This window comes from Gymnogyps californianus, chromosome 8 (assembly GCF_018139145.2).
Source record: "Gymnogyps californianus isolate 813 chromosome 8, ASM1813914v2, whole genome shotgun sequence".
Lineage (NCBI taxonomy): Eukaryota > Metazoa > Chordata > Aves > Accipitriformes > Cathartidae > Gymnogyps > Gymnogyps californianus.
In genome coordinates, this window is record NC_059478.1 from 5,191,106 (window position 1) to 5,261,914 (window position 70,809).

The following is a 70,809-nucleotide window of genomic DNA, read 5'->3' on the forward strand; positions in this document are numbered from 1 at the left end:
TGGGGAGGCTGAATAACAAGTTGGAGAGGTCTGAACTGAATCCATCCCTTGAGTGGAAGTGTAACTACATAACCCTGAAAGTCCAGCTATAGTTTCCTTTGCTGCCTGGCAAAATTCCCAAAGGAAGAGAGTAGGAAAGGGTCCTTAATGACCTTCATCAGTGACTTAGATGACACAACACAGTGCACACTCAGCAAGTTTGCAGATGATACCAAACAGGGAGGAAGGGGTGATAGACCAGATGGTTGCCATGAAGATGATTAAGGGCTTGGAGCATCCAGCATACAAGAAGAGGCTGAGAGAGCTGGGACTGTTTAGTCCAGAGGAGACAAGGCTCAGGGGTATCTTATCCATGTGCATAAATACCTCATAGGAGGGAGTAAAAACAACAGAGCCAGGTTCTTCTCAGTGGTAACAGGCATAAATTGAAATACAAGAAATTCCATTTAAACACAAGACCTTTTTTTTTTTACTGTAAGGGCAATCTAACCCCTTAATAAGTTGCCCAGAGAGGCATCCATCCTTGGATGGATGGTTTGGGGCATCCAAACCTGTTTTTTTCAAATGCAGACTGGATGTGGTCCTGGGCAGCCTGCTTCAGCTGACCCTGGTTTGAGCAGGCGGGTTGGACTAGACTATCTCCAGAGGTCCCTCCAGCCTCAGCTGTTTTGTGATTCTGCTGGATGCAGGATTCATGGTACCCTATTTTGATGCTGGGAATAGGAGGAATACGGTTAGGGCCACAGCAGATCTTCTATCCCTTGTCCCACCTCATCTGATTTCTAACAAGGGTTTGAATTCAAAGAGCTCCAGCACTTTCCCCAAAAGGAACTGTTAAAAAAACATTTACAGGCTTCAGCCTCGGAAGAGCAGATGTCCACCAGAGATCAGTTTTTCCATTCATCCATGAGATAGATCAGATCAAAAGAGCAGGGGTAACACAAACCCTAAAACATGCAGGTCCTCAAATGCTAAAACATTTCCCAGCTCTTTCTTTGCTAGATTGGGGCAAAAAAAAGACAGCACGGAAGAAAGATGAAACTTGGTTTACTGGACCCTCCTAATTGAGCTCTAGTGCCTAGGATCAAAGATTAGTTGATTAAAATCCAATTTCAAAGCTTATTAACTTTTGAATGAGAAATGCTGCTATGGTGAGCTTACTCCGGCAGACTATTTCTGGCTTGGCAGAAGTGGCCGGCAGGGAAAAACAGCTCTTTGCTTATCAGCACCCAGCTTAGACCCAGATGAGGCAGGAGAATTTCACCTCCCCAGACCACTTTAAACAAAGACTAAATGAACAAAGGGACTTCCCTTAAGCCGGCTATTAAAACCGGCTGGGCATTTCCCCTTCGTGCCACCACAGCAAATTGAAAGCCACGCAGAGCCATTGTGTTGCATTTCTAAGCTACCCAACATTCGCTTCCTTGCAAGATATTTTGGTCAGGCTGGCAACTGCCAGCTCTGTCACAAACTCTCTGGGTATCTTCAGCCCATATCCTCCTCGCCCAAGCGCAGCAAAGAACGGGGCTAACTTGGAAAAACAGAGGCCTCTGTCTTTACAGCAGCTGTACCACCACAAGCAGCTCTGTCCCACTGCACAAGGGGCAAGATATCCTGGCCCTGCCAGCCAAGGGAGATGGTGAGCCAAGCTGAGATCTCCTATTTGCCACACAGTTTTATCCTGAGGGACATAAATCCCACTCCTAACCTGAGATCCCTCCAGGACCCCCAAGTATGTTTTAAAGCATGCAAGATACAGGGTGGAGCTTCAGGGTTGAACGTGTTCCTTATCCTAAGGACAGACGGAGGTTAAGCACTGCCCTTCAGGAAGCAAGTTCATCCCATCCCCTCCTGTTTGAGCCATGCCTCACAGTGCTGCTTGCAGAGAGTTTCCCAGCTTCTCCCCTCTTTACCAGGCACAGCAACTATAAAGATGAGAACTGCAACACACAATTCCATAGCAAACTTTTTCAGATGCTAAGGGCCCATTTTTCTCAGGTACACAGTTTTTCAGAACATCTCTCATCCAGGAAGACAGTATTTAAGGCCGTCTGTGCCCAAACAATGGGCTTCACCTCTTCTGCTGAAGGACTGAGTTTATCAGCTGAGTGCAGCAGTTGTCTAGATCAGCTATTGACAGGGACTCATACGTGTGTGGCAAAGGTGGCAACTGTGAAGCACCAAGGTCTGGGTCTGAGTCTGACTTGTCCCGCTTACAGTGAAACACATGATGTATCCTCAAAAAGCATCAGAACAAGCAGAGGTTAACACCAAAGCAGGGGGGGGAAAGGCAATTCATGCTATTGCACATTAAAGAGAGAAGGCAGCAGGTAGTCTGGGTGGCCAAGTTTGCTTTGAAGAGTGGTTGGTGACAGCTACGTGACAAATACCTTGTCTCTCTGGGAGGCACCTTGGTAGCTTCTTTCCTCTCTCCTGCTCTGCTCCAGGAGTCACAGCCACACACTGCCCAGCACAGCGTAGCTGAAGGAGCTCCACTTCACCACGGGCTTTTCAGACCCCACTCCAAACGGCCACAAGACCATTAAATGACACAGCAAACACTAACTTGTCCCTGGTTCAATTAAGTCTTTCTTCTTTAACCAAGGAAAAAGGACAACGTGCCTCCGGTACACTGATGGGCATGAAGTATGCAGAAGGAATCCTTCAGAATCCTTCAGAAGGATTCCTGCTCTAGCAGATCAGGCTCAGGCTTTCAGAAGAGGGAAATCAGTTATTTCTATGCATCCCTTTGCAATGATCAACCAGGGACCCAAGGGCTCGTTACCGCAGTGCCTCCGGGGAAGGGAGCAGTCTGGACAGCACAAACCAAAGGCCTTCCCCATCCCCGCCACACCGGACAGAGCATGCGATGAAAGGGTATAGCTGCATACCTCACCTACATATGGGCACCGAGCAGCACACAGCTGGGATCCAGTCTCTGGGACCAAGCCCATAGAAAACTCTGAATATACAGAAAAATATTGGTACGAAAACGTAGTAGTATAATACCTCCCCACTGGTGGCAAGGCAGCTGTTGCATTGGGGAAAGAGCAGGTGAGCACGTGTTTCTCCCCCTAAGAGAGACCGTGCAGAGTTTGGGACAGAAAGGTAGGAAGTTTTTTCTATAAATGACAGGTTTTCACTTAAACTACCTCTACCTGCAGAGCCTGGCCTTCCTATTACGCAGCCTATACCACCCCACTAGCCGAAAGGGGTAAGGGTCCCCCACACAGCCTGGGACGGGGCCAGAAAGTCAGCACAGGTTTTGCAAGTGCAACCCAAGAACTCCAGCCACACGCTCCTGAGACCAGTAACCGTGTTCTCTCTCGCAAGCTACGCCGTGTTGCACACTCCAGCAGCAAGCTACAACTGAGCTGTGAAACAGCACTCAGAAGTGAAGACAACACCAGATCACCCAGGCAAACGCTGAGGAGAGGTGACAGTAACAAGGAGGGTTATGTTTAGCCTCACATCTGTGCTGTTTGGAGGCCCTCTTGGGGGGGGGGCAGGGGGCAAAACATCTTAAGAATAAATCTTTTACTTGGAAAAGCCTGGGAGTAATAAAGACAGTCTAAGAGAACAGGTAATTCAATGGAGAGAGGCTGTTGAACAGAAGAGGTCAGGGGATGCAGGGAGCACACATGCAGGACCACCAGCACAGGGAGGACTTGGGGAAAGCAGCCGTCTTCGGGGCAGACAGGCATGCTCCTGCTCCCCCTGCCTGCCTGTCTCACCAGGATCATCTTGCAGGGGAAGGAACAAAGCCTTGTGCTGCCTTCACTTCTCACAGCCTCCCCTCTTACAGCAGGGGGAACTAGCTCCAGTCTTCCCTGAGCTCTTCCATCCCAAAGCCTGGCAGAAAGCCAGATGCCCAGCAGGAACTGGGAGCTACTGGTGAAGGTCGCCCAGTGTGGAGGACATGCAAAGTCACTGAATCTGGGTCTCAGTCTGGAACTAGCCACTTCATGCAGTAGTCTAACACCACAGAGCCTACCTGCACCTCCTCCAAAAAGCACCAGTACTTCTTTCGCTAGCCTCATTCAGCCCCACCACACCAGGTCCCACCACACCAGGTCCTGGATCACATCCTACTGCAACACGAAGAGCCAGCAGAGAAGTAGAAAGGCACATGCTGTTTGCTCAGGTCCAGCTCAAGCACACATGATTGCAAGCACACTCCCACCTAGTCTTCCAGTGTCGCAGCATCCGCCAGGAGCTGGCACACCATGGCAGCAATAGGATCCCTCCCTGCCCACGGCACCCCGGTCCCTAGAAAGCAACACCATGATCAGTTAAAATTTCACACAAACAACCACCTGGGCCACATAATCCAACTCCAGACAGACTTGCTAGGGACATTTCCCCATGGCTGCTTCAGCAGTGGGTGACAGATCTGAGCCCCACTGCATTACAGGTGGTTGCAAATCCAGTTTCCTTCCTCCAAAAACTAGGTATATTTCCATCTGCCTTGACCCCCCGCCCCACGCCCTGCGTAACGATGGAGCGACTGGCTGAGAAATCAGTTCAAACCCCACTAAGCATTAATCCTGCATGTTCAAATCAGAAACCCAAATCCCTAATTTACTTCATCCTGAAGTCACTTAAATGTAAGCAACACTCCTGGTCCTACTTCTGTATTTATTTTTATGGTTGCAGGCATTATAATTGTTGTACTAACAGTGCTTTAGTTGTGATTATAAATGTACAAACTCACATGCCTATATATGTGCAGGCACGCATCTGCACACGCTCACTCTTCTACCTCTTGAGAAATGGGTCCGTTCCGCTTTCTTCTGCTACTGATAAAATATTGATTAGGGAATTTGAAAATCTGAAATGATTTAGGAGTCCCTGGATGGGAAACGTAATGTACTGTGCCGGTCGCATTATGAGCCATCCATCACCTGTCAGCAAGCAGCAAGAAAGTGACAGAATCAATACAAACGTGTCTGAAGATGGGTTTAACTCATTTCCCTTCCCCCTCAGGCAATGGCTGGAGCATCCCAGCTGGAGGAGAAGGGAGGCTTGGTAGCTAACACCAGGCCAACCTCAATCCACCCAAAGTGCAAGGGGGTTAACTCCTTCCTCAGCAGTCCAACCACACCAGGGCCAAGAGTCGAGGTGAGCGACCTCAGCCACGCTCCCCGGGGAGCACAGCAAGGCCAGCCAGCCAGGAATTGCTAATTCGGACCCCGAGAGCTGTGTTCAGCTGCCCCTGTGTCAGCACACAGAGCTGTTTGAGACGGTCCAGGGTACCCGAGACCTCCACGTGGGTCACGGCACCTACATGGCTCTACTGAGGCTGCTTCTACTGACTTGGGCAGGTTGTTATTTGTTCCTAAAGCCTCTCACAGCTGGTAAACATTTTCAGCTCCTGTCTCTCCCAGCACACTTTACCCCGGAGGACATTCCCAGAGACTCACGTAACATTATTCTGCTTTCAGAGGGACCAGGCTGAGCAGTGTCATGGTATAAATCCCTGCCTTGCTTCTCTACCCATTGCTGCCCAGTTCCTCCCATGTACATCCTCAGCATCAACTTCCCTTCTGCATCACCCACCTTCAGTCAGCAGGGCCTGATCCAGCTCCTCGTTACACCACAGAGCTTGTTCCCTAAGTATCTGTTGTTCTAACTAGATCCAAGAGTCTTTTAAAACAACAACAAAAAAAAAAAAAGATGAGGGGGCAGAATCCATCCATAGGGTGATACATCATCCTCCCGTACTTTGCAGATGGATTCAATTGGCCTGTGATCCTATTTTGCAGATTCCCTTAGAGCACTGTAATTCATCCTGCAAGGCATTTCAAATGAGACCGGACAGAGCACCGAAGAAATGACAGGAGCCAAGCGCCCTGCCTCGCTCCCCGGGGCAGGGTGACCAGGCAGGCTATTGCTCATGTGCTATTAGAGTTTATCCCAAGGGCACACCGCAGGAGGTGATGGCTGCACAAGGCCAGTTCAAACAAGGCCAGAGTGGCCTGGGCCCAGAGAGGCTGTTCCCAAAAGCCACTCCTCAACTCAAGTCAACCCACCGTGGGCCGCGTATGGCAGCAGCATTAACACTGGCTGCAGAGCAGGTGGCGTGGCACAAGGGATGGAGCAGGGGAAAAGGAGATGTTCCACAGCACAAGACACCTTTTGACCTGCCAGCTGTGGGGTGGAAGACCCAACAACCTGCTGGGTGGGAGCAGTAAGGATCTCCAAGCTTGCCCGTTGACTGGCTCTTCTCCGTCATGACAGAAGCCCGATAGACACCCCCTCCCAACACCTCTCAAGGCTTCAGGGAGGCAGCACTGGCCAATGGATACGGGAGCAAGCATGCATCTTCTGGGCAGCTCTTTTCTCCTCTGTTCTTTCTGTAAGGGTGAAGCTTCAGCCTTCAGGCAGAGCCAAGCTTCAGCCTTGGCTTTAGGAGGTTCAGCCCTTCTACAGGCAGCAGAAGCAGCCAGAAGGGTGCCACAGCCCAGCTCTGCTATGTCAGCTGATGAGGTGGCTGCAGGTAAAGCTTCTTGGACAAGATTTTCTCATTTATTTTGCTTTTAATTCCATTATTTAATAGACTGCAAAACCCTTAATGTGGGAGTCTCAACTACTGCGTCTGTGCAATTCACTCTGGATATGTCCCCTTCTACCTTACCATCCCTAACAGACTCTATAAATGGTTTCCAAATCCAGCAGAAGTGGTCTATTTGCTGCCTAGTATACCATGTAATCTTTTGCAGAGGTGGTATTGATCTTATTAAACCTGCAGCCATTGAGTCCTCAGATATGTCTCAGCATTTGCTTTCCTACAGCAAAGCAAAGCACCTCTTCTAGCCCCACAGCAACATGCAGGTGACAGCACCAGCCTACACTGACCCGGAGACAAGACGATCACTGCATTTCTGAGAACAATTTAATAGTCAGTAGAGCCATGGCTGTAGAGTACTTAGTCAGAAGCAATACTCCGTCTCAAAGAAACGTCTGAGTCATTTTAACTGTAAGGGACAGAAATTAGGGACTAATTCAGCCCATAACAGGTACTGAATGCTGAGCCCAGAAGCAGCTCTGCTCGTGGCTAATGGATTTTGCACAGTGAGACTGGCTCAGGGCTCTCAGCTCACCACTCCCGGACACTCACAACACTCATTCGCAGCCGCCTTACCAAATTTTCTTCACCCATCCACAAAAGGAGAAACTCATGCGATTATTTGCACAGTCCTCTCCAAACAACTAACCCTTCCCACAGCACACAAGCTGGCCCTGGGTGAGAGAGGAGAGGCACACAGTGCTGAGGCTGCAGGAGGCCGGGCAAGGGAAGAGGCGTCAAGCCACAAAGCACAAAGTTGGAGGTCTCTAAAAAATATATATACACACACACATCTATACACACAGGTACATGAAGCTCACCTTTTTGGAGGGAAGGCAGCACCACGGTGTGCTGGGAAGGTAGAGGCGTAGAGCACAGTCTAACCAGATGCTTATATGACAGAGCATCAGCGCTGGGTTATGTTCCCAGGCTGTCCTGGCAGTGGCATCCAAGGAGAGGACAGATGGCAGCTCCACAGAGCAGCGGTAGGACCGTGACTAGTGTCTTTCTTCTAGACAAGTCTCTCATGCTGCCAGCTTACAGCAGTCACTGAAGGAGGTGGTGATAAGTGGCCACCGTCTGGCCCAGAGGCACTGGGGTGCCAAGCGGAGGGGAGATAGAGATGCAGCTTCCACCCCTTCGACATTTGCGCTGACCCAGTTGCGTCAGCCCCGCTTGTCAGCCCATCTGTCACAGTGCTGGTTCCTTGCCCGGGCCTCAGGACCTGTGAAGGTGGCTGCACATGTTGGACTATTTATTTTCACAGGTTGTTGGGATGAGGGGTCTGACAGCCCTATTAGTTATCCCACAAAGCAGAGCCCAAACACATCCTCAGAGGGGGACAGGGAATAACCCCAGGGAACAGGGGAACACCACAAGCCACGTGGCTCCCAGCTCCCCAGGCCTCAGGGAAAGGCAGAGCAGCAGCACAGCCTCAGCACTGAAATCCTTGCAAAAAGTACGTGGGGAAGACCCCTGGAAGCTGAAGCTTTCGCTTATCATCTGCCATCTTTCCTTAGCCAAGAGTAAGTTACCACTGTTAATGGGCAGGGAGCATCCCCACTTCTTGCGCTGACCTTTCAAGCCCTGACCTTTCAAGCCCTGTCCTGGGATGTGCCCAGGCTGGCAGGCGGGACAGCAACATTTTAAAACTACATGCTGCAGCCCCCAGAGCACTTTCAGGAAGAAGCACAGGCCCAACACTCATTTGTGCTAGGACCAAGGCAATGCTGTGCCTTTGCTGGACTGGTATCGTGGAGATCTAGACTATTCCTGCACCACCCTCAACTAATCATACAGTCTTCAAGAAGGCACATCATTGCTGTGGGAACCAGCCACCCACACACACACTGCTGTCTATGAAGAGGAAGAAATATTGCTCCGACAGCCCAAAGAAAGAAGTCATCCGTACCTACGTGATGCCCACATGTTCTGGAAGCAGTAGGTGGGGACCTGCATCTCTCTCTACGCCAGAGAAGAACCAGGATGTATACAACAGCTCATCAAGGTACTGAAAGCACCAGGCACAGCGGTTGGGTGATTACGAAAAACAGTGTCCTACAAGTCCTCGGGACACATCAGCAGGAAGCGTTGCTTCAGCAGGATAGCAAAAGAAGTGCCCTGCTCCTAAAGCTGCCAAACCAAGAGCTCCTCCAACTGGTACAAGTTTCCAAGTGGCGCACAAACACTCAGGCCGTGCATCAAGGCAGCTCCTGACTCCCCGTCTGTGCTGGCTTTTGGGTAGGGATCGCCACGTAAGTGATTATGAGCCAGTTACTCACCATCACCCAAAGCTGTCCAGGTACCCTGCCAACACCTTCAGCACAGCAGGAATCCAGCCAGGACTAGGTCCAGGATCCGGCCCAGTAGCTCAGGACACAGCCAGGAGCCAGAGACTGAGCAAAGGCTTAGTGAAATGGAGCTTGTCGTAGGTGCGTAGGTGAGGAGGAGGGGAGACAGCTCTTTAAGCAAGTCATTTCAATTGCCTTGAGAAAACAGGTTGTTAAAATGATGGAAATAAATAGGTTGTTTGAGCAGTCTCAGAAATGCTTTCAGAGAAAGCTTCCAGGTAGGAATGTTGATTGCAAATACTTATTAACTGCTCCTTCATTATCAAAGAGATGTGATACATACGTTTACATATTTTGATACGTTTTTATTAATCCTACTTACTGTTTAATTCCCTAAACCTGCCCAGAAGAACTATCACCAAGCAACCCCCTAAACACAGCCTCAACTTCTGCACAGGCAGGCGTGGGCATTGGAGGAGTCACTCAAGCATCTGCCTGTACCGAGGAAGAGGCATCGCCAGCGTTAGACCTGAAACAGCTCTTTTGATCACAGCCTCACAAAAAGGAGAGTCTTGCTTCAGATGGTGCATGGTCATTTACCCACCCTTGTCCACTCATGACAGCCGTCAGCCAAGAGACCATAGGTCCCTCTGATTCAGCCTCCTGTCTCTGACAGCAGCCGAGCTTGATGCTAATGGAAAGAACTGAACAGAAGGTGGAACGCGGAGGTGTTTTCCCATGACATCTCGCCAGCTCCTAGCAGCCTGGCGCTCACAAACTCCCAAGCTGTAAATCGCTCCAGGGCTGTGTTTGGGCCCATCGTCAAGAGTTATCTGCCATGAAATTGCCAAATTCCTTTTTAAAGGTTCATGATATTTTTTGGCCTCCACAACATCCCAGGACAACAAGTTTCCGGGGCTGAATTACTTCCCCCCCACACGTAGCATGTAATGCTGTTTGGTTTAAACCTGCAGCCTGCTATTTTTGGTGGGGAGCCCTGGCTTCTTGCCCTGCAGGAAACAACAAACAATTCCCTCCTAATCACCTTCTTGGGTGATTTTATAGGGGTGTCTCAAGTCCTCCTTGCTCCCCTCTTTGCCAAGCTGGTGAATCCCGATCTAGGCTATCCTCAGATGCAAGCTGCAACACCATTGAGTTACATAAAGCACAGCTCCCTGCGCCAGCCAACATCTTCTCCAGCAGCAATATCAGCATGAGCAGTGTACTGTGCTGGGACAAGGGTCCTCCTCCGGGGCTCCTCGCTGGAGCTGTTCTGATGGAAAACCTGAAGGTCTGTTTATTTTAAGCAGGGTTTGAGAGATGCACAGGCAGAGGGATGGGTGAGGAGGATCCCTGCCCCCACATGACCGCACAGCCTGCCACAGGCCACTACTTCAACAAGAAACAAGATTTTCCCCTGAGGAGGCCTGTGCGGGAGGGATGCACAGATTGTCGCCTCCTGGCCGCTTAGGCAGGGATTTCTGTCCAAAGCGGAGGCATCATGCTGACGGCCAGATCCCTGCAGGCTTCTACAGCCTCCATTACCCCTCTGGAAGCAAAGGGTCCCGCCAGCCCTCCTTCCAGCAATCCTGCCCCAGGACTGCAATGTTCCAGCTAGAAACTGCCCGCCCAGTACACGAGAAGCACAACGACATCAGTATGGTCTGCAAATTCCACCTGCTGCAGAGATCACAGTCAGCCCACAAACACATTTAATTTTGAAAAGGAGCAAAGTACTGCTGAAAACCCCAGTGTGCTGCCAAGTTGTAGCTTCTTCATCATTAGCACCTCGCCTTAAGACTGCACACAGCACGGCTGGTGCTTGCAAGAGAAAATGGGAAATATCCTTTCTCCACATACAGCTGTTACAAAACACTTCATTGCAAGAGTAAACCCAGCAGGGCCCAGAGCAGAGAGGCTCACAGGTACAGATTGGCAGGCATGGCATATCTGATGGCCTTCATTCCCTGGCAAATATCACCTATCAGCTCAAGCACCGGGGGGGGGGGAAGCAGTTGCAGCTTTCTATACAGCAAGGACATTACTTTGGTGTTGCAATTTTCACACTGTTAAGAGCAAAGACACTGGGTCACAGCAACCAGATGTGTTTTGGCATCCAAATGTGAGATCCACAGAGCTCTAGGCCCTCAGCATCTCTACAGAGTCCCAGAACAGAACCAAACTCTTTGGCACAAAAGCCAGTCCCTAAGTTGCCTATGGGCACAACCCAAATCCGCCTCCCAGCCACACACCCTCCGTAGACACCTCCGCCAGCTGGGCCAACACATTAGTCCCAGAACACCATACCCTGTCTAGTTCAATCCCAACCCAGCACCTGCAAAGCCCACTGAGAAGTACATCTTTTACCAGCATCCAAGTAGAGCCCGCACACCCAAAGCTTTGGGCCTGTCCATATAGCCCATGCAGTATTTCCACCGCAGAGAGAAAACAGCAGCAGGACTTTCCAGGCGCACAGACCTTATCCCTCCCTCACTGCAACTGTGCGGTCCCGGGGGCCTTAATTAACCGGCATGCCTTCTCACAGGGAGCTGCTCTATGGGAACATTTACATGTTCAGCTCCTTTGGACAAGTTCACAGGCGGGCGGCTAATCCTCTCCTAGGTCTCAATGTCATATCAATTTCCTGTTCGAAGCTGAGCTCTCTCCATCAGGGTTTTTAAACTAATGAGATGCACCGAGGCCTTCAACTCTGGGAATATCAAACACAGTGGGATTCAATTTCACTCGATTTTCATGTGGTTTTCCCTTTGTAATTAACACCAGACAGTATGCAACTTCTCTTCATCCTACTGCTAGATACAATCTCCACTCAAGACAAACACGTCAAGAAAGGTGACGCTTTTACCCTACACTGCTAAAGGCTTCTAACTTTTTTTTTTTTGCTTTGTTCCCCTCCGTGAATATAATCCACATCCTCAAGGTAATATTCAGAACTTTAAATCTCTAAAAGCAGTGGCACAGGTCCCTCAGGGCTTGCAGGTACAGCAGCCCCTCCTGCTTCTTACTCAGGTGGACTATACTCCAGAAACACTGGTGCATGGGCACAGGCTCAGAGAGAATTTTGTAGGTCAGTCCTTCCTACCATCATTAGGGGGCTAAAGATCTCCAGCGTGTCTGAGCAAAGATGAGGAGGTAGGAAACCATCCTACATCTTTCCTAAAGGCAGCCCATTAGTCTTCCTACCATGGCAAATGTCCCTTTCTCTCTTACTTCGGCCACAACCCTACTAGGTCATGCTAACCAGGTCACAGAACTGATCGCCAGCTCCCCAGGCACATGATGCTCCTGCACCACGCAAGCTCTTCCGCAAGTTTTTGGGGAGCAAGAAGGAAGGATCAGCCTTCTGATCTTGTGGTGGGTTGACCCTGGCTGGATGCCAGGTGCCCACCAAAGCTGCTCTATCACTCCCCCTCCTCAACTAGACAGGCAAGAGAAAATAAAACAAAAGGCTCGTGGGTCGAGATAAGGACAGGGAGATCACTCACCAATTACCGTCACGGGCAAAACAGACTCAACTTGGGGAAAAATTAGTTTAATTTATTACTAGTCAAATCAGAGCAGGATAATGAGAAATAAAACCAAATCATAAAACATTTAAAAAATCTGTTCATACCTCGCTTACTGTAAAAGGAAGCCAGTCTGAATGAGGTTGCCGGATACTGTGATAACAATTAACACACAGCCATCGGCTCCCACCTTTCCACTTCATCCCTGGATGTTAAATGAAGGAGGTGAGCAACTTTGCAGACTGCAGGCAGACTTTCTACACTGCTAAGGCATGACAGCCTGCAACGGCCATAGCTTAGAGACACCACAGACAAAAGCCACCATTTTTTTAAACTTAAATGAGCTCAGCTACGCCATACCTGGCAGCATCTGCAGGCAAGGTAACGCTCCTTTTGATCAGAGAAGTTGGAACAGTCCTTCTGCGTAGCAAGACGCTGCATAGCAATATAGCGTGGTGCAAAAAGCTGGTCAGCAATGGGGCAATTCCTACAGGGACTGGTATACAAAGGCTTTGAGGGAGGATGACCATTAATATAACCAGACACTGCCAAAATCCTAAGGCCCTGATCCAGCCGAAATCCTTGCAGAAGGGCCCCTGCGATCTCTGTGATGGCCTGGGAACACCCCAGGTTGGAGGGGAAGAAGATACTGCTCTAAGCGAAAGCAGGGCGAGTCAGGTCTGCTTTACTCCAGAAGTGAAGCAGATTCTTCTCCACAGATAAGAAAATAAGGGTCATCAACTGTCTACCCCATACAGCTTGACCCCGGACTCATTTCAAGAGACACATAAGGGTTCAGAGCAAGACACCTAAACCTGGGGTTCTCTCTCCAAGATAATCTTTTGGGGAGCAACTTTGCTGCCATTCAAGCACAGATACTGAACACACCCTGTTAAAAGGCACAGTGCGCTGCCTGTGTAATATACGTCCCCATGAGTCCCTCCTCTGCTAATGCTCACGCTGCTGTGCAAGAGCCTGCTTTAGAAAACACCAAGCCAGTCTTACGCTGCTGTGCCAGGAGCCTGGAAGTTCAAAGTCCTGAGCAGCACCTCGGAGCAGAGTTCACAAACACTTTATTATCGCTCCATCACAGAGTTCCCTGCATTGCCTGGCAGCTCCAAATGAGCCCTCCACTGCCGTGACAGTTAGCACCACAGGACCACCGAGGTTTCATTAATATTCATGTCCCATTGACACTCGAGCAAGCAATGAAAGCTTGCTTTCTACAGCAGATCATTAAGCGAGGGGAAACAAGTGACCTCCTAAGGCCAGCTGCGTCACAGATGTCACCAGGAGCCGAAGGGGCAGAGGCAGGGTCATCACCCGGCACTTCTTTTAATAAATAACAGTTCTAAACGAGCGTGGCCTTGCCATGCCCAGCGGGACCCACATGAGACTGAAAGCATCTGGGAAGCAGATACCCGAACTGCAAAGTCGGGCACGGCAGTGCCTCCTCTCAGCAACACTGCCCGGGAAAGGCTAGGCAACGGGATGCTGCCGTGCGGCAGGGAAGCAAGGAAGCAACATCTCACCAGCAGATCAGGTGCGTAATTCTGAAATAAATCACGGTGTTTTGGGCACAGTTAGCCCAGCTTAGTGGGAACACGCTCATCTCCCTCTACGAGCTGATAACGTTTAGGAGCATCCCAGGGCTTCCTCCAAGCATCCCAGCTCAGGGTATTTAGCAGAGAGCTCCCCCAGGCAGCAGTTACAACACTCCACATAGCAGAGACTTGATCTCAGATTACAGACCCTAATTGCTGCTATCAGTCAGAGTAACAATTAGCATCACGTTAATGCATTTTCAGCGCTCTCAGGAGAAGATGGGGAAGGAAAAGGGAGTCTTAGTCCCAGTTTACCTCGAGTTCACTGGGAGGCCACAAGAAAGCAACTCATGGGCAAACTTCCTAGGCACCTAGTTTCCCCAGGCTATTCACCACCTCTGAAACACCCAAAGCAGCACATGAAAAAATAAGCTCCTCCAGCCCTCCTAGTCCAAGCAGACAGCTGCCCTACCTCTACATTTCCACAGAAAGAAGCTAGTGGAAGATCACAACTCACCAAAAATGAGATGCCCTCCCTGCTGCGAGAAGCCACCAACATCACCCACAGCCTCTCCTTTTTTTAGCTCTTTCATTGAAGCCTGACACCCAACTCACCTGCATCGGGTGTGCGCCAGACAAGGTTGATTCAGCCTCTTAACTCTTCTATGACTCTTGATCTCCATACCCCCACGGTACCAAGACTAAGGAGTGCAACAGGCCATATGCAAGCAAGGAAACTCCTGTACCCTCGCATGCATGGCTGCATGCTGAGCTGCCTCTCCTAAGGGGATTTGCAGCACACTACTTCAGAAAACCTTTGCTACCTGACTCCTTATAACCTCCAGGGGATCAAGAGTAGGGTCAGAAACAAAAGATCTGAGAAGTGATCCCAAAACCACAAGGTTTATTTCTAAAAGCATTTGCCAAACTTAAAGAAGCAAGAAGTCCCCTGCATTTATCATTTTCCTCCAAAGAAGAGATTGCCTGGGGAACAGGACAGACCACGTTCAATCTCAGAAAAGCAGGATGTTTAAGGCCTAAGGTGAGAGCTTTGTGTACTGCTCAGTGCCTTTAAACCAACTCAAAAGACTGGAGGACAGCAAAAAGCCCTTACAAAGCCAAGAAGGCAACATATTGACCCCCACAAAGGGTTGCCCCACAAGCACTGCTGCCCAAAGCATCCTGCAGCTGGGACTGAGGGACATAAAGGTGTATGGGCGCAGGGCCACAGCATGCAGAGCTGTGAGGATACCCAGCAGGGCCACAGCCCCAGTGCAGCCTGGGGATCCCTCTCCCCACACAGAGAGACATAAGCGTGCCAGGACTAGGAGCCCCATCCCTAGGAAATCAGCTGGAATTGTGTGCTGCAATCAGCCAGACTCACCCCAGCGAGGCATCCCAGGCTCAGCCAGTCACTTCCACCTGTGCAGCCCTGCGAGCCAAACCCGGAGGCATCTGGCCCTGGAAGGAAGGAGAGCCTGGTGAGCCATGCTCAGGGTGCTTGTTTGCAGTGTCTGCCCAGCCAGGCGCCCTGACTTTGCATCAGCCTCGATAGTCATTTTTAAAAAAGAAAAGCAAACAGCCCCAGCGCTAGAGGCTCACGTTTCTGGAGACATTTTAAAGTCAGTCACCCGCACGCTCGCCCACCACCCCCGTGCTCACCCACTGCCCCCAGCCCTCGCAGCACTTCCCTGGGCCTGATGAGGGCAGCCTGGACCTAACCCACAGCCTGTCACGAGCAGGTCTTGGACCCGCAGCCTGTCACACGAGGCACCAGCCCCGCAACCTGTCACGAGTGGGCCCCAACCCCACAGGCTGTCCCAGGCAGGTCACAGTCCCACAGCCCATCACAAGTGGGGCCCCAACCCCACAGCCTGCAGGTTTCGGCCCCACAGCCCATCACAAGGGGGCCCCAACCCCACAGCCTGCAGGTTTCGGCCCCACAACCTGTCACGAGTGTGCCTCAACTCCACAGCCCATCACAAGTAGGGCCCCAACCCCACACCCTGCAGGCTTCAGCCCCACAGCCCATCACAGGCAGCTCATGGCCCCACGGCCTGTCACGAGCAGGCCCCAACCCCACAGCCTGTCACAGGCACGTTTCAGCCCCACAGCCTGCTGCAAGCGGTTCTTGGCCCCACCTGTTGTCACAAGGGGGGGCCGCAGCCCCACAGTCTGTCACACGCAGGTCGTGGCCCCCATAGCCTGTCACGAGTGGGCCCGGGCCCCGCAGCCCGCTCGGTGTGGGGCGGCAGGCGGACCCCAGCCGCCAGGCCGCGCTTTACCTTCCACACAGGGCGGCCGCGAGGGGACAAACCCCACCCCCCTCCAGCTCCGCCCTCGACGAAGGGGCGGTTCTAAATTAACATGCGGCGCAGTGCGCGCTGGGTAGCGCCGGCGGCTCACCCTGAGCTCGAAGCAGAGAGAGAAGTGGGTATATATATAGAGGAGCGTAGGGGAGACTGGTTCGTCCGGGGGAAGCTCACCGCCGAGGCCACGCACGGGGTGCGCGTCACCCGCTAAGCCCCGCCTCGGGGAAGGTCTGAGAGAAGGGCCCGTTCTATTCCGCGGCTCTAACAGAGCCCCGCCCACGAGGGGCGGGTGAGCCACCAGCAAGGCGGGTGGGCGCCGCGTGATTGGCCCGTTTAAGGTCGAGGGGATGTAAGGGCAGGAGAAGCCGTGGGGCGGGGCTTAACCTCCCCCGCCCCCGGTGGATGCTCGTGGCCCCGCGGTGCTTTGAGACAGACTCACGGCCGGCGATGGTTGAGTCCAATGGGTGAGGTGGGGCATCGCTCTATAACCCAATTCAGACTACTCTCCCCCGGACACCCCCTTTTTTTATCCATCACCCCCCCCCTTTATATCCTTTAAACCCCCCCCAACACCCCCAAAACTGCTGGCAGAGGTCGGGGGGGGCCCTGCAGCCCCGGACGACGCAGCGCGTCGTCCGGGGCTGCAGGGCCCCCCCCCGACCTCTTCCCCCCCACCTTACAAAATTAATCACAAACACCATTTTGGTTAAACAAAAAAAAAAAAACCAAAACAACTTTCTGCAAACGTTGATTTTTCTGCCCCGTCCTCCTCCCGGCTCTCCGCTCACAGCAGGTTGGGGTAGCGGCGGCGGGAAAGCAGCCTGGGTTGGTTGGGTCGAGAAGCGGCAGCGAGCTGGGAAGCGGAGAGAAGAGATGGTGTAAAGGGAGGGTTGGTACCCCAAAATGCGGATCTGCTGTCCTTGGGATGCAACCACAAACACCCCCCACCCCCATCACTGTCCTCCCCCAATTTCTTTTCTTATACACACCAAACCCTTATACCCCTATATCCTCCTGCCCATCGCAGATTGCTTGCACAGTCTAGCATCACCCCCAAAGCCAGGAGCCACCCCCAAAGCCAGGAGCCACCCCCAAAGCCAGGAGCCACCCCCAAAGCCAGGAGCCACCCCCAGCCCTATCCAGCAACACCCCAGGAGGAGACTCTTACCTGAGAGACCTGGGCAGGGTTGAAGAGGGGGACTGTCCCCACCGGTGGGGGAGGTTTGTAGGAGCCGGTCTGGAAGGGGTGAGGGGAGAGAAACTTAGCAGCCGCCCCCCAATTTTGGACAAACCCCCCCCCCATCACACACAAATACACCTCCCTCCTCTCCTCACCTGCTTTCCTGCTGACTGCCCACCATCTGCATCCCACGAGCCTTTCATCTCAATGGACACTGGAGTAACAGCAAAGGTATTTTCGCCTTGCATTCCTCCTGGGGCATGCAACCAAAAAAAAAAAAAACCCAAACTTAAAATGAAGAGGAGCAGCTTCTAAAAGGCCGACAGGGAGAGGGGTGAGGGGACCCACACAGCATTTACCGGGTTTATGGAGGGAGGCTGAGCCAACAGGCTTGTCCCAGCCGCGAGAGGAGCGTCGGGTGGGGATGGCGACGTCCGTTCCTGAAACCACATCCACCCGTTTAGAGCTGAAGCTCCTTGCATGGTGAGAAGACCTCTGCACCAGATACCACACCACGCTTTCAGGGTACCGCTCTGCACCCATCCTGCTGGAGAGGTACCCCAAGAGCTACAGGCACCCAAGCTAAGGGGGAGCTACAGGGCCAGGGCAAGCAACCTCTGTCACAAAGCTAAGCCACCCAGAGAGCTCAAAGTTAGGCAGGAGGCTGGACACCAAGCCTGTGTATGGTGTAAGGGGTCACCAGGGTTCATGGGTCCCCCCTCTGTTCCTCATCTCCTGCTAGTTTTGGAAAAATATCCCAAAATTCCCTGCTCTGGGGCTGTAGGTCATTCTCAACCAGGAGGAAACTTCCAGGGGAGGATCTTGCTCCAACATCTCCCTCCAAGCCCACTATCAGCCTGCAGTCAGGGATGTGACACCCTGAGGACTCAACCAGGACTGGGATAATCCACGCGTGGCTGCTTCCCCCCCTCTGCTGTGCTTCCAATTAAAGAGGTTTCCCTTCCCTTCAGCTCCTAAAACCTGCCCAAGCTGTGCTGCTCGCAGCTGCTGCTTTCCACTCCGGCGGAGGGCAAGCTATCCCCGCAGAGTTTGCTGAGTGCTCGGAGGACCTCCCAGATCAAAGAGGCTTTAAAAATTTACAATTATGATTAATCAAGGATTCACTTCCAGGCTAAAAGGGCTCCCGGTCCTGCTCTGTCCCCACACAGCAGCTACAGCCATAAAGAGCCATGCAATGGCACAGCCCAGCCACCTGCACGAGGACGGAGGGAGAAATACTGGGTGAAGGGGGGAGAAGTGTCACCTGTCCCCATGGCTGTAACTCCAGGTGTCACCCAGGGACAGGACAGCCTTTCATCCCCTACCTGCAGTTCCGGCGTGGGGGAGTCTGGGGCAGTCTCAGATGCAGCTTTGGGAGAAGTTTCCCTGGTGGGCTTCGACCGAAACCAACCAAACCACCTGAATCCGGAGCTCTGGGAAATGGAAGTTGTCACAGTCAACAGAAGCGGGTGAGAAGGGGAGGATGCCTTGGCCACTGAGATGCCCCCCGCACCGGCCAGGAGCGGGCACTGTTTTGCCCAGGTCAGGGCAGGCACAGCGGGCATCAGGGACAGGCAAGCTCAGAGCACGAGGCTTCACGTTGGCTGTGGCACGCTCACCTTATCCTCACCCGGCTTCACCGCCTCCGCTGGTGCCGGCTCTTCGGCAGTGTCTTCGGTTGCACTCTCTGAGGAAGGCCGGCTGTCATCTTCCAAGGAGACGGTGGAGCTCTCAGAGATGGTCCGAGCCTTTGCCTTTAACTCCTCCTGGCATCAGAGATCGGAGCTGCCACGTGGTGTTCCCAGAGGAGCCACCCCAAGCGTGATCAGAGCATCCCCAGGAGTCTTCCCTGCCAGGCTTAACAGATAGCATCCCCAGGGACCCCCGTGTCCCTTACACAGCAGGTGGGGAGGGATAGCACCCACAGCAGGGTGCAGTGGGCAGCCCATGGTCCCAGAGGTAGGAGGCTGGAGAGGGCTACCCTAACCTGCCAGGTCCCCAAGGGGACAACTAGCACCGTGATGAGGTGCGAGTTAAGCGTGTGGAAGGATGAGCTAGCGAGTCCCAAATCCCCCCGGGGCCCCCAATGCGATGGTCTCCCTGACCCCTCTGACTCACCTGCTCTGCTGGGAGGGATGGCTGCATCCCCCTGGGGGACAGCGGGGTGCCCTGGGGCTCCCCAGCTTCTCCTGTGGAGCAGAGGGAAGGACACAGTCAGGGTTTGGCCCAAGGAGCTCCTGCCACATCTATCAGAGGTATTTTCAGTGCTTCTATCATCCCACCCCAGAGCAAGGCCACATGGCCAAGATGTCCCTACGTGAGATGCAAAAGGCCATTCTGGTCCCCGTCCATGCCAGCACCAGGGAGGCAGTAAGTCACAAGGATGCATCGGTGCATCTCAAAAACCTGCCTTGCATTGCTGGACGTGAAGCTGCTTTTCCCATCCGGCAGGGAAGCGGCAGCACTGCCACCAACCCGCAGCTGCCCTCCCTTGCTGCTTTGGGCAAGGTCTTGTGAGAAAATGAAGACCCACCTGCCCAGGGTGGCCGGCAGCGGTGGACTTGGTTTGCATGCACGGCACCGGGGCAAGCGTGGCTCCGCATCTGGGCAAGGTTGGAGGGAAACGAGGCACTGGGTGAAGGCAGCAGCGTTCGAAGTGACACACATGCCGCAGGGAATCACACGTCCCCAAGGGACATCCCATCCCACTGCTACTAACTGGGGACAGGCGCTTTTGCAGAGAAACAAAGCTGGAACGCTTACCTGCCGGCGGCACCGACTGCGGAGGGGACTCAGCAAAAACCCCTCCCGGAGGGGCAGCCATCCCTGGGCTGAGCGCAGGGGGCTGCAGCTCTTGCCCGATGCCGAGCAGCGGCGATGCTGAGACCTGAGTGGGTGCCAGGGGCTGGAGAGACACATCCTGGTGGGAGCTGGCTCCCTGGGGTGGCATGGGCTGGTACTGCTGGTCATACTGGTAGCCTTCACTCTGTGGAAGCTCATGGCCAGGCTCTCCATCTGCAAAAAAAAAAAAACCAAACAAAACACAACCCACACCTCAGGAGTTTACTCCGGTGTTTATAATTTCATCGGGCTGTTGCACAGAATTCTCCCCTTTTCCATTATACATCAGCAGGAGGCAGGGGGGTGAGGAGGACCCCAGGGACCACAGGCGGGCGAGGGAGGAGGTAGGGCACAGCAGAGCAGCAGGGACTTTTGAGAGGCTTCAAGGAAGGTGGACTGTGAAAGACAAGGGGGAAAATCCTCCCATGCCTGAGGTTGCAAATGAACTGAGAAGGGGAACGCTATGGAAGCAAAGAGACCAAGCACAAGCAGCACGCGCCCAGCAATTCAAAGGAGCCCGGGGCCTCCAGCCTTTTCTTCCACTCCTGCTGCACACCCCGAGCAGGAAAGAAAATTCACCGGGAAGCCACAGCCTTCATTCCTGCTCCACAGGAGCACCCACAGATGAGTTTCTTGCTTTAGGCAGATTTATTCAGGGTTGGGGTTTTTTTTTGTTTGAAAGGCAGGTTGAGCAAGTGGGGTTTGTTTTATTTAACACACACACACATTGCTCTGTCTGATGTTAGACACAGCACAGGCAGGTCCCAGGTGCGTGTCCTGCTTGTTCCAGCTCTGCAGCCTCCTGCCAGAAACACGCTGGGCGCTGGGAAGTTTCTCTCCCATCGCCGTGAGACACGGCCAGGCAGGACCCAGACCCGGTGGGTCTGAGCCTAGGGACAGACTATGGCACCTTTTGGTTACGGGGCTACAAAACCCTTTGCTTTGCCTGCCGGTATCACCTCCAGCCCACTCAGGGTTTGCTTCACACCCGCGAGCTGCTCCCACACAGCCTGGAGATGCTTGAGAGCCACAGGGAGGAGGATGGATGCTCGACTCCACACTGCCCAGCAAGCTCAGCCGGAAAAAGTCAGGGAGGACAGCCCAGGCTGTAAGGGTGGAGAGGGAGGTTGCTGTGACCACGTGGATCCCAGCTTGGCACCTTGATTCGGGCTTTGTCTTTCCAAGATGGATGAATTCAGCACCAAGCCAGCTTTCTCTGCATGCAGGTCCCTCAGATGGCGACTCTGGATGGCCTTCTCAATGAACAAAAGGGCCAAGCATCGGGAAAGCAAGCTGCGGAGACTACATGGAGCAGACCTGGCCGCTCGGAGAAGCCATCCCATCATACCTGCGACTTTTTCCCAGGGAAGGATGATCATAGCCTCAGCCCTGATAGCAGCAGAAGGCAATCAGGATTGATGATCCTTTTTACTGCCTGGGAGAGCTCTTTGAAGAGGAATTTGGCAGCAGCAGGGAAAGCTGATAGGAAGAAACAGCTTGGAGGAATTGGTCATGTTTTATCCCGTCTGCACCAGCCTTTATTCTCCACCCATCAGTGCCGGCGTTTCCAGCAGAAATCCAGATCTGAACAGCAGCGAGGAGCAGCAGGCTGCGCCGGGGTGTCCGGCTGATGGAGGTGGCTGTGAAGCAACGCCGATGGGTCACCAGCCCCTGACTTCTCCTCAATGGGACATCCCGATGGATGCGCTGCCCAGCTAGGGAAGGAAAGCTCTCTAGCCCTTCCCTTGAGAGCCACCCAGGGGAGGCTCATGTCCCTCATCTTGATGTCTCTTGACCCTCTGGGTGGACTGTCGCCAGAGGGGACTCTTGGGGTCACCGAGAGGCAAAGCAAAGATATGAAAGAGGCAGCAGGGAAGGGGAAATGCTGGGGCTTCACCAACAGGCATGCTGCAGGTCGGCACGCAGAGGGACAAGCTCCTTCCCGAATCTTTCACTCTTAAGTTCACCTCTAATTCACATCCTCAGGGGACTGCCTAGGAACAGGGCCATCTCCCTTGAGGCTCGGCCAGGAGGCACATGCTTCATCCAGCCACCCGCCCCCGCTTCTCCTCCCACAGCGCCCACAGGGACTTCTGAGGCTGCAGTAATTAGGCCCAATTGCTCAGACTTCATGTGGAGGGCACGAGCGTCGACCCCTCGGTTTGCAGCCCATCCCTGGCAGCCCCACGCTGGATGGATGCATCCAGGCAGGAGCAAAATTTTGAGCTCTGCAGGGGATGTAAGGAGCAAGGAGCAGCTGCTGAGAAATGCTGCCAGGAGCAGGGAGTTGCCTCCCAGCCCTTGGCAGCACAATTCCACATGCAGAGAAGCCTACTGTGGCAATTGCAACCTGCTGCTTTGTTTTCTTTACCTGCCAGCGATGCCGCAGCCCAGGAGAGCCCTGGCTGAGTGGGTGCCACCTCCGGAGGGAGGTTGTCTTCCACCTGCAAGGAGTCAGAGGGGAAAAAATGTGATAAAACAGATGGAAAAAGGGATAGCACAGGGCAAAGACTAAGGAAACCATGAAGCCAACATAAAGGAAAGGATGGTGCTCGTGGATCTGGGGCTCACGACCCACCCCAGGCTGTGGGAGCCCAGGTTACAGGTAAGACCCATACCAGCATGGTCACAGCTCTTTCCCAGCAAGTGAAGGGGGCTGCAGCACTGCTGCCCTGCTGTGCTCTCAGGCAGGAGGGGAAACTGGAGACAGAAGAGGGCACAAAACCAAAAGCAGACATGAAACCTGAACAAAGAGCATTAATCCAAGGACCAGACCACAGTTAAGGGACTTGAGAGCACGTGTCTGCAAGGTGATACCCCACCAGTGTCCTTTGCAACATCCTCATGGCAAGAGATCATCATCACACCCACCAGCCCCTGACTGCCCACCTTGAACCAAGACAAGGAGTGTTTTGCCCTGTGTGAAGCTCTGCAGCCCTCACTGCTCACACCCTCGGGCGCTGCAACCCCCCTGCTCCCACTGAAGCTGCAGGTCCCACAGCAGAGACCACATCTCTCAGCTCACAAGCCAAGGAGAAAGGCACCTGGGTAACAACGGCCTTCGAACCTCCATACTCATCCCCTCGGATTCAGGGCAGAGGAGGATGCTCCTGCAGACAAACCACAACACAGACCAGCTGCCCCACAGCATCCCCACTCCTCCTTACCTCCCACTCCTGGCAGCAGGCTCGGAGCTGTAGCAGCCAGTCGGGCTCCAGCATCTGGTCCTGCTCTGGCATCTCCAGGAGCAGAGGGTCGGAGAGCTTCAGCCGCTCGGCTAGCTGCAGAGCCAGGGGGGCAACGGGGCTCGTCACACATCTCAGATCCGCAGGGAAGATACCAACCCTCACAGCAATTGCACATGGCCAGGCACACAGGCCCAGGGGAAAATAGCACCAGAGCTGCACTTCATCATACAGGGGTAAAAGTAACACCAGCCTCTTGTGCAAGATTTATTCTCTTTCCTGCATTGCCACAGAGAGGTGCTGGCCCATCCCGTGCCCCGCAGACAGCCTCCCAGCAGGGCGATCTCAGCCACCTCCGCAGAGATGTCAAAGTACCGATGTCAAAGATGCTCTTCACATCAGAGAGACAGGTAACTATTATCATCCTTTTCGCCTCTGAGGAAAATGAGCACCTTTAATTCCACTTGACAGCCAGCCTGGGGCACTGGCAGGTTTGCAGAACACCCCACCAGGAAGCCTGGAAACAGCCCAGCTCCCAGGGCTGTGCATCAATCCCTTACCCGCCCTAGGAGGATGGATAGGCACTGGTAGGATTTGAGCTAAGGGCTCACCCGCCCCTTTCCTCACCCAGCTTTGCAACAAGCATTACCATCGCTAATAACCACACGGAAAACCACAGAAATGCAGGGCTGGGAGGGACCTTCTGAGGTTACCTGATCCATCTGCAAACACTCAAGAAAATCCTGTGTGCCCACACCAGCCCATGTTTGTCCAATTTGCACTTACAAATCTCCGGGGAGAAGATTTCACAGCCTCCCAGGCCTGTCCTGATGCTTAATGTCCTTTAGAGCTAAGGAGTTTTTTCTTAATATCTAAGTGAAATCTTCCCTGCTGCAAATTAAGCCTCTCGATTCCTGCTCCCACAGAAGCTGCAGGAACAATCAGGCACCATCCCCTGAAAAGCAGCCTCCTGCGTGCCAGAGGGCTGTTATCACATCCCCTGTACCCCTTCCTCCCCCAGCATATCTTGCCTGGAAACAAATAACCCCAAGGCCTTCTTCAGAGGTCATTTTCCCCTCAATCTCTTATCACCCCTGCTCTTTCTCCTGCACTTGCTTCAATTTGTCCCTGTCTCTGAGCGCAGCATCCCCAACAGGGCACAGTGCCCCAGCCAAGACCCCCGAGACCCGAGCACGGCGGGATTATCACCTCCTTGTCTCACACATGCCGTTCTTGCTCTCACAGCCCAGAATAACATTATAACATTGGATTTTTTTTTTTCTTTTCTGCAACAGCATCCTGTTATGTTGCTGCTCAGTATTTTTGCCATGCTCCACTATCCCCCCCACTATGTCCCTCTCTGCAGTGTTGCTGCTGCATGTTTAATTTCTCCTGCAAGAGAGGGGTCTGTGCCACCCTGGCTGCAGCCATCTCAATCACATGGGGCTCCAGCTACCATCAACAGAGCAAAACGCTCTTCTGGGGTGACCCATCCCACCAGCCCAGGGTGAGATGGAGGGCTCCCTGCAGAGCTAAATCCCAGTGTGGAGAAATCACTTAGACGACAGTCCAGTTTTAAGACAGCTGGATGAGGGAGATGACACTCAAAGCACGGCTCTTCATTCAAGTCTTTACTGAATTTTCTCTTACTGATATCGACCCACTTCTTGGGGATTTTTTCAAGCTCCTTCACCCTTATTTATCTTCTACGCTTTGCTACAAGGCTACCGCATCAAGGGCTACCAAAAGCCATCCAGAAGTGACTTTGTAGCTCAGCCACCCTCTGCAGCCACACAGGTCTCAGCTATCGCCCCCCACACCAGTCCCCATCAGCCATTTCTTCCTATTCCCAAAGTTTTTAAAAACAAAGTCCAAACCAGCACAAAACACACTTCCCAACTCCGGGAGGTTACAGCAAGACACGACCCGCGCGGCTGGAGCCCAGCTTGGGACAGGGACTGGCCACAGAGAGCAGAGTAATCCAGCACCCAGCCAGGAGCTTGCACTACCTACAGACCCACTGTCCCATCTCTTTGCAACCACACGTGTGTTCACCCTAAATCAACTGCAGGAAAGAGGAAATTATAAGCATGATTACTCCTAAATAGGGGGAATGTTTAATCCAAAAGCTAATGTGCACTTTGATCCAACATTAATGAACCAGCACCTGGTTGTATATCGTCCCCAGCTTCAAAAGAGGGGAAGTCTTAATCAAACACTAATGTGTATCATAATTTGTAACACAGTCTAAAACATCAAAGACAAGAGCGTCTACGAATGCGCCAGTTTTTCAGATGAAAGTGTTTTCTCCCAGGAGAAGCATTATCCCCAGCAGAACAGCAGATCTGAGAGGCTGTTAGACAGTAAACAGGTTTCAACAATGGGGTGGGGGGTGCTGCGTGAGCCAAGTTTGGGGCGATTTCTGCAGCACCCACTTCAGGTGGGCATCCTTGCTGCCCCTCATCTCACAGCACCGCGGCTTTCGCCCCCTTCCTGACGGAGGAAGGCTTCGAGTAGCCTCAGCACTGCCCTGGTGATGTGCATGGAGTGGGCAGATCCGCTCTCCCAAGAGCCCAACCTGTCCAGGGGACCTGGGACACTTTGCTTCACCCCTCTCTGCCCCAGCGCCCCGCTCATGAAGCGGAGGAGCTGGGCTCAGTGCTACAAGCTGGGACACGCTCCTATTCACTGTCACCCCAAAAGAGCCCCCAGCAGGTAAATGGAATCATAGGATGATGTGCTGGAGGGGAAATGTCAAGCACTTAAACTTCAGCTTCTTAAGCCTGTGCCATTTAGAAGTTCAAAAAGCCTCTCCAGAATAAAAAACATCCTTTGCTTCCAAATAGCTCTGCTCCTACTTGGCAGTCAACACAATTCCTTTGTTTTCTAACCCAAATCCGTGGGTATTAGAGGCTCCATGGAGGTGTTGGCTTTGCTGTACTCAGCACACACCAGGCAGCAAACCCTGGGGGGCTGCTCAGAGCTGCCAAGCATCCCCAGCCGTGTGAAACCCCGAGGATGCTTCCCACCGCACCGGTCCTGAATGGGTATCACACCCTGCCAAGGATGCAGGAGGGTACGAGACTCACCTTCATCACTTGCTGGGCCAGGACAGGGTGGCTGGCCGGATCCTGGCCCAGGAGTGCAGTGGCGATCTGCTCGCAGTATTGCAGGGCCTGGGCTGGGAGCCCATAGTCAGCCAAGCGAGAGGCATAGAGGAGCTTGTACACCTCGGGAGAGGGAAGCAGAGCAGACGCAGGTGAGCAAGGAGATGCTCACGCCTGTGGGTCCCCTCTGCCATGGCACATCATCCCAGCGTGCCTCAGAGCACCCTGGATCATGGGTCTCATCACCCAGAGGTCACCCGCAACTTCCTCGCTCCCCAAACCACAGCACTGTCGCAAGGCCAGACCGGCCCAGAGCCAGCAGATGGGCGGTGGGGAGACCATGCCAGCCCACCACCTTCATTTATCCACCCGATTTGTGCACCGCCTGAGGCAGCAGCAGCAGCCGGGTGCTTATTTGCAATATGAAAAGCCTATCCATTACCCAGAGAGCAGGAAGGCAACCAGACCCGAGCAAGCACTGATCAAACACACCGTTCCCCAAAATCTGCCCAAAGCCCTGCGCTGGAAGAACCCCTCAGCCAGGGCAGCCTCCGCATCGCTCCCAAAGCCCAGTGAAGGGGACAAGCCTTGGAGAGCAGCCTGAATCCCTGGCTTCAAGGGGATGGATGCATGTTTTGGGGCAGGTCTGAGCTGCTGCACCAGATGTGCTTGTGCATCTCCGCTACCTGGAAGGGGAGCAGGAAGGATTCAGGCTGTCGTAGCTGCTGGCAGTACTCAAAGATTTCCATCCGCTGGATAGCCTCCGTCCTGGCAAACTGGGCGAACGCCTGACTGCAGAGGAGAGGGGTAGGTTCAGCAAGCAGGAGCAGAGCTCTCTCCCCAGACAGCCCCACACACAGATTCACAGCTCCACCACTGTGCCAGCCTGCAGCTGGAGAGGCCCAGAGCAAAGCTCACGTTAAGAGCAGTAAAAACCCACAAACAGGTGTTGCTTTTGCATAGAAGTGAGATCCCAGGGATGGGGAGAAGGTGGGACATGTCACGCTGGCAAGAGCACTGCCTCCTGGGCTCACTCACCAGTGGTTGCTGCCCAGCAGAGCCATGCGGTCTGCCTTCACCCCAAAGTAACCGAAAGGAATATCTGCCATCAGGTAGCAGAAATGAGCTGCTTCGACTGCTCCCTTGCCAGCTGGATGGGAGGAAAAAAGACAAACACTTAGTCCTGAGAGGTCACCGTGTGGTCAGCATTGCTTTGGAGGCCCCCAAGCTCAAATGAAAACCCAAACCCAACCACCCCACTTTTCTTCCCTGTCCACGCAGACCCTGATCCCTCCCTTCTCCCTGTTTTTTGTCAGTTGTCCCCAGTTGCTGACTTCTGTACCTAGGAGGGGGTTTCAGTTCAGTGGTAGGACCAGGGGAGCCTGAGCAGGGTCCAGCTCCAGCTTCAACTCTGCAGGGTGCTATCATTGGCATGAAACCCCCGGGAGTCCCCGCCACCGGGAGCAAGTCTCAGTCCCTGCAGTTCCATATGCCCTCCTTGGGTCCAGCTGCTCCAGGTATCTCCAAAAGAGCAGCTCGTGGATGTGCCTGAGCCCGACTCATCTGCCAGCACAAAGGGCAGTGGGATCCATCAACGCCTCATCCTTGCCACCGCACAGGCACTGCAGCTCCGGGGGTACAGGCATGCACACCCCATCTCAGCACCAACGTACATCCCTGCCAGCGTGGACATGCACGGTGACATTGCAGGTGTCCACCCACTATTGCAAGACAGTGGGAACATAACCGCTCACAACGGCCTCTGCTCACCCAAAGTGTCTCCCATGTTGACGATGGCTCGGTGGTTCAGCTCCATGTCTCCAACCTTGTTGGACAGCAACACGGCCAGGTGGGGCCTCCAGTCTCCCCACATGGCATCCCCACAGCACTGGAGGGAGACAAGAAGAGAGCGAAGATGAGCAGAGATGGTCACCACAAGGTGGGTGTCACAGGCAGGTGACAGAGGTACACGCACCGGGCCAGCCTGTTGCTCACGGACCAGCGCTGCCTGAGGGATCCTTCCCGACATGAGCTGGAAGAGGGTCTGCAGGGGGTCATTGGTGGCCAGCGTGCTGGTGAACCTGTGAGGAGACAGCAGAGATAGGGCTGCCATGCTGAAACCCCAAACCCTCATTCCCCTCCAACAGTATGTCCCAAATACCCCAGGAAAGCAGTGTCCTGAGGGGCTTCCTGGAGAAGGCAGAAAGGATCATCAGCCCACCAGGCTGATGACCTGCATTACCTCCAGAGCAGGCAAGTCTCCAGGACGATGCTGGATAAAACCTTAAAAGAATTCGGGTTGCACAAGACAGAAAATTTCTGCTTAACTCTCCCTGAAGGGATTCAACCCAATCCAGACTAAGTACGTTAATTCCACCAGAAAACATTCATACGAGTGGGATGAACAGCTCAGACCAGGATGGATCACGGTGAAGATGGCTCAGCTCCCCCTACCCCGACGGCTGCCGTTGCTAGGGCAGCAAGGGCAAAGCCAAAGACTCAGAATAAATCCACCCCACATCTCCAGGGAATGGCTTTCCTTCTGCTTTCCAGCCCCCACTTGGTTTCTCCTGTCCATCAGGAAGCCTGAAGGACTCAAGCCTATCCAGATGGATGCCCCCTCTCCCCTGTGCCCCCCCGAAAAAGCCCAGCTGAAATCAATGTTCTTTTTTCAGTGCACTGGGGCTGAGGGCTCCCAAAGGGATAACAGGCTTGGCAAAGCCAGTCACAGAGCATCATACCTTGCTTTATCTTCTCCAACTTACCCAGTGAGCACCCAGCTGTAGGTCCGAGGGTCCATCTTGCTGGAGAGGAAGAGGGCATGGCCCCACAGTTGGTTTCTCATGGCCCAGACCAGAGCGTCCTGCAGCCAAGGTGAAGAAAAAGGGTTTGCACTAACTCTGTTTTTCCCTGCCCTCTTCCACTGCCAGGGGACCCTCTGCTCACCCAGCTCAGAGACGAGCTCTGATGACTGCTCTGGCTTTAACTAATACCCTCCAAAAAAACTCTTCCATATTCACAAAGGCCCCTTTATCTTTCTACCTTGCACAATGACAAGAACTGGGACCTTCATGGTAATATTGTCTTTCCTGGATTTCCAGGTCTGTGCTGCCTGTTAACTCTCAATGCCACCACTGTGGGATCCCAGCCTGGGCACCCAAGCTTTTCTGCATCCAACCCTCCTGTCTCTCCCTGTGCCTTTGGTCTCCCTTGAGATCACATAGCTGCAACTAAACCCACAGCGCTGGGAGCAGCCTCTGCATCTTGCCTTCACTAAGGGTCCCGTCCCACTTCCCAATGGTGGGAAATCACTGCCATAAGCCCTGTTGTACAAACAGCTTGAAGGGTTGATACCACAACCACAAGGCATCTCTTGACCACCCTTCCTTTTAAAACCTGAAGAGGCCAAAGGGGCCAAGAACAAGTCAGCCCTGCGTCCTGGATCCCACTCACCACTTACTTTCTTCCTGCCATAGTAGAGGAGTTTGGTGAACTTCTCCACTGTCTGTGCCTGCGTCTCCACAACAGGAGGGACCTCCCCCGTGATGAGGTCCAGCGTCCCTGGCTGACGCAACATCCACTCATCATCCGTCAGGCCGATCAGGTTTGCTGTGGGGTTTTGACTCTTGTACTTCTCCCGCCGCCTGCAGTCTTGCATCAGCAGCTCAGCCGTGTCTGAACCCACCATGGACTGCGAAAGCGAAGGTAAAGAGCAAGGCCCATGGAGGCCGTCCCATGAGCAAAGGCGGACAGGCACTTCCAGTCCGACACCCTTACACTCTTCTCGTCCTAGCGCATCTCCCCAACAAGACCAGCCTTGGCCACCAGCACACAGTTTTGGAGGGCAAAGGATTCAGCACAACTAGCAAGACCTTCACAGCACTTGCTCTGAAGATCTTATTCATCTGCTTCCAACAAGCAGCCACAGATTAGACTGGGTGGATTACATTGTCTTAAGGGAATAATCCCCTTTTAAGCATAAATGCTGGCTCCTCAATGAAGGTGGCACCAGTCCCTTTCACAGCTGCTATAGCATTGGGTTGTTGGTAGTTCACAAGGATGAAAAGCAATCACAGAGAAAGGTTTGCTCCAAATATCGAGGCAGTATCAAACCGATTGATAGTACTATGGGAATGGGATGCTTTTAAGGTACGCCCCCCCTGAAAATAGTAGCTGGACCAAGAGGCACCTAAGGGACTTATAAACTTGTCTCACTTCTAAGATCAAAAGAGTCAGCCCCTTCCACAGGACACCTACCCCATTCTGCCGGCAGAGGAGGACCAGGAGTTTCCAGAGAAGAGCTGAATCTCTGCCTCTCTGTGTTGAGAGATCACAGCCCGTGGCTATCTTCTGCTGGCAAAATGTCATCACATCCACCTTGTGCAGATCTTCCCTACAGCAGCAAAGAAAAGCTTCAAAAGAAACCCAAAGCAAAGCAATCTAGGACATCATTCAGACTCAAAGTGTCCCCAGGTTCACTGACAGGGATGCCAAAGATTCAAAGTGAGAGACAGAGAAGATCCCCAGTGTTAACAACCACATACCGCCCTGGCCACACCAAGCTCAAAAATGCCTAAATTTGATCATTACTATGACTCCTTGCAGATTTCTGTGTTTCATGCATGCAGAGGGCACCTCAAACCCTCTCGCTGCCCTCCTGATAATATTTTCATCCATTCATCTGCAAAGAACCTCAGTTTTGCTTAGCTGCGCTGCTGTTACAGCCGTGGATATCCGAGGCTGTAGGAGCAGGCACACATACAGGCAGTATCTTTGATTAATTGGCACGGTGCAGGGAGAAAGACATGCTTGTGACTACATAAACCCTTTGGGTCTGAAACAGAAGCAGAAACCTTTAAGCTATGTGCAAACCAGGCAGAACTGCTGTCTTACAATTAAAAAAAAAAAATCAGACAGTTGAAAGAAAAGGTGGCTGAGAGACCAAATCAGCCAGAGGAGAGGAACCAGGGAGGGAGACACTGATCCTGACTCAATCACACCAACACATCATATGGATATTCCTAACATCCCCTTCAGCACAAGTAACCCTCCAGGTCTTCTACCCAGCTTCTGGGCATACAAAGTTCTTTTGCTCAGTAAATGGTTTTCCTCCTTCTGCACACTCCTTTCCTCTCCCCGCTTTGGTTACGAGTGACCAGAAGACACGCTGGTGTAACCAGTACGATACAGAGACAACCTGATGCAATACGCCATGATTCATCCCCAGGTTCACACTGGATGAAGGTGCATATGGGTCTGACCCTGCCGTGCTCAACAGTCTCAGGGGACAAAAACTTTAGGAAAAGCTAAACCACAGGTTGACTCAGGGCTTTAGACATCCAAAGAGATCTCCCAAAAATCAGTTTTCTGGAACATGAGTACAAAATAAGGTCAGACATACAAACCACACTAAACCCACACCCTACGAATATTCAAAAAAACCATCTCCCACAATCCAAACCAACCTACACCGCAACAAACAGGCTGGGCTCCCAATCTGAACCTAGACTTGGCCTCTGCAGATATCTCAAAACCATCGGGACCCTAAAGTCTGCCTTGAGCTCATGTCTTCTCCCAAAGGAGAGGTCCTCCCAGGCCAGCCATGCCAGCACAACCAGGACACAGCTCCTGGGCCTGCTGGTGTGGCATACCTGGCCAGAGGCCCCGGGAAGGCCCGTAGCTCCTGCAGCTCTTTCGTATCATGAAGGATTACCTAAAAAACAAGAGCAAATTCAGCAGCTGGACTCCAGCAATCAGGCCAGCCCCGACTGAGCTAGCTGAAAGTCAGTGCCTTGGCCAAGGGTTCAGTAGCGCTGGTGAAACCATTCTCTGTGCTGTCTTAAGGTAACCCCAGAGCATAGACCCTAAACCATCACATGGAACCCAATGCTAAGGTCCAGGAAAGAAATGCCTGTTGAGACAGCATCTGCCTCCTTTGGGAGGCAAAGTAGGAGACTGAAATGCTGTGGTAGACTCAGGGGATAGATACGGCCTCTCTATTGGAGCACCTCAGAAAGGTGAGCAGAATTATCCTTCAGAGCAGTATGGACCACATCTGTCCCTATCAGAAGGGATCACTGTGAACAGGTCACAGATGACAAGGGTTGCGGAGCTGAAGCAGCAGGATGCGGGGCCCGAAGGCTGAAAGCGATGCCCAGGCTAGCACGATGCAGACTCAAGAGTGCGTGTGGGCTGGAGATAAGATGACAGCAGGGGACAGGCAGACTGCTAAGGAGGCTGTTTGGGTGACGAACAGTGTTTGCATCCCTCAGGGCAAAAGAAACCACTCCAGCAAGGGGATCGAGGGCAGTCTGGGGTGCCGGGCTGTGGCATACCTCCAGGCTGTGTAGCTCAACATGGGCTAGCTGCCCCTCGGCAGGGTGGTGGGGACACACCAGCACCAGCTGGCCTCCGGCTCCAAAGCACACCGCCATGTGTGGCAGCGAGAACTTGAGGGGTACTGCCGGGGCAGACACCAAGGGCCCCCCTGCAATGACATACAAGCCACCGTAAGTCCCCTCACCCTGGCCCCACACCACCTCCACTATGGAGGATGTGACCAGGTCCCAGCCTGGCCCCCCAGTTTAAGTAACCCTCCACTGACCCCCCCTATGCAAGAACTGTCCCCTAAAGCAGAAGGCAAATACATGGCAGCTCCTGCACCCACCAGGGCAGAGCCGCTGGATCACGCACCCACCCCACAGCCCCCTGGTCATGCCTTGCGCCTGCACAACCTCCTCCAGGAAAGGACCAAGCTGCGAGACAGCAAATCTCCTAATGCCAGCCATTTATTTCCTTGCTCCCGCCTTGTCAGAGGGTGCCAGGGCCCCATCACACCTCACCTGCTTGTGCCGGGCTCCAGTTCCCTGAAAGCACGGGGTCGTAGTGGTCGGCACCGTCACGGATGTACTGGCTGAGCTCGCAGCTGCTGGAGCTGAGCCCCGACTCCCGGTACTGCAGGAGCAGGCTGGGCTGGCCCGAGGGCTGCAAGGAAAGGAGAAAACACAAACCTGGCTGAGAAACTAGGGAACACCACTGCTTTTCTGCTCCCAGGGCAGTGGGACAGGCTCTGCTGCTCCATGGAAGTGCCCAGGAGGAACAGCACAGCCAACTCCCATCTGAGCAGCTCATGCGCTTCAGCATCTTAGGTTCATCATGGCACATACCCTGGTCATACCCAATGGCTTTTAAAATAATTTACATCAGCCACTGGTCTAGCCCAACAGCTTTCCTAGCCCTAACACGGACTCCTCAACACAGCCAGCAGACGGGCTCGGGAACCCAAAAAAGCATTGCCCAGGAGCAAAACCACTACAGAAGCTTTGATTTGATCTTTTAATTTGCTCTCAGCAAAACACAGTCATCAGGACACAAGTGTGATGGAGCAGGACTTGGTGGACAGAGCTGACAATGACACACAGCTTTCAGCTACCTAGGGAGGATGCAGGAGAGCATCCCACCAAGCCTGGATTTCTGTCCTGCTCTCAGCCCCGTGTGGGAGCGATGTACAGCCCCATGCCTGGGGGAACAACAGCCCAGCAGATAGAGAGTTAATAAATACTAATAACCCACTATAATAATCCTCAGAGACTGTTAAGCACCGAGTGCAACATAGCAAAGCAGCCTTTTTCTCCTCAGCCTCCTTCCCAGCTGAAGGAGGGACACATGGATTGCTCCCAAAATCTCTGGAGATCCCCAAGCCTTTTGTCCTCCACCCCTGCCCATCCTGAGGTTACCTCTCGGGGCTGGCCACCAGCCTCCTCCAAATTGCTGCCAAGGGTTTCTCCCCCTGCCCGCTCCCTCCTGGCAGCTGAGATGTAGCTCTCCTCATAGGAGTCATAGGTCTGCATCCTGCAGACAGGAGCAAAAGGAGACATCCTGAAGGTCAGAGATTTTGGGACCAGCCACAAACCCCCTTATTTTGTGGCATATGGTTGCACCAGGTGATGCCCAGACCCCCCCCCACCCTTACCTGTCCTGCCCCAGGGGGGTCGTGGCCAGCTTGGGGTGGTAACCCCTGTAGTAGTGCTGGTCTCGGTAATTGGTACTCTTGCCATAAGGCTCTCCCTGTCTCAGGTCTGGAGAGAGAATCAAGATTTAGCATTGCCCCTCCAGAGCAACAAGCCATAATGAAGTTGCAAAAGAAAAGCAATGAGTCAGGCAATTTGCCATGCACACCCCATTTGCTTCCAAATTAGCCCGACACGTTGGAGGTATGATAAAGCCCTGTACACGTTTGCCAACACAGCACTGATGTCCTTTCCTCTTTCCTCCCTCCCTCCCCTTTTCTTCAGCCCAGGAACTCCAGAAACAGCAAAAATGAGGCCCTGGCCGCCCTGATCACACAGCACCATCAGCATCGTGTTCAGCCTGGAACTGGGAACGACGCAGGTTTTTAGCCATGGAGATCAAGATCAAACGTTCCCTTGGGTGCACCTAGTTCCTGCTCACATTTCCCAAATGCAAACTGAGGGCAGTGCTGCACAGGGAGAACAGCACCAACAGCCCAGGAGTGCAGGCAGGAGAAAGCCCTGGAGATGTGTGAGTCTTGGGAGAAGAACCCATCCTGGAGAAAGCATCACCTCTTCTCCTGCAAGTTGCCTCCATCCCCAGACCCAAAGGATAAGCCTGTACCTCTGTCATCCTGCCGAGCCACGGGCTGCCACTGGTGGCTTTGGGAAGTGTAGTCATCCCCATAGCTGGCTGCTGGATACTGCCAGTTGGGGTCTTTATATCCTTGCCTGAAACGCAACACAACATACTTAATCTGAGAAAGGACACCGCTGCAGGTTCTGGACCACATCTAGGGTTAGACTCATGCCCCAGATGGGACCTCTGGAGGCAGAAATGGTGATGGAAATACAGCCAGGTCCCCTGCCCAGGTGCTCTGCTCAGCAGCAGGGCCAGAAATTGGTCCAGCATCACACCTGGAAGGAGCAGCAGGAGGTTTGGATACTTTCCCATCCCCATCTATGAGAAAGCTCTGCACTGCAGTTTCAGGTGATGCCCAATTTCAGCTTGATGGTGTGGACTCATCACGGGGATCAACTTTCACCCACATTTTTAGGAGACAGCCCCCAAAAGCACCTTCTCCACCAAACTCTGGAGCTGCCGTGTCCACCGCACAGCTCAGCAGGTCTCCCCCTGAGCCAGAGCCCAGCCCAAACCACCCACCCAGCACTCACGTCCCTTAAGCCTTCACAATTTACACAGTGATTTGGTCAGCCTCATGCAACACCCCCACTCCTGGTGTGAGCATCATACAACCTCAGCACAAACCCCTGCATATCCACACCATAACTCGCCAAGGGCAATAACTCAGGCGAATCAACCCAAATTTGCTGGAGCGCTCAAAGCTCTCTCAGCACCAACAGCATCCTCTAGCCCACATTTTATCCTTCCACCCTCCGCTGTTTCAGCAGCTGAGCTTGCAAGCTCCCTTTTGCTCCTATATTACCATTTGTATTTTTATTGTTCACCTTGCACTTGGTAAAAAAGAACTGCATTTAATCAAACCTTCAAGAAAAATGCACCTCAGGACCGAGATGAAGCCTGTAAAACGGCAACCACGGAAGTCACAGCTGTAAGAAGAAATCAGAGCTGCAAGTGCTACGCAGCCTTAAATATAGAAGTCCCCAGCTGCTTTAATAGCTGGACATCACCTAATCATGCACTGCCTCCTCGAGGCTGCTCGCTGCTTCCCCTATGCAGTTACAAGAGCAGGACCCGTGTTGCAAGCCCACAAGAGCGGCGAAACGGTCAAATCTTATTTTAAAGAAGGTTTACAAGGAGGGGGCTCAGCACGAGCATTGCAAAGTTGGGCAGCTCTCACCTGGAGTATGGCCTGTTGGGGTAGCTGCTTTCGTAGTACTCAGCCCGGGAAGCCGGTCTGCGGGCGTCCCTCCGGGGCTGGTGGCCTCATCCCAGGGGTGGCCGGGGAGGTGGCCCCCATCCCAGGAGCCGGGCCGAGGCGGGGGCCCTGCGCGGAGGAGCTGCCACCTGGGCTGCGGTGGGGGGCCACGGTGTGCCTCTCTCCATGCCCCCCGGGCTGCCTGCCTCTCCCAGGGCTGGGGTGGCTGGGCAGGGGCCCAGGGGTCCATCAGAAGCTTGCCAGCAAGAGCCTCTCCGGTTTTGGGGTGGCAGGAGAGGTTAAGTCCCAAATGGCTTTAGTGGCCTGCAAGCAATAAGATAAGTCACAGTGTTTTTGATCAGCAGTTTTTCACCCCCCTTCAAAGCCCCCCGGTGAAGCCTGTTGCCACCTACTCTGCTTTTGGGAGCCTGCTGGAAACCCAGCATCCTTTCCAAAATGCCCAGAGGCAAGGAAAAGCCATCTCCACATCTGCCTAAACTTGAAGCTCCCCTTAAAACACCAGGATGAAATGGTCCATTTTTGAAAGCAACAGGCATCCAGCTCTTCGCAGAGCAAGAGGTAGCATCCAAGCAGCATCCTCCTGCACCCCCAGCCAGCCTTGCAAAGCACCACCGCTCACAGCCTCCCCATGCAGGTGAGAAATCAGCTTTACCTCTGTGACATGGCAGTGAAACCTCATTTTATATGTGGTAGGGGAAGGGATATTGGCAAAGCTATGAGCAGGACAAGGAGAGTTATTCTCAAAGAAATGAGTAGGGACAGAGGCAGGGAGAAATGGAGCTTTGCTCATTGAGCTATACGATGGGGTGGAATCAGGAATTTCCTCCTGCCTTTCAGCCCCAGCAAGAATATAGCAGTTCAAGCAGACACCAGATTTACTTAAAACAGTCCCACGCCAAAGAGGAAACCCTAAGGATAGCCCAGGGCAACACATGGGTGAAGCCCCAGCTGCCAGGGGGATGCCACCCTCAAGCCCCCCACGTCTCCTTTTGCAGCATCAGTACCCAAACAGCCCCCACAAAGGCTCACAAACCTCCCCGACACAAGCAGACAGCCAGATGCTGCCTGAACCACTTGTCACCCCTCTCACACTCAAAGTTTAAGGCATTTTGGGGGTCATTTCAGGGCTGGGAGAGGGACACACTCAGGTCTGAACAGAGGTGGCTCAGTTTGTGCCCCTTCTAGGTAAAATCAGGGTTAAATCCTTGCCCTAAACAGCCCCCCCCCCCGCCCCGGCACAAGCATCTAGGCACCCATCATTTCGGTCCCACCGAGGGTCCCCCTAATTTTCGGCCGGGGGTTCCCACCGCCGTCCGCCCCCCGCGGCAGCCGCACACACCTGCTCGGAGGCCGCCGGGGCCCTTCTTCCGCTCCCCGGGCGCCACTGCCAAAGTCCACTGCCACATGGGCCGCCGGCCGCCGCGGGGGGCAAAGGGCGGCCTCCGCTCCTCCGCCCCAGATCGACTCCCTCGGCCGCTCGCTCGGTTCCTGGGGGGGTACACACCGCTGTTTGCATCGTGAGGGTCACCTTCCCCATCACTCGGGCTTCCCCTCACTCAAGAGATGGAGCACGCAGCCCTCCGAGCTCAAAAAAAGCCAGATATTCCTCCTGTGGGTGGGTTTGTTTTTTTAATGCCACGAGATAATTATCCTCCTCTATACATCCTCACACTTCCTAAAAAATAAATAAAACCTGCTGGCTGAGTTGTTGGGTTAATGCGGACCCAACCACGGCTTGAGCAAATAACATCCGTCCCACCGGCCACTGCCCAGGGCAGAATTTGGGCAGGATGGAGCCGGGGTCTAGCCCAGTGCTGCCTCATCTAAGTCCTCATAGTGCGGTAACAGCCTCACTCTATAAGCAACTGGGGATTCCTGCCTGGAGACCCTCTCCCGAACTCTCCCGGGCACCTTAAAAACAGGAAAAGGAGTTAATTAAGGCAAATGGCATCATAGAAAACCACAGTAAAAGCTAGATATAAGAGCCAGCGTCTTCCACCCAGCAGCCTGGTGACATGCCATCTTCTCCCCCTTTGCCAGGGAAAGCACGCACAATTTCCTAACCCCCAAAGCCTCCATTTACTGGGTGCAAGCAGCCAGATTTCAGCCCAAGGGCAGCACGGAGGAACATGGGATGACCAGCAGAAAAAGAGCTTTTTTTTTTTTTTCCTCCTTTTTTAATTTAACACCCTCACAGTACTGGCTTTCCCTGAGAAATTTCCTCCGAATTACCTCCACCGTGATACTGCAACACCGATTGATTTGGAATTTGCAGGCAGGATCGTATTCATTGCATCTTAGCAGCACTGTCAGGCAAAACCCTATTTTAATGATGTTGGAAGACTACATATATTATAGCTTCAGAGCTTGAAATTTCCACCCTACTGAGAGAGCAAGAAATTTTCCCTGGTAATCCTAGGAAATAAGCGCTCAGTCTCTGCAGAATTCAAGGTTTCAAATAAAAAAATATCCTTAGCACTCAGCTGCACCGAGAGCCGACTGGAAGAAACACAAACCAGGGAAGCGCTGTCTTCGTGCTGCCAAGCTGCTTTGGCCGAACGAAATTAAGCATCTCCTACCCGTTTCACAGCTGCCCTTCAAAACTTTGGGAGGCTTTGAACAAAGTAAGAGGTCTGTTATGGACAGGCCAGGTCTCCCGGAAAGCTAGAAAGGATCCCTACAGACCAGGAGCATCCCACTTTTTTAATATATAAATATATATCATACTTCCACTTGGCTGCTGGCTAATAATTTTAGGTTTCTAGCCAAGAAGTGACTGCTGGATTTTCCAATCTGTTTTCTAGCAACCACACAAATTCATCCTGGGAACCTGCAAGGGTTCAACCAGCACCACATGAAGAGGCTGAGAGCAGCCCCAGCTTCTCGGGCTGCTGTTGCCAGCCAAACGTGGGGGATCTGGGTCACGAGGAAGACTCGGGTGCTTGACTTGCATAAAAGCAGCTGCAACTTGTGACACTTGTGTTTGAGATGAGTGGAAACCCTGTACCGGTCCATGCTAGGGAAGGAGATGCAAGAAACACTACCAGCAATGTCAAGCTTTGAGCAAAAGTGGCTTAAAAAGGACAGCTGGGGAACACCAATTTAAAAGAAAAAGCAGAAAAGTGCACTGGAAGAGGAGAGAGCTAGGGGAAGGAGCTGAGAAATGAAAAGTGAAGGAAGAAAAAACAGAGATAAAAGGACCAGAGGGGAAGGAGCTGGGAAATGAAAAGTGAAGGAAGAAAAAACAGAGATAAAAGGACCAGATGGGCTAGAAGGAGGGAAAGAAAAGGGTAACCCTTTAACTACCTTGCTTCTAGCCAAGAAATTCCTATTTTAAAAGGCTTCATAGCTTTCTTGGAAATCCAAGCTCTGTGCCATAGGACTGCCATTATGCTTAGAGGACTATTGCAAAACAGGCAGCACACGCTACAGATAGCATTTGTCAGACAGAGCTGAAGGGACAGCAATATCTCTTTAAAAAATCATATTTTTCAGCTTTAAAAGGTTTCAGTGCTGTTGTCACAGTAACAAGATTAGGTGGAAAACATTTTTCTTCATGCCCTCCGGGTGCTTGTGCAGCGCATGGGGCTCTGCTCGCAGCCAGCCCCTGACACTCGGGCCAGTCCCCCCCACACCAAACCCAATGAGTGAGAATAATTAGCCAAGCCTCATCAGAAATCTTTGTAACCTAAGAGGAGAAATCCAGGTGGCTTCAGTACCTGAAGCTATTCTTAGGTGATTTATGTTGTTTCTAATTGGTTCTGAGATGAGATTATTATTTTTTTTTAAATGGTATCAATAGGAAGCTTTTGTTCATCTCTGAGCTTTAGCCCCCTAGAAATGTGAGATATATATATACACACTTTTTTGTGGAGATGTCTTAAGCATCATGTCACAGCACAGGGGAGTTTGAAAGGGCTGGCTACAGTCAAGAGAAAAAAATGAAACCAGCTCATCTCTCATCACATCTGTGGGGCAGAAATGCAAGTAGTAAATGAGCTACATAAAACATGAAAACTCATCTTAAACATTCTATACAGTGAAAACACCAGCCCTGAACACACTGCCAGCATTCCAGACATTTGACAGCGTATTACACATCACACAGACCAAGAAAACTAAAACCACCGAGGAAATCCAGGAGCTCAGGTTCCCAGGCAGGCTGAGCACCTGCACCAGCATGGGGAGAGCCCTCAACCTCAATCAGTCTCAATGACAGCTAATTAACTAATTAGCATGATCACTTCTCCCAGGCTTACAGGGAAGGAGCGGTAAGAGCCCCTGCTCCAGCTGGGGGTGGCATTTGGGGCCTTCCCAGGCCAGGGACATCCCAGTGGGAGGAAGGTGGTGGCTCCCAAAGCAGCTGAGATCGCATCTGCTCCCACCTGCAGCCGCTGCGTTAGCACCATCATGTGGATTTGATCCAGCCAGCATGGCACCACTTCACATTTTCCTGGAGGCAGTTTGTGTGCTTAAGTTTTCGCCAATGGTTTTGCACCTTTCTTCCCCACATTAGGTTGTTTCCAGCTTCGAGGGACTGAGCCATCCCTCCCGCCACCCCTTCACACATACGCAGTCATGTTTAGCACCATCCAGACATGCCTATTAATTTTTTGAGACTTAGGCAAGAATATTAATTGCATTCCAGAGGCATACAGCAAATTAAGAAAAAGCATTTTACACCCTGCATTGTATCCAATGAAGAAACAGAGCTGCAAAAAGCTATTATTCGTGAAAATCAAAGCACATCGGTACAGAGTGCTGTACACATCCCCAGTCTGGCTGCAACGGAAAGGTAACTCCAGCCCTCTGCACGAGCTCCTATTACAAAGCAAGCCCCAAAAATCTTTGAAGTCTTCACCTTACTTCATTCCCACTTCAGCAAAACCTCTTAACTGTTGGCTGTGAATACCAAGTCCTTGCTACTTGCATCCCCCAGCCCTAAAGGAAAGGCTGTGCTGCTCCTGCATCCCATCGTGGCAGGCTCTGCCACGGCATCTTACCTGGCTCGACCCACCATGGGAAGGGGTTGGGATGCACGAGGGCCAACGGAGATGCAAGAGCTAAACCCAGCTGCCCTGAGGAGGTCAGAGAGCTTTCAGTATTCAGGTCCTCTCATTTTTCTGTGCAACACCCCTTATGTTTTCCCAGCCATAAAATTGATGTTTATCTCGCTGCTAACTGCCTTACAGAGATCATTACACATTGCAAATTCAACCATTTGCAGATAAAACGAGCATGAGCAGCCTGGAAACTGTCACACTGCCCCTGTCGCCTTGCCACACTGCAATGTGTTACAACCTTTAAGCTGAAAATTAACATATAAAACCAAGAGGCCGGGAAATATTTGCCAGGCAAACACTGAAAACCAAGCAGAGGTAATTCTTCCACTCGCCCCATGCCACCCCCTGCTCAACCAGGGAAAATTAATTTTTAAGTGAGACAAATTCTGAAGCTATTCTTGTGGCATTAAGCTAAAAAAACCAAGAGGAAGTTATTCTTCCTTGTCTAAAATCTCCTTGCTGTATGAAATGTCCCTCTGGATCTGTGTCTGTTGGAAGATATGGAGGGGACGGAAGGCAAAGAGGGGGATGCAGATGTCAAAACAAGCCCCAGAAGAAACACCAGCGGCTAGAACAGCTGCACCTCACAGTGTATGTGCCATGAATGAGCAGGGGAGGGATGCTGAGCTCTTGTCTGGATCAGAACATGCGGCCAGGACTACCAGCCCTGCTTGCACCGATGCCCTCAGATTTCCACCTCACCCCACACACCTTCAAGCTCCTTTACTGGTGGCAACAGAGCCTTTCCCAGGGTCTCCAGCAAGTGTCGGAGCAAGGAAAGCCGATAGCTTGGAAATCTTTAGCCCCAAGATATTCCAGGGTGTCCTTTTGAAAAGATTGCCATCTTGTGTCTTTTCAGACACTTGAACATTGGTTGCCTTCGTATTTGAGACCATGGGTCTCATTCAGGAGCTTTATTACACACAATCAGGGACAATAAAGACCCTTGACAGTTACAGATGGCTTCACTGTGTCCTGTTCTTAGTGCTACCTTGTAAAGTTGGACAGTAATGTTTCCCTCATTTTTTCTCATCTCAATTTATGACTCCTCTACCATGAAAAGCCACTTATGCCCTCCACAGTTACATATACCATATCCTTCAAGGCCAGTAAATCACAGTCTCAAGTCATGTCAAATTTTGTGAAATAAAACTAAATTGCAGTTGTCCTCTAAGGCAAGAAGCTGCAAAATTGAGAGAGAACAAGCTCTGTTTAAAGCCAGAAACCTGGTCGGCAGCCTCCCATGGTGTGTTGGGGCAAGGATCACCAAAAACCTCTAAGTGAAGGAGAAAAGCCTGATACCAGGGAGCCCAGGGGACCCTCTGTGCCACCCCAACAAGCTGCCTCCATAGGTCTTCTGTGGTCTAATGTCAAGAGTTAAAATAGTCCAAACTCACAGGATTTCTTTATATAAGCTGAGCCCCCGCAGCTGGGGTGCAGAGGGCTGGGAGCAGGACAGAGCCAGGCTGCGGCAGCGTTTATTCATTGAGGCTTGGTCCCTGGGCTAGATTTGTGCTTGGAAAGAAAATCAGGGAGCTGATGGGATCATAGCTTCTTGTTTTAAGGGGGTTTTGTGCAGACAGAAGTTAGAGAAGTACTAACACAGCAGGGTTTCGCTCTGCTGAGCCCGTCTGGGGGTCACTCAAAGTGCCGGGCACTGCACCAAGAACTGGGGAAACTAAGGACAAAGATAGATCACAAAAACAACATTGACCCCAAACCCACCCTTTACATTTTTCAGGGGCACAGTGACTTGTCTTTTCCCTTCCGCAGCAGAGTTAAACTTTCATGACAGCTGAATTAACTTGGAGAAGAGCCAGCTCCAGGGACAGACAGCAGCATGCTAGAGTAAGAGCAGGGAAGACCCGTACCACTGCTGTTCCTGCTAATTCCCCTCCCTGCATCCCACACAGCTCATTTGCAGGGGGCTCAAATTGCTCCATGCATTGTCGATTCACCATCACACCATGGCACAGCATCCAGTCTGGCACAGACACCAGGGGAACTCTTTCACCATGTACAATCATCTCTCAGCAAAACACATGCAATAAGCACCGCTATTTTGGAAAACCCTATTTAAGAGTTTGTTCTGTGGTCTAAGCTCAGGAGGCTTCTTCGCTTCACAAGATGACCTCCCACCACACCATATGAGGCCAGAGCGTAAGGTGCAAGCTCTTCTTGTGGAAGAATGCCTCCCTAGAAGCAGGAAAGATCCAACCCACAAAAAAAAAAGGAAAGTTACGAGCAGCCATGACAGAGACAAGGAAAAATGCAAAACATCTCGTGCCAGATCCTTAGCTGATAAAAACCCAACGTGCATAACATACAGCTTCAGGCTGGGATACACTTACCCATCTCTGAATGTTTAATGGGAGCATATGCATCAGTTAATCAGCAGCGCAAGACACAAAGTGTTTTGTACCTCCTCTCCACGTGCTGTGCAATTAAAAGGCTTCTCATTCAGGCACGGAGAGAAAAGTCAAGGGACTTTGGCTGTGAAACATCTATTATTCAAAAGTGTATCCATTATTCAAAGTTTTTCTTAAAATCCTATTGTCAGCTTGAAAGGAAAAGAAAATGAGTTTTTGAAAGCTGTGCTCCGTTGATATTCCACTCCAATTTTTGCTGATTGTAAGTACTAAAACTCCAGACATCTTGAAGAGCTGAAGAAATCCTTCACGGTTCCTGAGAAAGGCAACACCCTGTGGGTAGTCACAATTTTTTCCCCCTCACTTAATTCTACCTAGCAGGGATGTGATACACCCTGGCCAACAGCATACTCCTTCCCCAAATTGCTCAGCTACCCCAGCGTGAGGCTGACAAGCCTCTGTTCAGGAGAAGGCAATAACAAATTACTCAGCAAGCAATAGCAGATACCCACCATTACACCTGACCAGCTTATTGACAACCATCAACTCAGCTGAATGAAGTCCGAGTGGAATGCACAACCTTCTCGCAGCACCTGGGAGCTTCAGTGTAGGGTGCCAGGACTAGGCTACAAGCAGTCACATGGAAAATGAGTCCCAAGGGTGCCTCCCACCACCCAGATGTGGGTGCAGAGGGCAGCAGGCCCCACAGAGCCATTGCAAGGGAAAGCCCAGCACTACCACCGCTCCTGCTGCAAAGGGAAGACACTGGGACAACCAAATAGTGCTGCCCCAGGAAAACTATCATACAGGAGCTACCTAGATGGTGGAAGATCTTCAGCCACAACAACAATCAATCAACTGCTAACACTAGGCTATAAAAACAAATATCAAAGTGGGCTTTACCTCCTCTAGGAGCTGGAGAACCTAGAGGGAAGAGTGTTGAAAGCCTCCCAGTGCAGGCATCATGCATCTCTGATAGGGTTGAGGCGGGTCTAAAGTCCAGCTAGCAAGTCAGTCCACAGGTCAGAAGCAGATCTGGAGAAAGTATCCAGGTCAAACACACTTGGCTAGGTCCAGAACAGCAGGGTCTAAGGCCAGGCTGAGCTATACTGAGCTGGAGATTGATGTTTCTACAACACAGCTCAGAAAAGAAATAAAGCACCCAGGCTGAGCTTATATAGGGCCCCAGGGCCATGGGTGGGGATGCTCAGGTGAGGCTAGTCAGGGCCACTAAAGCTTATTAAGGCACTCAGAGGGCTAGTAAGGGCTTATGAAGAGCAGGAGCAGGAAAAAGTGGGTCTCTGCTGCAGGGCTGGCTACTGAAGAAGGAGCTAGAGTGAAATGGTTCTCAACACTGTGTATGAGATCAAAAATTATAGGCTATAAACCTGGAAAATGCTCTAGAGCTATGAAATAATGAAGTTGCTTATTACTTTGTTTAAAATATATATTTGTGAGAAAAGAATAGAAGTCCTTGAAAGGTTTCCTTGTCCTTGAAAGGTTTCCTTGTCCTTGAAAGGTTTCCTTGTCCTTGAAGAGACAATGCTGTAAGGTATGAGGGTCTCTGAAGGCCTAAAGGCTCTTCTACTTGGGTAAAGGAAGATCAAGAGAAGATGTGACAGAGGTAAGCAGTACTCAGTGGTGAGGGACTTGTTGTAATTGTAATAATATATATATTAAAAAATACTGTCAGGTAGACTTAAAATCAGTTTGTTTAGGTTTTCTGTAAGCATAGTGTATAACTGAAATGTGGAACCTCCTGTGGTATGACCTGAACACATGAAAGACACTATTTCAACAAAGCAAACTGATGGAAAGATTATGATTGAAGACTAACAAATGTAGCAACCCTAGGTGTAATGTATTAAAGTAATTAAATACTGCTGGAAGCTCAGTGGATGCAACAGGGTAAGGGTCCTGCTCTTCCACCATCATGCTAACTACTTTACTTCTATCAGACTACTAACTTCAGGTGCTGTCAATAACTTAGGGGACAGCTTGAGCATATAAAATGAAACCATTGTTCAGTGGTCTATGCTGACTGCTATCTTTAAGCTGCACATTTACCTAAAGTACAAGGATGCTTCAATAGTGGATACTTGTAGAGTGCTTCCAGGACACTAAAATGAGCTGGATGTTATCTACAGGACAGCTAAGGCTCACAGCTTATTTGGACAAATTCTTTGCTGCAATAGGCCATTTTCTGCTATTACCAGTGAAATAAGCTGAAAAACCACTTCTTTTCTTCTGCAATGAGCAGCTGTGCATAATGTGATGAATTTGCAAAGCTTTTAAAGGATGGATGAGAGTTAAATAACTTCCTCCAGGGTCTAAGGCACTGTAAAGCAGGACTGGAGTTGCTGCTGCAATAAAGGCGTACTAAGAAAGCCAGGAGGCTTTCTGCAGCAGAGGAAGCACTTTGTAATCGGAGGCAATGCCAAAGTGGGTTGTGTAGCCAGAGTCTATGCAATGCTGGAATAGCAGGGCACAGCACAGATGAATTTAAGTATTGTCACATGAAGTGGTTTGACTATTGTGTCTCCATAGTTCATTGTTGTTCAAGTGTCTCTTGTTAAGCTTCAAAGAGTATAGTGAGCTTGTTACCAGAGTTTCAGGTTCCTTTTGTTTGCAGCGATGCTTATGAAGGTAATGGTATCTGTAATCGCCCCTCCTGGGACCAAGCTGGATGGATGCAAGGTCAAGAGCACACTCCTCCTCCCCAGGGAGAAAAGCCTGGGGACACGGGTGGGTAAGGTGGAGAGAAGGCAGTAGAGCAGTCTCCCTTCCTTGCTGGTCACCGCTGCAGGCAGGATGGGCCAGCAGCTTCCTTTCCTGTTCAAAACATACATGCAAACCTTTATCCATCCACCCACGTCTTTTTCGTTGTGGTCCTCATTTCAGATCAGACCTTTCTGCCAAGCTGCTAATTAGATGCCTGGTGGGGCACTGCTCTAATGTCCTACAGCAGTGGCTCCCAAATGGGGATCGGTGGGACCCTGATTAGCCTCAGTTGCCCTTTGTACAGCTCAAACTGTAAAAAGAAGCTGGAAGTGAGCTACTGTCCCCTGCTCCTATAACCAATAACCACAGCCAACACATGGTATTAGGCTGTTGTCAATAAGGGAAAAGTGGTCAACAGCCTACTGATGAAGTTGGACAAGCTGTGTAAGAAGTCAGCTTACACCTGGGCTATATATGTGACTCTCTGCCACAGAGAAATGTTGTGGGGTCAGATTTTGAGTGCTGTGTAAATTTATTCAAGATTTTGGGAGGCCAGGCAAGCTGGTCAAAATTACTGCTCCTGCAGCTGTGGTGATACAGGATGCTCACGAGGTATGTTTGATGCTGAGGGATCCTCTGATTTACCATAGAGCAAGAAATCCCTGACAGTACTGTGGGGGTCCCCTGGGCTGCGTGAAGGCATGGAGCAAAGCATCAGCCACACAACTGGGTGGTGGCTGCAAAAGTTTCCCCCTCTGACTTGGGCTCCAGAGCTTCGAGCCTTGGCAGGAGCCTTTCCAGCTGGTGATTAAGCCCAGAAAGGGGACAGGCTAAAAGCACACAGCTATCAACAGCTACCCCTGTTCAGCTGACATGCAGCAACTTCTTAAGCCACCATAACCAAATTGTGTCCCCGACTCATTTGGCTTGTCCACTGTTGGGGTGGGAGCTTGGAGAGTCTCCTCTTCAGGGCAGGGAAAGAGCTGGAAGCTGAGTCCCGGGGAAACCACACATTTACTTCATGGAGATGATGACTTTTCCTGTGGCCTTATGCTGGAGTGTATGGTTGGAGGCTTCATTTACCTGCAAACTCAAAGCCACAGGTATTTATGGTGATGGCCATCAGGGCAGGGCTTTGCAGGGAAGGAAAGGTCAGAATGAGGATGCACGGGAGAAGTCTGCATCTGAGTCTGGGCTTTCCATCCCTGGGATCCACTGCTGGGATTAAAATAACTCAGGATCAGACCAGCTCCTGGGTATTCCTCTGCCTTACACCCCTGAATGTGCTGGATGGTGGCTATGTAAATATTCCTGAGGAGCTGAGCCATTACTTAAGGCTTAAAATACCATCAAATGAGGAAAAAAAGTGTTTTGAACACCTTCAGAGGCGCTTGGGGGGGAAATGCAAATGAAAGCACATCAGGATCCACTAATCCATTTCTAAAATATTATCTCATCACATTATTCTTTAAGAACACAAACTCTTTGGTATGGGAGTGAGCGGTTTTTCTATGACTTTGCCACTGAGCACATCACAATTCTGGCCTTGCAGTACCGAACCAGGAGTTAATGACTCCCTGTCTCAATCCCAATGAAAGAAGATTAAAAAGGGTGAGGGGAAAATGGGATTTCTTGATTTAATATTTTTGTTTCTTAGAGAAGCAGCACTCTGGAGGCTTCTGTGCCAGGGGCCTAACTGCACACAAAAACCTGTTTCTAGCTACAAAAAGAGCTTTGCTAATATAATCCTGAGGAATCTGCTCCATGTTTACCTCTAGTTTGAGGAGTGCTCCAACATGGGGATGGATATTTCCCTCCTGGCAATACTGGGGCATGGAGGAGATAGAGGAAAAAATGCGGAAATCATCTTCCTGGTACGGACTCAGTATGCTCCCATAGCAGACACATTCTTTAGAAGCAGCAGATTAGTGGGAATTGAGGGGATTTTTCCTCCGGCAAAATCCATCCCCACAATCCTGCCCTCCCACGCCAGCCTGCAAGGAGAGGGAGGAAAGAAGACAAATCTAGTGGAGGTCTCGCACCTTGTCTTGAAGCAGTCCTTGCATTCTGAGGAGGGCTGAAGAGCTGCGGATGCTGAGCTTTCAGGTATGAAAAGCTCTGGTCCGGGCTGTTGTACTTTAGTGTCGGTTTTTAGAGAACACACTTAAATCTAAAAAAAAAAAAAGCAAGCAACAAGCCAAGGTCCTGTCCTGCCCACACCCCCTCTGTACGCACAGGGGGCTTAGGCACAGGCGTTGCCCCTGGGAGGTGGTCGGTGGCATCTGGACCCTAAACCAGCCTCCCCTTGGCTGCATCTCTGCAAACAGAGCCCAATGGGTTTGCTTAACCTTCCCCCAAAGGGCAGCAAAACCTTCAAACAGGTCAACAGCATCACCTGTGCTTGCACAGGTTTGTCATAAGGCGGACCAAGACAGGACTTTTATTTCAGTGCACCTTTGCAGAGCTGCCTTGAGGATGTCCCTGCCGACGGCCTCGGTGGTCACATTGATTCCTCTGCTGCTTGTGAGCTTCTTTGCCTCCTCTGTCTGCTCCGGCTGTAGTTCATGCTATGGCTCGTGCCGTTCTTCAGAGCCAGCTCATATTTGGGGTCACTTCCAGCTGCCACTATCACATGAGACCAAAGGAAAACCCACCACCCAGCGCAAAAGCTGCTCTGCTCAGAGAAGCACAGAGCATCTCAGGCTGGAGGTACGTTTCTTTTTTATTTTATTTATAGCAAACAGAAAGTTGGAGCCAGTGACCCAGCTCTTTCTCTGTATATGTTTAAAATGTGTATATGTATATGGCACAGCAGAAAAACATGTCATTGATTTCTGAAAGGGACAATATGTTTCTAGGCCACAAGAACCGCCTCTGCCATCAAGGATGTGCTGGGTACCACAGCTGTTCAAGGGGTACCTCTGGCAAAGAAGTCTGTCCCCTCCCTGGGCTCAGCTAAACTCAAGGTGCTGGCTCTGCCCCAGCACAAAGCTTTGATGTTGCAAAGTGAAATGATCTGCTAAGCAAGGATCTGCGTTTGCCGGCTGACTTTACAAGCAGAAGTACATTAACTCCAGGCTGTAGAGAAAATGTCACTCCTGTACTGTTCAGACAGACTGTGTAATTGCCTCTGCTGCGGGGTGAGGGGAGGAGGATTGCATGAATCCAGGTGTAGACATGACTTCTGCAGGGTGTCCCCACCTCTGCTGTTGTCCCTCTGAAGAGAGAGAATGAACGTCATGAAGTTGGTTAACCTCTATGGCTTTGTCTAGTGACGTTTCCATATTTCAGAGGAGCGGAGAACTCGGTATTTCAGCTGCTACTGAAAATCCAGTGAGTTACAGACATCCCCAACTACAGCTCCCTAGCCAAGGCCAAGTGATGCGACCCTGCTCCTCCAAACCAGAGCTGCTGCCGTAGAGCCTCATCAGGAAAGACGCATGTGGAAGACAGCAAGCTCGTCTTCGGTGAGACAGCTATGCAATGTCGCCTGCTTGGGACACTTCCCAGCGAGGGGAGCGGGGAATTAATTCACCACTGCATGTGGCCTGTGGTTTATAAAGTCTCGCAGTGCTGAATAGGTTCACCAGGAATGTCAAATTCTTTGTAGAAAGTTATGTTGAACAGTTTTAAAGCTCGTGCTGTATGTGTGTGGGTTTAGTTCATAAGAGTTGCCTTTCCTGCAGGCCCTGACAATTTAATATTGTTGAAATCCAACAGGTCAGGGCTGCTGACCACATCTCTCACTGGCTACATCCCACCGGGATGCTGTGCAATCCTCACCTCCACGGGATCTGCACACTTCCCCCCTGCTTAGAGGGAGGGAAAATCAAGGCGCAAACCTGAAATGATCTGCCCCAGGTTATACAGATGTGTGCCGAGTAGACAAGATGCCTGTTGTGGTTTAACCCCAGCTGGCAACTAAGCACTATGCAGCTGCTTGCTCACTCCCCCCCACCCAGTGGGATGGGGGAGAGAATATAAAAAAAAAACCAAACCAAACTTGTGGGTTGAGATCAAGACAGTTTAATAGGACAGAAAGGAAGAAAATACTGATGATAATAATAATAATGACAATAATAATACCAAAAGAATTAGAATATACAAAACAAGTGATGCACAATGCAATTGCTCACCACTCGCTGACCGATGCCCAGTTAGTTCCCGAGCAGTGATCTGCCCCTCCCAGCCAACTCCCCCCAGTTTATATACTGGGCATGATGTCATATGGTATGGAATATCCCTTTGGCCAGTTTGGGTCAGCTGTCCTGGTGTGTCCCCTCCCAGCTTCTTGTGCCCCTCCAGCCTTCTTGCTGGCTGGGCATGAGAAGCTGAAAAATCCTTGACTTAGTATAAACACTACTTAGCAACAACTAAAAACATCAGTGTGTTATCAACATTATTCTCATACTAAATTCAAAACATAACACTGTACCAGCTACTAGGAAGAAAATTAACTATTCCAGCTGAAACCAGGACAATGCCACAACATTTTTGACAGCTGAAATGCCCAGGTTTGGGGTTATGCTTCATGTGCCGCGCTCTGAGGAGCTGCTGCTGCTGCCGCTTACCCTGGCTGAAGCTGTGCCCTATGGTCAAGAACCAGCAAGGTTGTGCCATAGGTGGTCAGCAATGCCACCGTGTCCTCGTACCCAGTGAGGTTCTGCTGTAGGCGGTTGGCAATGCCACTGCATCCTCGTATGACACCTTCAGGGATCTGCCACAGCATCTGCATACAAAGTTCTGCAACACAAGTAATCCCAAGGAGGGATAGGGCTGAAGCTATGCCAAACTGAACCCATGGTGAGGCATCATGGGGCCTCGGTATGTGAAAAGGTTTGTTTTAACGGTTTTTACGTCTTTTAACAGCCCACTATTTGGAAAAACTCCCCCAAAGCATCCCACTCTGCTACTGGTGCCAGGGGAAGGGGAAAAAAGTAATCAGAGGGTTGTGAGGCAGTGGTTCTGGCAGAACTAAAGCCCTAAACAAAGAGACAAAAGTCTTCTGCAGTTTTGGAAGACACATGCTCTGTATCCTTACCTTCTGATCAACGACACACTCTGCTGCCATAGCTTTAGCACCAGTCACACCAATTACTCTGTATCCCTGCCAAAAAAACCACAACTTATTGGATGGGTGTCAGGAGAGAAATTGCGCAGTCCTGCTGTTCTCTCTGAATTAAACATTTGATTTTCCTGCGTTTTCAGGAAGAACCGTGAACAGCTCAAGCTGTGTCTAATAACAGTCCACTTAGCAATTGCGTTAACTGCATGTATTTGCCCCCTTCGTCTTTTGAATGTGATTCCTCATGCAGAGCCTATGCCTTCTCCATCCGACAGAGCTCAGCATCCCTCGCTCGCATCCACAACCACGATGCAAAGCCTTGAAGAGGACAACCTCCACGACGCACATCTGGATCTCCACCCACAGTGACTGATGAAGGACCGTGAGGCCATTCCTAAATTCGTAGGATTTTCCTGCATTTTTCTTATCTCCTTTACCTTGCACATGGGCAGGATGTCTCTGGGCCAAGGGCTGGGGAAGTTTTCGGCAGCAAAGCACTAGGTGGGCAGGAGATGGCAGCATCAGCCCAGCAGACAGCAACCGCTGGCTTAACTAGGTAGGGATTTCTTTTAATCGGGAATACCAGTATGTTTTTGCAGAGGAAAGATCTTTTCACGCCTTTGGACTTCAGTATTGTGATCAAGGCACAAGACACAACGCTCCTGAACTGGAAAACCGAAGGAAATGGCTCAGCCTGAAGGGCTTAGTGCGAGAAGGGCAACGTAAGCATCGCCCATGCATTGAAAGATGCAGGGGCTTGAGGGCCAGAGGGGTTTTTTTGCAAGGGGCGAGGACGTGCCTTCAGCAGGGGAGCAGTCCCTGTGTCTACGCCAGGCTGAAGGGTGCCAGGGTGGCATGTCTGCCCAGGGACAGGCTGGCACCCCTAGCCACGATGCTAGGCTGTCTCGTGTGCTTATGTGAATTATTGCAGCACTGAGGAGCTCTAGTCTTAGGACAGAAGAACCCAGCGCTGCCCAAAACCTCTCTGTGCTTTGGTTTTCTTAGCTTTCAGGCAAGCTTAATATTTAGTTCCTCCCAGACTAGCATGAGCGCTCTTTGCAGGCCACCTTGAAAATGCAAAATATTTTACGTTGAGTATTTTCAGAGAGGATGTTAAAATGTGGCGGACTTGTCGGCTCTAAGAAGATGCCTTGAGTGAGCCTCTGCTTTAGCTGCAGTGGCCTTCATTTCCCAGCTCTTAACCCAATGAGAATTTAATACTTTAGTTCATTTTAGTCACTCTACGCTTTCTGCACAGATCAGTCACCTTCTCACCAGGAGTGAAGGGAAGAGCATGGTTTTCCCAATATAATCCCTGGCAGGCCAAGATACCAGCAAAATTTAACCCACAGTAACGGACACCCACTGGGACCTGCAAGAGAGAAGGGGACAAACATTAATTCCCTCCCATTCCACAGCAGCAGACGAGTTTTAGAGAGACTGCCCTGAGTTGGCAGTGAAGTCTGAATAACCAAATCCTGATCTCTCCAGTTGCCACGCTGACCACTGTGCTTTCCCATCTCTCAAAAGACACTGGTGGTCTCTAAGTCATGGGGTTACAGTCTCAAGCAGATGAAACCGGGGACAGCAACTGGTTTTGCTGTGGCTGTGTGGATTCTCTCCTGCGATGTTGTCCCATGGGGCCTGGTGGAAAACGGACAGCATGCGTTGAGGAGCAGCTATCACACTGCGACAGTTTTGTGCTATGCTTCAGATCTTTATTCTTTCAGTCTATGTTGATCATTACAGGAGAATTCTGCGGCTTTTATCTTGGTGCAGGTACATGAGACCCTGTGGATTTTAAGCTTGTCATCCCCTTTCCCTAGTGCAAATAATTGGAAAAACCACTCACTTTTGTAGAGCTCTGCTGTTTCAAGGACATGGCAAATATGTACTGAACGCTCCACCACCATGGTAGGGGTGTATGTTGGGATGGGCTGGCAGATACTGGAAGTGACATGTGGGAAGGGTGTGAGATCTGAGCATCACGCTGCCTTGCATCCTGGATTTAACCTTCCTCTTCCTTCTGTCTTCTATACCTTTTGCAGCCTGCATGTAACCTTTGTCTGTCTGTACGTCCTGTTCTTAGCCAACTTCACTGGGATGGGACTTAGAAGATCTTCCAGCTCTGCTGCTGCTTCTCTGCCTGGAGATCTTGGACAAGTCACTTGTGTAAGTTCAGCGTCCACACTTGTAAAAGGGAGGCAAATACCCTCTTCTCATCTGTAAAGAGCCCGGAGAGGTGACTATTGGTCTTGCTAATGTAGCATTTAAGGGGCTGATTTGAAAGCAGGGCTTACATTGTTGTAGGGTGTTGCCCAAATACTACGAAAAGAGGCAGCCCCTCATGTTGTGGAGAGTTTCAGGGCAAACGGACAGGGCAGATCAAGCAGAGAGGGGGCTGGAGATACTGTCAAATTCCCAGAGCAGGGCTTTCTCCAGTGCCTGAACCTGGTGGCCCCTGCACTGGCAGTAGTGTTTGCAGGAGGGATGAGGGCAGCAGGAGAGATCCAAAGAGAAGAGGGTGCTGAAGCAGGAGATGATTGAAGCTGAAAGAGGGGAGCAGAGGAACAACAGATCCTGGAGGTGAGAGCAGACTAGGCAGGGCAGGTACAAGCTCCCCTGAGGAATATAACTTGACACGGGGCTTTGCCAGCTCAGTGCACAGCGTGGCTTGGTACCCCTGAGCACCTCTTCTCCAGGAGGCTTGTCCCAGGATGCCCATCCTGAAATACAAGAACCTGCAGGAGGTAAGACACTACCATCCTATCACCAGGGCAATGTTTCATAAAGCCCTCGCAGCTAAAGCCAAGGTGGATCTCAGGGATGCTCCAGCAAGGTGGTGTGGGAGCAAAGATCTTCAGTGCTGGGCTTGGGGGGAAGCGAAGGAAGACCTGCCCTGGGGCTGAGCTGCAGACAGGCCTGGGGGAGACAGTGGGTGCTGAAGGGGAGAGAGGAATGGATGGGGAAAAAAGAAAGGGTGCCTGGGGGCCTTCCAGGCCGCCCCCCCCCCCCCCCCCCCATGCCCCATCCCACCTCGGGGCGGCTGGGGAGGCAGCAGGGTTGCTGCAGCCTGCAGCCCCTGGCAGTCTGGCCCTGCAGCGCAGCTCTCTGGGCCATGGCCGCCCACGTGGCTGTGCATCCCCAGGGGACTGGGCATTGTGTGCTGACTGACGCTTTCAATATTGGGTAAATATTTAAATGCTGGGTAAATATTTAAATATCTAAGTAGATCTTTGCAGCTCTGGTGAACCACACTGGCAGAAAACTTTGCAGAGGAGCATTTTGCATCCCAAAGGCTCGATTTTTGCAACGAGAGAGAGTGTGCCTTTGCAGGAGCACATGGTGGTTCCCAGCAGCTATAAATGGCTGTGTGCTGCCGTCGCAGTGTGTCATCGCACCCGTTTTCCAGATGGGGAAACCAAACATGCATGAACCACGCAGGGGCCATGGGGTAAGTCAAAGCTCACAGAGCCTGGGGATGAGAAACCCTGATCTGCTGACTCTCCATCCCATGGTTTAACCACAAGCTCATCCTTTCCCCTCGGGGGATCTCCTGCTCTGAAGCTGCACTGCTGTTTGCATATGATTTTCAGAGAAAATAATGTACTTCTTGGGCTGAAACTTCTTATAATAACTCTGTCTGGAAGGCGGATGGGAATGCATGTGGGGGAGGGAGTATGAGACAACAAATTTGGGTTTGGAGAAATCAGTGTGGCTATTTGCTACAATTGTGACCCTAAGAGGAAGACTATGGTATGTCCAGCAGTTACTGGTCCACATAGCAGTTACCCTGTGAAGGCACAGGGCTGTGCTGTGCCACATGTACAGCGTGGCTGTCCAGCCCATGTCCTGCCACGTGTATCCCTTGGCACGGGGTAAACTTTGCTGCCTAATTGTATTGGAGGCAGCTCCCGCTTGGCGCTGGCGATCATACCACCTGCATGTCCTTGTCTTTATCTTCAAGTGAAGCAGCACATTTGCATGTGACCACCCTTTTTTTTGGCACTCGGGGTGAGGAACAGAGTTGGTTTCTTCTAATAAAATCCTGCAAGAGTTCTAAAGACCGAAGCGTTGGTGACAGGACAGATGGATGGGATCTGTGCAGGGTGCCGTGCCCTGAGGTCCAGCTGATGCTGTACAACTCAGAGTGCCCTGCATCTGAACGGATGTGAGATCTTCTATGCTATCCCCTTTTTTCTTCTAGGATTAGCTCCAATAAATGGTATCTTAATATCTTAAGGAGAGAGTGCCTTTCTTACCAGGGTCATGACCACTAGCCATGGTGCGTTATGGTGACATGAAGGAGAAGGGAGCAGGCTCAAGCTGAACACTGGTACCATTTTCAGATACGCTGGGGCATGTTGTTAAAAGACATCATACGCAACCTGGATTGGAGTCCTGCAAAAGGATCATGTACCTGCTCTTCTCTGGGGCAAGTGGATTTTAAAATATCAGCTGTGGTCATAGAAGTTACAGTGCTGAGACTACACTCTTCCATGGAAAATACAGAGGCGGAGGAAAAATATCCTGTGTATCTCCCAGATGCTCAGTATTTCTCAGGCAAAAATTTTCACTTATGCACAGGGGGCCCTAAACATTTTAGACTGTACCTGCAGAGATGACTGGGCATTGCATGTCTGGAGAGTGGAGGCTTGTGGGAGCATTAGCTGCGGTTTTGGAGTTCAGGCTCCTGAAATTAAAGCTGTATATCTGCAGGGCAGTCACGGCGTGGGCTCTCTCCGTATATGTTGTCCTTCACATCTGCCCTTCCCGGGCATCAGCCCCTACCTGTGAGATGAAATGGATGACTTGAGAAGCCTTCTGCTGCAGTTTGCCAAGGGGAGTCTGTCAGCTCATTTCATCCATCAAATAAGCATACATCCAGTAGTAATTGCTTCTTGTCTCTGCTGTATGGGGCTGGTTAAAAAACAGGGGCACAGCCATGAAGTGTTATTGTTGTACTACTATCTGGCTAGAAAAACAATTGCTGCTTCCCTCCCATAAGCAATGGAAAGTCTCATGTTAATGTGCTTGCCCTAAAGGCAGATGCAATCAAATGAAATGTATGTGAATGACTGTGCCCCTGCCCAGGATGACTGTCTGGGGAACGGACCAGTGTTTCTTGGCTAGCAACATAGGAAACAAGATGGTCAGCACTGCATTTTCCTCCTTGAAGCAGTTCAGATGCAATTCAAATGAATCCCTCGTGGAAACCTCCTGGCTTCTGCTGAACTATGACACAGATGGGTCTGGCTCATTGCATGCAGCAAAAGCTGCTTAATTAGAGCAGCAGCTCAATTTATTTGTTTTGGATCATCTTTATTAGCCATCACTTAAGCTCGTAATTAAGGACAGAATAGGGACTGTAAAGATGGTACCATCCCACGCTGCTTGCCTTCTCCCTGTGCTGCAGCCGCTGAGCGTTGCTCCTGTCGGCTCAACACCTCCAGGAGTGTCTCCTCCTGCACGGATGGCACTGCTGTCAGCTGCACTCCAAATGCATGCTTTATTCCTGGAAAAGCAGAAAGGAAATGGCAGTATTTTTATCCTGGGACACTTTTAATTGACTGAGGTAGAACATCTAATGCCTCAAATGTCACGAGGCATGGCATGAACAGCAGGTATGAGTCCTGGGAGGGATGTTACTGCCCATCTCTTAAAATAAATACCCAAGTGTTCACACCCAGTGGAAGAGAGCACCAAAATTCTTGCAGAGACTCTGGCAGGCAAAACAAACGCAGAGGGATTGAGACCTGAGGTTCACATGGTAACCAAGGAAGCCTAGACCTTCTCCTCAGGAGAGAACGCTGCTCAGAAATGCAAAGCTACATCATTGCTCTGACTGTGGCTGTTGTTATGGCTATGTGGTTATAATCTTGTGTTCAGTGGAGGCATTTCTGTTCTGGTGTTTCTTCTGAAGCACCTGAGATGTTTTTATGTTTTTTTCAGTCTGCCTCTACCATTCCAATGTCCCGAATCTCCTCCTTGCAACCCTAAATCCTGGTTGCACTCTTTGGGCTGAAGGGCTGCTGTGACAAGCACCACACAGCCATTTTCCACCACAAGGCAATTCGTGCTTTCAGACTCAGTTTTCTTGTGTACGACCCAACTCTGGGATTCCTACGTTTTATTTTAAAGGCAGCTTGAACTAGGACAAGTATGGGCATGTAGCTTTAATGATCTCTGCATTTTTTAACAGGGACTGAGTCCACAACAGTTATGCTGGTGTCTTATTCATGTCACCGTGATGCCTAGTCCTGGACCAGGACCCACCATGGCCATCAACCCTATGGGGCAGGCTCTGCTCCCAGGAGGTTCACAGGTGACAGGCAGGGATGCATCTCCATCCCAACATCTTTGCAGGTGCCCTCCCTGTGGGAGGCAGGGCTGGACTTGGCTTTGAGAGCTGGCAGCTACAGTCACTGCTTCCATGTGGTCCATGAGGAAATTCCCTAAAGTGGCATCCAGCCCTTGTAAAACCACGAGCAGCTCCTGTTTGTGGTGCAAGGTAATGTGTATCAACTGTCTGGGTCTGCTCACAGGACAGGGGAGAAAGCTGGATGTTGTATTTGCATATACGTGAGCTGTTATGAAACAGCTTGTGCTCCAGAGCAGTGTTTTTCCTTTATTTATTCGAACATCTAAAGGAACAATAGGTTGGAGAATTGGGAGGTGAGAGGAAGAAAGCTTATACGTTTTGCTCCTCCTTTCTTCTGAAATGTCAGCATCTTCCAGCGCTCTTGATCAGTTCTGCTTTGGTGGATGCTGCCGCCGCTGCACTCGGCTCCAACGGTAAACATTGAAGGGCAGCGTGGGGGATCCCACAGCAGTATTTTTAATGAAGTGCATCTCCAGGCTACACCAAACGAGGCTATTTGTGTCCTGGTACAGCCTTTGTTTGCAGACAACAGCCTCTCTAGGTAACCACACAACAGAGCACAAGTGCCTATTTATTTGCATCTGTCTCCGTTCACAACAGCAAAGGAAGGGAACCCATCTGTTTGGGAAACACAGAACAAAAATATAGCAGCAAGATAAATTAATAATATAGGCAGCCCAGAAAAAGAAGCCCGTGTTCCTAGAGATGTAGATAAATCTAGCGATTATTCTTTTCTCAAAGTTCAAGCCAAGTCATCTAACCTGGAGTCTGACAACAAAAATAGGGACAAATAAATCATTCCTTCCTTGTTGGCCTCATTTCTTGCTCAAAGATAAACCCCAAACCTTTTTGGCTGAGCACAGTCCAGTAAACGTACCCTTTCACTGACCCCATGTCCATCCCACAGCCTCCTCTGCACTGACTCATCCCTGCATCTGCTGTCAGCACCTCCCCAATGTCCCGGTGACCAGCTTTATCACAAAAAAAGGGCCAGTTCAAAGGCCACATTTTTAAATGCCAGTCCTGCGCTCCCTGAAGATGATCCATTCCACGAAGAGAAAGCCGGCAGGTCTGTCACAGTCTTGCCTTTGCTTGTTAGAGTCAGTTGGAGAGTTTTACAGATCTGTTCTGAAGGTTGCTGGAGGCTGGTTATTTTCTTTTAAAGTAGGGGCAGCAGCAGCAGACAGGCAGCCACTATTAAAAAGAGAAATTTAAAAAAACAGAAAGAGTCATTTGGGCTTTAAAGCCAGCTGGCTGCTTTTGACAAGCCGAAGGATTTTTTTGTGTCTGGATATTCCTGACCTGCAAGGCGAGGGGACATGTTGCCAGAGCAGAGGATTTGAGCATCTCCAGCAGACAGAGAGGAACCTCCACCTTCTTTAACAAGGGCCTTGCACCGACTTGTGAGTGCCTTTGATCAGACTTCAAGTACCCCGGCAAGGCCACATCCAGCCATTCCTCGAGCTTTGTGTCCAATCCTCGCACCTCAGGGCCCAAAGAAAAGTTATCCAAAATTAGAACTTCATATTCCAGCACCAGCCTTTCTTCGTTCCCCTCCTCCCCAACTCCCACGGGAGGGAAAACAAGATCAGTGCCGCACATGCCTTCACATTTGCTTTTTGTAAAGGGGATGGGATGAAGACAGAGCATCCCGTTGGCAGGATCAGGTGCTGTTATCTCAGGCTGCTCCCTTAGTCTCCTTTGCGTAGTTTTGCTCAGGGTGAGAGAACATTTCTCAGCAATTATACAGAAACTGGCTGGTTTGGTGCACTTCTGACACGTTTTGCAAAGGTATTCGATGTGCTGCAAAGGGACTGACTTAAATGGGGGTGGGGTGGGGAAATGTTTCCCAAACAGAAGAATCCTGGAAGTGAAGAGCTCACAAGGGCTCAAATGGTCACCCCTCCACCCCAAAGTGTCCACAGAATCACCAGGGTTTATATTTGGACCATGTTCTCCCAAGACTGAGTCATATTTCCTTCCTCAAGAGTTGCTCCTAAAGGGTGGTGTTTCGAGAAGGGTGCACGTTTCTGCCTGGTTCATGCGATAGGCAGGAGTGGCCCTTTCTGTTGCATTCAGGTGGACTTGGATTACCAAGCGCATATGAAAATTAGACCCAAGCTGAGTAAACAAATATTGATCTACCCAGCCTCAGGTCACTGCTGAGAATAGTATTTTGAAGTAGTACATTGAAGGGGCAGGATCCCATCAGACGGTACAAACACAGGGTGAAATTCAATCCTACTCCAGGGAGTTTGCAACTCCAGTACAATCAATAGTCGCATCTGAAAATGCTGGTCTCATTTGGGTTACAAAAATCTGTGTCTCCGAGTGGCTCCTCCTTTCGTAGCTGTGTATCAGAAAATAATTAATAAACAGTCCAGGTCTCCTGAAATGAGGAGAGGGAGTGATGCTAAAATAGCTATGTTTTGGGGGCACGCAGGGCTAGAAGTGGATCGGGATGGGAGGAGAGGAACAGCCCGTTTGAGGGAAAAGCGGGGCAGCAGGGTAGACTTTCTCGAGATGATTGATGCCGGCCCACACACCATCATCATTCAGGAGATGAGCGTTCATTTTATACAGCGACTGGCGCTGATGAACGTGCGGTCTGGTAATTTTCTGGGGACTCGGCCGTTTGACTTGAGGGTTTTTTAAACACGCCGAATGAGATGTGATGTCTTGTGAGCGCTGGAGTGGAGGCAGCAGAGCGGATTTTTCCCACCGTGGTGAATTAAGTAGGACATGCTGCCTTCCCAAGCGGAGTCTCTGACCCTCCCGTGTCTCTGCTGGGTCACAGCTTATTTGTTAACACCTTGTAGAGAAGAGCTGGGGCTAGCCGGTCTCTTCTCGACCGTCTGAATTTTCCTCCAAAATCCACATTGTGATTTCGGAGGAAAATTCAGACTATCAAGGTCTGTTTATTCAGACCGATGAGGTTGGCTCATTGCAGGCCTGATCCCCCACCAGCAAAATCTCCGGGATTACCGAGCAAATTGCTAATATTTTCCCAGTCGGACGGGTTTTCCCTGTTTTCTCTCCACCGGGATGGAAGGACAGGAGCAACAACCCCGTCCATCGAGGCACACTGTCACCAGCCCAGCAGACAGCGAGCACCAAGTGTTGAGAGGACAAGTTCTCACAAGTCCCCATTTTTAGGACCGGTTTCTGTTTCACGTCGCAGCAGGCTGGCCTCGACCCGCCGCCTGCCCCAACGGAGCGGGACACGACGGCTTGAAAGGGGCTGTCGAGTGAAGAACAGCTGAGAGCTACAACGATCCTGGCGTGTGTATAAATAGAGACAGAGCTGTTATCCTGATGAAGCGAGACCAGATGTTTCTCCGAAATCCCTCTTCTCCGCTAGTGAAAATTATAGTTCAGTTACAACAGGGCTAAGCGGGCAGCAAAATATTTTAGCTGCTGTTGCGGGCAGCAACATTTATTCCCTACTAATGTTGGGAAGTCAAAGGAAACACCAGAGGAGCAAAATGCCTCGCTGGGGCAGGGGGTGGCCGGGGTAGCCACCCTGCGATGCTGCAGGGATGGATCAGGGACGGTCGGAGCGGGTGCGAGCTGGAGGAGCCCCTCACTGCCTTTGTTCTATTTTTCTGTTTCCTATCTCGGCATTAACGGCCTGAGTTTAAAGCCCATGCTGCAGCCGCTTTTGTGAGGTAGAAATTCAGTGTCAGCATATGTATCCTGGAGGCAGTTGGCATGAGATGAAGGAGGGACGGCAGCAGCAGTTAAAACCGGGCCTTGGCTCTTTAATATTTAACTTTCCCCAGCGCTGGGGTTTTTTTAATCAGTTTGTGCATTATCTGCCATCCCCGTTCAAAGAAGGTTTTAGCACGGAGATTTCAGCGCTTAATCCCAGGGGCAGGGAAAGCAGAAGAGTCTGTCTGAAGGTTTCAGGGCTCAATCTGGCCTCAATTACACCAGCCTAAATCAGCAAAGAGTGGCCACGATGGACTTCGCTGGGACTGCGTCGGGCTGGAGGTAACAAAATTAGGGATCAGTCCCGTATCTAGCCAGGAGACGCCTCTGGTCCCTAAGGCTCCATCCATAGGGAGTTACCAGGAGGATATAAGCACTGCCAGGCTGGCTCAGAATAAACGTTCACCTTGGGCAATAACCAGCGCCTGGCCGTGGCCAGCTGCAGATGCTTAGGAAGGGATATCGGAAGAGGGAGAGTATAAAGTGATCCTTCCTCCGGCATACCCTCCCGGCTCCCGGTAATCAGGAGTTGAGAGACTTCCTGAGCCGGAGGTTGCATGAATTTGTCTAATCCTCTTTTTTGAATTCTTTTATACTTTTGGCCTCCATGACATCCTGTGGCAATAAGTTCCACAATGTAATTATGTGTTGTGTGAAAAAGTACTTCCTTTCGTCTGCTTTAGACCCGTCTCCTGAACATTTCTCTCCGTGCTCCTTTGCTCTCGTGTTGTGAGGAACAGGGAAAAATAATTCCAGGTCCCTACGAGACCTCTCTGACCTCTTCAGACTTCTCTGTCTTCGTTCGCCCCAAGGTTTTGTTCTTCCAAACTGGAGTCTCTTCATTTTTCTAGCCTTTCCTCCTTCTATGGTATCTATCCCATCACTTCCACTGTCCTTACCGCCCTCTTTTGTGTCTCGTTTTATTATTGCCTTTTTTTGAGATAAGATCACTGAAGTGAGACTTGCTCACTCCCGAAGATGCAAATTTGTTCTCCTGGAAGAAGGTCAGCTCAAAAGCTTTATTTTCTCAAGTCAGACCGATGTAGCTCAATTTCTTCTACAACACATACAGTCTTTGGCTTAATGGAACTACATATGCAGCTCTCTTCAAACACCTTGATTTAACCTATTCTGAGGAAACCTCCAGCCCTAATGTAACTAGAGCCTGTGGGTTAACACGACAGCCACAAGTAGATCAACTAATGGAGCTGTTTTACATGAAGGGAATTTCATGCATGTGCTTATATTACCGCTCATTTACGCCTGCACAAATCCCCTGTGCGCTACTGGCGGAGAAGACCCCCAGCCAGAACAGCTGAGCTGATGAGCATGAAACTCGGGAGTCTCTGATTTCCAGGACATCTTTATTTATAAAATATGTCTATTTTTGCTACTGTCATGCCTGCAAAACCAGCCTTCCTATTTTAGTCATCCCTGCTCCTTATTATTGTTTATATTGCACCAAACCCCACAAATAAAGGCAGGAGAATGGCTTTTGTTTTCTGCTACCATGTGAATTTCAGAAACCTCACTATCCAGTCGTTCCAGACCTTGCTGTTAGGATGGCTTCATCATACTTGCAGATACAACCGGTCCTCACTTGATGGGAACCAGTTGCTGGTGTCTCGCGCCGCTCCTGCGTAATTGTCGTCCCAGGATTGTGCGGCAGCTTTTTAAAACTCCACTATTCCCCTTTTGGCAGTAGCTCAGCAGCCACATCCTCCCCTCGCAACGCGCCAGCTCCTCTTCTCTCTCTCAAAGCAGCTTCCCCTTTCCCCCCGCAGCTGCTTGTGCAAGCTCCCTGCAGCTGCAGCAGGTAAAGACCCCAGGCTTGTGCGAGGGACGGAGAAGTCTCTGGGAGGCCGACGGCAAGAAGGGGGCTGCGGCGGGGAGCAGGAGGGGAAAACCTTGACGAGTTTATTGGCTTGTGGCCGCTAAATGATAAGCTTGGAGAATATCTACATTGTTATATTATCAGCAGCAGTGGGAATGAGCAGGGGTAGAGAGAACGTAGGAGGGAAAAATTGGTTTTCCTACTGCTTTACGGTATTATTATGGCAATTTATGCAGATGTCTGCTCTGGAAGGAGCAGCCCGCACGCCCTCAGCTCCCAGTCCTTTGGAAACCACGATGCAGAGCATGTTTTGGGGTGGGAAGGAGACAGGAGAGGTTACTGGGTGTCCCGGCTGTGCTGCTTCTGTGCAAAACCGTGCAGAATCGCCCCGTGCCTGTCACAGTGATGGAGGGCACATTGTGTGACAGTGATGTCACACAAATCTGGCTGAATCCTTGCCAGATTTCAGCCTGGTTTAACTCTTCTTGGTTATAAGGGTAATTTTAAAATCCTTATTTCCCAGAGAATTGAGGCTGACACCATCAAGCTCACAGGATCTCTCTTTTCCCCTGATCCTGTGTCTCACCTTCTACAACCTCAAGAAGCGTTGAACTCTCTGGTCTGTTTCAAACAAAACAAACAGAGGGATAAAGGTCCAAGAGCTCATTAAATCCCTGCAGGAATAATGAAAATTGGCAGCAAGGTAAAGCAGGGCGATCCCACAAGCCTCTCCACTGAGGGTGCCCACCCTCTGGTAGGTACCAGGGGATCTATGCCAAGGCACGAATCCGTAGGAAACCGGGCTACACCAGTGCTGCCGATCACGAAACAACCGAACATTTTGAAGGTTTCCTTGTTTTCAAACTCAGCTTGGAAATCGCAGCAGGGCGCGTATTCCCACCATACAACAGGAAAACTGCAACGGGAACTTATCCCATTTCAGAAAACAGGGCTCCCAACTGGGTAGAGAATGACACAACTGTAGGGCAAGATTCAGGTCAAGCTCTCAGTCAAGCATGAGACAGAAACCCACAGGAACTGAGTTTAATCATCGATTAATCGTAGGGCTGGCAGGACTCTTTTTTTTTTCTCCAGTGAAGGAGTTAAGACATCCTCCATCGCGGTCCCAGCTATACCAGTATGACGGTACTCCAATCCAGTTGGATCAGGAGGACATTGTTCGCTGTCACTTTGCAAGCCCTCAGCTCCCAGGGGGAACTTTTGGGAACTCCTAGGACAAACCTTCAGGTTCGGGCAGCTGATCGCACCCTGCCCAGCTGCAGAGCTTAGAGAGCTACGGCCCTTTCAGAAGGAAGTTACTGCTCTTCAACAGAGCTGCAGCAACTCGCTGTGTGAACCCTCTTATTCTGCAAAATAAAGCAAGGTGACATAGAGCACCGTTAGAAAGTGGGGGAGCTGTGTCTAGTTTAAAGCAGCTGTATGGCAGTATAACTGCTATAGGTCCACGCTAATTCAACAGCTATTTCAATAAAGAAAAAAACGTTAGTACCTTTATACTAATGCAAAAGTTGCGTACAGAGATGAGCCCTTAGATACAGCCTGTGCTAAGCTTTAGCTTTCAGTGAGAAATGTTGAGGAGATGGCGGATTTGCTAAATCCTCCATGCACCATGGAGATAATCACTGATTCTACGCGCTTGGATGAATCTACCCAGTTCGTATTGATCATGGACAGGCACAAACTCAGACCAAGAGATTACCGGGAAGGAACCCAAAGCAAGCTGAACCCCCTTGCCCACCCTCCCTGAAAATTCAAGTTACAATACCGTGATTTAGAAGGCACTCTGGGATGCACGCTATATTCAGAGATATTTTATTCTGGATTTTTAAAGAACATGTACTTTAAGCACTGGGAACTTCAGCAAAAAACCAAATAGAATATCAAAACCTAGTGTACTCGGGGAGGTCAGTAAATAGGCATTCAGAACAAACGAACCCGCAAATCCCCTAAATGAAATGAACTTAATCAAGCCAGTTGTCCTCCTTTCTCTCCAGCACATCTCCTTCCCATGTACCTGAAAGAAACGGACTGTGTAAGTGCATGAAAGATTTAACAGTCTCGATCAGGCATGCTCTGAAGTGCCATGCGAACGCCGACAAAAGGTCCGAACCTGGGAAACCCCATCTCACACTCCTTTTTGAGACTGAAACCATCATCTTCACATTCCTGTGATGTTATCAGCAGGTCGGAGAAAGGGCTGCTGTGAGATGCGTGCGGCATATACCCCCCAGCAGACCCTCAGCGGGCCTATCCCCTGCTTTTTACTTCTTTGGGATGCTTCTACCAAGCCACAAACTCTGCTTCCACCCGCCTTTCCCGCCCCCCGGCAGGCTGGCTGCTGCCGGGGAGGTGAACCCGTGCTGCGGGGAGCACCCCCAAGGCGGGCGGGCACCGTGGCGGCGCCGGTGGGGCCGGCCTGCGCGGGGCGGGCGGCCCCGCCTGAGGGGAAACCCCTCGGGGGCCATTTTGAACCCCCTCGGGGGCCGGGACGAATCCCCTCGGGGGCCACGACGAGAAGCCCCGCGTGGGGATACGGGGACAGGGGGAGGAAGGGCCGCTGCCGGCCCAGCACCGCCCGCCATCTCCCGCCGCCCCCTTCTCCCTCAAGGCAGGGGCGGGAAGCGGGGGTGGGGGGGGTCCCGGCTCGTTGCCTCGGCATCCGATTACTCTGGCCTGGCCGAGCCCCCCGCCGTCCACCTCCTGCCCCGTCCGCGCAGAGGCTCGGCCCGCCACTGCTCGCGCCTGCTCGCCCGGGATGCCGCCGCCGCTGAGGGCGCTGAGGGCGCGGCGGGGCCGCCGTCGCCGCCGCCGCCGCCGGCGGGCGCTGGAGCGGGCGGGCAGCGGCCGCCGTCTCCTCCCGCGCTGACGCAGGGGGCGGGGGGCGGCGGGCGGCGGGGCCGAGGGGCGGGGAAGAGAGGAGAGGGGAGGGGAGGGATGGAGCCGCGCCGCGGCGCGCACTGAGGCGAAGCGAGGCGCGGCGCGGCCGGGGCGCAGCGCGGGCGGCGGCGCCTCGTCCCCCGTCCCCCCACCCCCCCCCCACCCCTCCTCAGCATGGAGGCGCCCCCCGCAGCGGCGGGCGAGCCGGCGGCCTGGGCGGCGGAGGCGTTCGCGGAGCCGGAGCTGGGCTCGGAGGAGCTGGAGGCGGTGGCGGGCGGCGCGCTGGACCGCGTCCTGCTGGAGTCGGTCTGCCAGCAGCAGGGCTGGGTCCGCGTCTACGGTAAGGGGGCGCCGGGGGGGGGGGAGGCGGCCCAGGCCCCGCGCAGGGCCGGGCCGGGCCGGGGGCAGGGCGGGCCGGGGCCCGTTACCGGCTGTGGCGGCAGGTTGGAAGCGGGGAGCGGCGGAAAACTTCCCGGCCCTAACTTTTTCTTTCTCCTTTTCCTTTTTTTTCCCCGGCTGCTGAAGCTCCCAGTTCCCCGCGTCTCCCAAAGCACACACCCCCCTCCCCGCCCCCCCCTTTTTCCCGGCGACAGGAGCCCCGCGTTCAGCCGCAGCCCACCCCTTGGCAGCCCCTTTCCCGCCGGTACTGCCCCCCCCCCCGCTCAGGGATGCAGGATGCCCCGCGTTAAGCGCTGCCGGAGCCAGCGGCCGCGGGGGGGGGATGTCGCGGTGTTATCAGGCGGGGATCCGCATCTAAACCTTTTGTGTGTCCCCGGGAGTCAAGTACAGGATGCGAGTGCACGCAGGGCTGAGCTCTCGCCGCCTGCCACCGCCGGCTCTGATTAGTATTAATGAGGTACTGAAGGCCTGGGAGGTACTGATACGGTGGGTCCCGTCGCCCCAGACTTACTGGTGTGTGTTAAATTGGCACCTTTATTATTTATATAAAGGATGTTAAAATCTTGGCCAGCGTACGGGACCCGGTGTTGCTTCCCCTTCTTTCTCAAACTCTCCCTGGTATGTAACCTTTTAAAATTAGCTTGATTTATGTGACCGGGCCTCTGGTTTGTTTAGGCTCCCAACTGAAATGCTGTCAGGCTTAATCTCTCGATCAGCACCTAAGTAGTGGAAATGCTGTTTTCTTTTCCTTGTCTTTCCCTCTTGTTTGTCTTGGTAATCTAACGATAATCACTCCGGTGTTTCAGAGTGAAGATCACTGCAGACAGTATCTTGTTTTCCCTCCTGTAACAAATTTGATGGTCCATCCTTGAAAAGGGAGCAGTTGTGGTGTTTGCATGTGCAGTTACTATGTTACCATTGCCTAATACTATGGAGAACTGTAAAAACACTTTCTTTTATTGGTACTTTTTTACATCAGATCCTGTCACGCTGCTGGCTGTCCCTGTCGTCTTCCTCCCCTGCCCTGAATCCCAAAGAGATTCTCCAGGTTTTCCCTGGCCTGTAAAACTAGAAGCAAATGCTCTCTGTTACCCGTATCATTGATCTGTTACTGGTTGCATTATTCCTGAAACACCAAGATGACATAAATAAGTTATCTACAAGAACTCTGCTGGATTTCTTGGCTGATGGCGGTTGATTATTGTGAGTACCACCAGCGTTAGCCTTTGCACATATCAAATGAGGAAGATCAGGCTGCAGATTTTCTGGAGAGCGCAGTCTGTTCAAAGACCTTTGTGTTTATTTTGGAAGCTTGAAAAGCTGGTGCAGTGGGACAAGGTTGTCTGTCTGCTTTCTGTCTGGTGCATCAATGAGCAAAGTTATACTTAGTGCAATTAATTGTAATAGAAGTTTGGGATTTTTAGTAGTTTCCACTGTGTCTAGCTTGCTGCTTCTTGCGTGGCTTTCTTTTGTTACTCTCAGCCTAATGCTGAGACTATAAAATGCAGCCTTCTAAAAAAAAAAAAAAAAATCTGTCTGCTGTTGTCAAGGGGAGCTCCGAAGAAAGCAGATTGCCTTCAAATTGTTTGTTTGTTTAGAATACTTTCCAAAGGTAAAATGAGAATGTGCTTAAGAAGAGGATGTCTGGCACCAGCCTATCTGATTGTTACCCAAGGTTATATCTTGTATGAGTGGAAGCAGGAATGCGGTTTCAAAATTAGCCACAGCGAAAAACATTGCTTGTTGATAAAGTCATATGTTGTGATGTGTTTGTAGTCTGACACTAACATGTAGATAAATGGGAGAAAATTCCCTGTGACAGAGCAGCTAGCTCACAGGCTATAAAAATCAGCGTAGACTTCAAGCATGTAAAAATACATCTCGTAGCCCAAGGACAATAACTAATTATTCCTAGTCTGTGTTTAAAAACAACTCATTATCTCTCTCCCTCATAAAGAATCTGATGTTGTAGTGTCTTCGCTCCTTCCCTATGAAATTGCAGTCGGATTAGCTAGTATTTGTTTATTTCCTCCTGCTTATTAGCCTTTTTTTCTTGCATGAACACATCTGGAGAAGTTTGTGGACAATGAATCAAGCTGAAACTGTGCCACGTTTGTGCACAACTAAATATGGGTTACAAACGTATGAGTGACAAGTGTTATTTATAGGATTAAAAGTAAAGCCTTGCACAGTTGTTTGAGGAACCACAGCAGCATAGGGAAAGAAAACAGGAGCAGAAAGCTTAGCCTTATTGTCTGTATTGTCTGATAAACAATGAGAACACTAACACTAATTATTTCACCATGAATGGCTGGGGGAGGGAAGGAATATCTAGCATATGAAAAGTGGAGAAGCATTCTCTAGCATGGCAAGAAACGCAGCTTTTGATGCCATAGCATTTCTTTTCTATGTGTCTTTAGGACTGCTGCATTGGGGATTTGTTCCAAATGAAAGGTGACTGTCTGAAAAGTGGCTCAAGTAGTGGAAACACTTATTTTTAAAGAAAAGGAGTTCAGCGGCTGCTTGAAGACAACTGTTTATTTCTGTGCATCTCTGTTCTGCAGTGGTGTGCCATCCGCTTTGTGTCTATCCAAGGAGGTAATTACTGGCATGAGGGGAGCTGGTCTGATTGCAGAGCCTGTAAAACTTCATCTGTAAGCACAGAGAAAAGAATTTAGTAGTAAAGTACCATCATTACTGGTCTCCGTGGCTTGCCAGCAGTATGACAGTGATGTGAATACAGTAGGACTTTACAATGTTTGGGATGTGATTTCAGTGTGACACTGAGGTCTTGTCTGACTTCACTACGAGATCTAAATCATAGTCTGGCTATTTTTGCATTTCCTGCGTTAGCTGCAGTAGTTCAAGTGTAGCTTTTTCATTCTGTGTTCTGGAGGTTTGGCAGCTTCTGATTAAGTGAATTAGCAAGGACATTATCAAACCATGGAAATAAAATTTCCTTATGGACGGACAGAGTTTGTAACCTAAGCAGTTTCTTCTAACCTGATGTTTGAATAGTGAACAGGAACAGCAAATTTGCTTGTCGGAGTGATAGGTTTAATTGCTCGTGAAACACAAATCATGTGAGTGTTGTTAGACGATGTTTCCAAGAACTAGTTTTGACACACAACTAATGTTTCTGTAAAATATGTATCAACATGTGTTCTGGATGATGGCTTCCTTTCAGACTCGTGGCATGTGTGTAATGGGTAGAAGGAGAGAGGTGTCTTGCCTGGATTAATGCTATGATTTTTTTTTGTCTGTACAAGGGATAACTGACTTTTGAAAGCATCCACCAGTGTTTCAAGGTCTTTTTCTCTGCTCTTTGAAACAGATTTTGGGAGGAGGCGGCAGAGGAATAACTGAATTTACAGCATTCTCAGTACTAACTGTGAAAACAGAGCAATTATATTGCCTGGTGTGGCTGACTGAACATCCATGGATTTTGTAGCAATGAATTACAAAGCCAGCATCGCAGCATTGGTGTTAAATGTTGCATGTGATGGGGGCAGAATCGGATTTTGCCTGACTTACAGTCTGTGTCTAAACAGGTTGTAAACTTCTGTAACAGCAGTTCTCAAATTTGTTTCTAATGTGCCTGCTCTGAGCTCACTGCAAACGCTCATGTGCTAAAATTTCAAAATAGGAGTTGCTGAAATATGTAGAAAATAGCATGGGGAAGAGCCTGTTCTTGAATGTTCATCCTGCAAATAGACGTTGTTGCTCTGGGGCCTTATCTGGACTAGGAAATGTCTTTCTCTTTTAGCAGTGGTGCTAAAAGACGATAGTAGTTGTACAAACTCGAGTGCAGATCAGACGTGGACATTTTCATCACCTTGTCCTCTAATCCTGCGGGCAGTCTGGAGACATTCCTTACTGCCAGAATAAGCCTTCTCACCCCCCTTCTCCTGGCAGAAAGAGAAGGCTCTTCAAACACAGGC

The 70,809-nt window shown here is 51.1% G+C and overlaps 2 protein-coding genes and 1 long non-coding RNA gene across 3 annotated transcripts; all 3 read right to left on the reverse strand.

The window, feature by feature from the left end:
* Positions 1 to 15,327: 15,327 nt before the first annotated feature.
* Positions 15,328 to 36,693, reverse strand: SEC16B (SEC16 homolog B, endoplasmic reticulum export factor). Its single transcript, XM_050900959.1, is given in 27 exon segments — positions 15,328 to 15,391; positions 16,978 to 17,095; positions 17,411 to 17,503; positions 17,578 to 17,680; positions 17,786 to 17,862; positions 18,748 to 18,855; positions 19,042 to 19,188; positions 19,541 to 19,611; positions 20,186 to 20,437; positions 22,635 to 22,707; positions 23,431 to 23,544; positions 26,538 to 26,678; positions 27,242 to 27,347; positions 27,594 to 27,705; positions 28,326 to 28,443; positions 28,555 to 28,636; positions 29,321 to 29,418; positions 30,016 to 30,246; positions 30,813 to 30,948; positions 32,207 to 32,268; positions 32,891 to 33,042; positions 33,398 to 33,539; positions 34,292 to 34,406; positions 34,528 to 34,633; positions 35,190 to 35,296; positions 36,388 to 36,475; positions 36,478 to 36,693. Coding segments are annotated over 26 exon segments (3,081 nt in total). The 5' UTR covers positions 36,656 to 36,693; the 3' UTR covers positions 15,328 to 15,391; positions 16,978 to 17,026.
* On the reverse strand, positions 36,689 to 44,920 carry LOC127019163 (uncharacterized). Its single transcript, XR_007766867.1, has 3 exons — positions 44,762 to 44,920; positions 37,766 to 37,914; positions 36,689 to 36,729 (listed from the first exon to the last, which is right to left on the reverse strand). It is a non-coding gene; the product is annotated as an uncharacterized LOC127019163 (long non-coding RNA).
* A 2,673-nt stretch (positions 44,921 to 47,593) lies between these two features.
* Positions 47,594 to 55,915, reverse strand: LOC127019048 (quinone oxidoreductase-like protein 2). Its single transcript, XM_050900960.1, is given in 10 exon segments — positions 47,594 to 47,662; positions 48,352 to 48,464; positions 48,467 to 48,573; positions 49,034 to 49,112; positions 49,115 to 49,253; positions 49,781 to 49,796; positions 51,151 to 51,308; positions 51,621 to 51,686; positions 52,912 to 53,016; positions 55,907 to 55,915. Coding segments are annotated over 10 exon segments (861 nt in total).
* Positions 55,916 to 70,809: the final 14,894 nt, after the last annotated feature.